This window comes from Coturnix japonica, chromosome 2 (genome assembly GCF_054131305.1).
Source record: "Coturnix japonica strain WE chromosome 2, WE-NBRP24, whole genome shotgun sequence".
Lineage (NCBI taxonomy): Eukaryota > Metazoa > Chordata > Aves > Galliformes > Phasianidae > Coturnix > Coturnix japonica.
Genome location: NC_140664.1, coordinates 55,504,317 through 55,576,405, shown reverse-complemented (window position 1 = coordinate 55,576,405; position 72,089 = coordinate 55,504,317). Strand labels below are relative to the sequence as shown.

At 36.7% G+C, this 72,089-nt stretch overlaps 1 protein-coding gene across 6 annotated transcripts; it reads right to left on the bottom strand.

Annotated features, from left to right (window-relative positions):
• Window positions 1-32,749: 32,749 nt before the first annotated feature.
• On the bottom strand, window positions 32,750-64,307 carry ELP2 (elongator acetyltransferase complex subunit 2). 6 transcript variants are annotated; one of them, XM_015855185.3, is made up of 22 exons: window positions 64,168-64,307; window positions 64,008-64,086; window positions 63,012-63,097; window positions 60,766-60,916; window positions 59,397-59,474; window positions 58,218-58,282; window positions 55,618-55,684; window positions 54,576-54,710; window positions 53,598-53,693; window positions 51,834-51,937; window positions 50,575-50,706; window positions 49,952-50,101; window positions 47,089-47,277; window positions 45,471-45,540; window positions 44,579-44,674; window positions 44,405-44,462; window positions 38,367-38,439; window positions 37,723-37,909; window positions 36,122-36,243; window positions 35,545-35,687; window positions 35,096-35,209; window positions 32,750-34,255 (listed from the first exon to the last, which is right to left on the bottom strand). In XM_015855185.3, exons 1-22 carry the CDS (start codon window positions 64,297-64,299, stop codon window positions 34,099-34,101), a joined length of 2,484 nt encoding a protein of 827 aa, XP_015710671.1. In that variant the 5' UTR covers window positions 64,300-64,307; the 3' UTR covers window positions 32,750-34,098. The 6 variants fall into 6 exon arrangements, 4 of the variants coding, with proteins under 4 accessions (XP_015710671.1, XP_015710673.1, XP_015710672.1 ...); XM_015855187.3 differs by having other exon boundaries at window positions 45,471-45,537; XM_015855186.3 differs by having other exon boundaries at window positions 51,834-51,934.
• Between the last annotated feature and the right edge of the window lie 7,782 nt (window positions 64,308-72,089).

Sequence of the window (72,089 nt, the reverse complement as noted above, 5' to 3'; positions counted from 1 at the left end):
TGGGATAAGTATTGATATTCATGTGAACTACTTCTAAAATCTGTCAGAAATGGATATTTCTGTTGGAAATGTCATTCTTTTTTAGATGAAAAGAGTTATTCTGGAAACAGTGTGTCATATTTGGCTACAAACGCCGATTTTGAAGAGAAATCGATTTCTTTTGGTGATGAAAACCACCTTTATGTCTAGAAAATGCTGTTTGTAGAGATGAAAAACATTATTTTGGTAAGAAAAGCATAATTTTGCAAGGGTAAAGAGTGATACCTAAGAGAGACCTTTTTATTTCTGGTATAAGTATTGATATTCCTGTGAAATTTTTCTAAAATCTGTCAGAAAAGGATATATCTGTTGGAAATGTCCTTATTTTGTAGAGGAGAAAAGGTGTTTCTGTTAGTAATGTCCTCAATTTGTAGAAGAGAAAAGGTATTCTGGAAGCAATGTGTCCTATTTTGCTACAAAGCTTCATTTTGTAGAGAAAATGTCTTCTTCTGGGGATGAAAACCAGTATTTCTGGGAAACAGCGCTATTTTAAAGGGATAAAAAGCATAATTTTGGTGAGAAAACCATGTTTTTGCAAGGATAAAGAATGATTCTTAGGAGAGAACTTTTTATTTCTGGGATAGGTACTGATATTTGTGTGCCATTCTTCTAAAATTTGTCAGAAATCGATATTTCTGTTGGAAATGTCCTTATTTTGAAGAGGGAAAGAGGTATTCCAATAAGAGTGTTTCATATGTTGCTACAGGGGACCATTTGTAGAGAAAACGATTTCCATTGGGAATGAAAACCACTTTTTTGGGTAGAAAATGCTACTTGTAATGATGGCAAGCTTTGTATTGGTAAGAAAATGAATTTTTTGCAAGATTCAAGAGTGATACCTAAGAGAGAACACAATTTTTTCTGGTGTAAGTCTTGATATTAGTGTGAAATACATCGGAAATTTGTCTGAAATGGATAATTCTTATGTTAATGTCATTATTTTGTAGGGGAAGACAGATATTCTGGAATCAGTGAGTCATCATTTGTTACAAAGCATCATTTTAAAGAGAATGTGTCTTCTTTTGGGGATGAAAACCAGTAATTTAGGGAGAAATTGCTATTTGTAGGGATGAAAAGCATTAGTTTGGGAAGAAAACCATAGTTTTGCAAGGATGAAGAGTGATACCTAAGAGTGTACTTTTCATTTCAGGGATAAGTATTGATATTCATGTGACCTACTTCTAAAATCTGTCAGAAATGGATATTTCTGTTGGAAATGTCATTCTTTTTTAGATGAAAAGAGTTATTCTGGAAACAATGTGTCATATTTGGCTACAAACGCTAATTTTGAAGAGAAATCGATTTCTTTTGGTGATTAAAACCACCTTTATGTTTAGAACATGCTGTTTGTAGAGATGAAAAACATTATTTTGGTAAGAAAACCATATTTTTGCAAGGGTAAAGAGTGATACCTAAGAGAGACCTTTTTATTTCTGGTATAAGTATTGATATTCCTGTGAAATTTTTCTAAAATCTGTCAGAAAAGGATATATCTGTTGGAAATGTCCTTATTTTGTAGAGGAGAAAAGGTGTTTCTGTTAGTAATGTCCTCAATTTGTAGAAGAGAAAAGGTATTCTGGAAGCAATGTGTCCTATTTTGCTACAAAGCTTCAATTGTAGAGAAAATGTCTTCTTCTGGGGATGAAAACCAGTATTTCTGGGAAACAGCGCTATTTTAAAGGGATAAAAAGCATAATTTTGGTGAGAAAACCATGTTTTTGCAAGGATAAAGAATGATTCTTAGGAGAGAACTTTTTATTTCTGCGATAGGTACTGATATTTGTGTGCCATTCTTCTAAAATTTGTCAGAAATCGATATTTCTGTTGGAAATGTCCTTATTTTGAAGAGGGAAAGAGGTATTCCAATAAGAGTGTTTCATATGTTGCTACAGGGGACCATTTGTAGAGAAAACGATTTCCATTGGGAATGAAAACCACTTTTTTGGGTAGAAAATGCTACTTGTAATGATGGCAAGCTTTGTATTGGTAAGAAAATGAATTTTTTGCAAGATTCAAGAGTGATACCTAAGAGAGAACACATTTTTTTCTGGTGTAAGTCTTGATATTAGTGTGAAATACATCGGAAATTTGTCTGAAATGGATAATTCTTATGTTAATGTCATTATTTTGTAGGGGAAGAGAGATATTCTGGAATCAGTGAGTCATCATTTGTTACAAAGCATCATTTTAAAGAGAATGTGTCTTCTTTTGGGGATGAAAACCAGTAATTTAGGGAGAAATTGCTATTTGTAGGGATGAAAAGCATTAGTTTGGGAAGAAAACAATAGTTTTGCAAGGATGAAGAGTGATACCTAACAGTGTACTTTTCATTTCTGGGATAAGTATTGATATTCACGTGACCTACTTCTAAAATCTGTCAGAAATGGATATTTCTGTTGGAAATGTCATTCTTTTTTAGATGAAAAGAGGTATTCTGGAAACAGTGTGTCATATTTGGCTACAAATGCTAATTTTGAAGAGAAATCGATTTCTTTTCCTGATGAAAACCACCTTTATGTCTAGAAAATGCTGTTTGTGGAGATGAAAAACATTATTTTGGTAAGAAAAGCATATTTTTGCAAGGGTAAAGAGTGATAGCTAAGAGAGACCTTTTTATTTCTGGTATAAGTATTGATATTCCTGTGAAATTTTTCTAAAATCTGTCAGAAAAGGATATATCTGTTGGAAATGTCCTTATTTTGTAGAGGGGAAAAGGTGTTTCTGTTAGTAATGTCCTCAATTTGTAGAAGAGAAAAGGTATTCTGGAAGCAATGTGTCCTATTTTGCTACAAAGCTTTATTTTGTAGAGAAAATGTCTTCTTCTGGGGATGAAAACCAGTATTTCTGGGAAACAGCGCTATTTCAAAGGGATAAAAAGCATAATTTTGGTGAGAAAACCATGTTTTTGCAAGGATAAAGAATGATTCTTAGGAGAGAACTTTTTATTTCTGGGATAGGTACTGATATTTGTGTGCCATTCTTCTAAAATTTGTCAGAAATCGATATTTCTGTTGGAAATGTCCTTATTTTGAAGAGGGAAAGAGGTATTCCAATAAGAGTGTTTCATATGTTGCTGCAGGGTACCATTTTTAGAGAAAACGATTTCTATTGGGGATGAAAACCACTTGTTTGGGTAGAAAATGCTACTTGTAATGATGGCAAGCTTTGTATTGGTAAGAAAATGAATATTTTGCAAGATTCAAGAGTGATACCTAAGACAGAACACATTTTTTTCTGGTGTAAGTCTTGATATTAGTGTGAAATACATCGGAAATTTGTCTGAAATGGATAATTGTTATGTTAATGTCATTATTTTGTTGGGGAAGAGAGATATTCTGGAATCAGTGAGTCATCATTTGTTACAAAGCATCATTTTAAAGAGAATGTGTCTTCTTTTGGGGATGAAAACCAGTAATTTAGGGAGAAATTGCTATTTGTAGGGATGAAAAGCATTAGTTTGGGAAGAAAACCATAGTTTTGCAAGGATGAAGAGTGATACCTATCAGTGTACTTTTCATTTCTGGGATAAGTATTGATATTCATGTGACCTACTTCTAAAATCTGTCAGAAATGGATATTTCTGTTGGAAATGTCATTCTTTTTTAGAGGAAAAGAGTTATTCTGGAAACAATGTGTCATATTTGGCTACAAACGCTAATTTTGAAGAGAAATCGATTTCTTTTGGTGATGAAAACCACCTTTATGTCTAGAAAATGCTGTTTGTAGAGATGAAAAACATTATTTTGGTAAGAAAAGCATATTTTTGCAAGGGTAAAGAGTGATACCTAAGAGAGACCTTTTTATTTCTGGTATAAGTATTGATATTCCTGTGAAATTTTTCTAAAATCTGTCAGAAAAGGATATATCTGTTGGAAATGTCCTTATTTTGTAGAGGAGAAAAGGTGTTTCTGTTAGTAATGTCCTCAATTGGTAGAAGAGAAAAGGTATTCTGGAAGCAATGTGTCCTATTTTGCTACAAAGCTTTATTTTGTAGAGAAAATGTCTTCTTCTGGGGATGAAAACCAGTATTTCTGGGAAACAGCGCTATTTTAAAGGGATAAAAAGCATAATTTTGGTGAGAAAACCATGTTTTTGCAAGGATAAAGAATGATTCTTAGGAGAGAACTTTTTATTTCTGGGATAGGTACTGATATTTGTGTACCATTCTTCTAAAATTTGTCAGAAATCGATATTTCTGTTGGAAATGGCCTTATTTTGAAGAGGGAAAGAGGTATTCCAATAAGAGTGTTTCATATGTTGCTACAGGGGACCATTTGTAGAGAAAACGATTTCCATTGGGAATGAAAACCACTTTTTTGGGTAGAAAATGCTACTTGTAATGATGACAAGCTTTGTATTGGTAAGAAAATGAATTTTTTGCAAGATTCAAGAGTGATACCTAAGAGAGAACACATTTTTTTCTTGTGTAAGTCTTGATATTAGTGTGAAATACATCGGAAATTTGTCTGAAATGGATAATTCTTATGCTAATGTCATTATTTTGTAGGGGAAGAGAGATATTCTGGAATCAGTGAGTCATCATTTGTTACAAAGCATCATTTTAAAGAGAATGTGTCTTCTTTTGGGGATGAAAACCAGTAATTTAGGGAGAAATTGCTATTTGTAGGGATGAAAAGCATTAGTTTGGGAAGAAAACCATAGTTTTGCAAGGATGAAGAGTGATACCTAAGAGTGTACTTTTCATTTCTGGGATAAGTATTGATATTCATGTGAACTACTTCTAAAATCTGTCAGAAATGGATATTTCTGTTGGAAATGTCATTCTTTTTTAGATGAAAAGAGTTATTCTGGAAACAGTGTGTCATATTTGGCTACAAACGCTAATTTTGAAGAGAAATCGATTTCTTTTGCTAATGAAAACCACGTTTATGTCTAGAAAATGCTGTTTGTAGAGATGAAAAACATTATTTGGGTAAGAAAAGCATAATTTTTGCAAGGGTAAAGAGTGATACCTAAGAGAGACCTTTTTATTTCTGGTATAAGTATTGATATTCCTGTGAAATTTTTCTAAAATCTGTCAGAAAAGGATATATCTGTTGGAAATGTCCTTATTTTGTAGAGGAGAAAAGGTGTTTCTGTTAGTAATGTCCTCAATTTGTAGAAGAGAAAAGGTATTCTGGAAGCAATGTGTCCTATTTTGCTACAAAGCTTCAATTGTAGAGAAAATGTCTTCTTCTGGGGATGAAAACCAGTATTTCTGGGAAACAGCGCTATTTTAAAGGGATAAAAAGCATAATTTTGGTGAGAAAACCATGTTTTTGCAAGGATAAAGAATGATTCTTAGGAGAGAACTTTTTATTTCTGCGATAGGTACTGATATTTGTGTGACATTCTTCTAAAATTTGTCAGAAATCGATATTTCTGTTGGAAATGTCCTTATTTTGAAGAGGGAAAGAGGTATTCCAATAAGAGTGTTTCATATGTTGCTACAGGGGACCATTTGTAGAGAAAACGATTTCCATTGGGAATGAAAACCACTTTTTTGGGTAGAAAATGCTACTTGTAATGATGGCAAGCTTTGTATTGGTAAGAAAATGAATTTTTTGCAAGATTCAAGAGTGATACCTAAGAGAGAACACATTTTTTTCTTGTGTAAGTCTTGATATTAGTGTGAAATACATCGGAAATTTGTCTGAAATGGATAATTCTTATGCTAATGTCATTATTTTGTAGGGGAAGACAGATATTCTGGAATCAGTGAGTCATCATTTGTTACAAAGCATCATTTTAAAGAGAATGTGTCTTCTTTTGGGGATGAAAACCAGTAATTTAGGGAGAAATTGCTATTTGTAGGGATGAAAAGCATTAGTTTGGGAAGAAAACCATAGTTTTGCAAGGATGAAGAGTGATACCTAAGAGTGTACTTTTCATTTCTGGGATAAGTATTGATATTCATGTGACCTACTTCTAAAATCTGTCAGAAATGAATATTTCTGTTGGAAATGTCATTCTTTTTTAGATGAAAAGAGTTATTCTGGAAACAATGTGTCATATTTGGCTACAAACGCTAATTTTGAAGAGAAATCGATTTCTTTTGGTGATGAAAACCACCTTTATGTCTAGAAAATGCTGTTTGTAGAGATGAAAAACATTATTTGGGTAAGAAAAGCATAATTTTGCAAGGGTAAAGAGTGATACCTAAGAGAGACCTTTTTATTTCTGGTATAAGTATTGATATTCCTGTGAAATTTTTCTAAAATCTGTCAGAAAAGGATATATCTGTTGGAAATGTCCTTATTTTGTAGAGGAGAAAAGGTGTTTCTGTTAGTAATGTCCTCAATTTGTAGAAGAGAAAAGGTATTCTGGAAGCAATGTGTCCTATTTTGCTACAAAGCTTCATTTTGTAGAGAAAATGTCTTCTTCTGGGGATGAAAACCAGTATTTCTGGGAGACAACGCTATTTTAAAGGGATAAAAAGCATAATTTTGGTGAGAAAACCATGTTTTTGCAAGGATAAAGAATGATTCTTAGGAGAGAACTTTTTATTTCTGGGATAGGTACTGATATTTGTGTGCCATTCTTCTAAAATTTGTCAGAAATCAATATTTCTGTTGGAAATGTCCTTATTTTGAAGAGGGAAAGAGGTATTCCAATAAGGGTGTTTCATATGTTGCTGCAGGGGACCATTTCTAGAGAAATCGATTTCTATATGGGATGAAAACCACTTTTTTTGGGTAGAAAATTCTACTTGTAATGATGACAAGCTTTGTATTGGTAAGAAAATGAATTTTTTGCAAGATTCAAGAGTGATACCTAAGAGAGAACACATTTTTTTCTGGTGGAAGTCTTGATATTAGTGTGAAATACATCGGAAATTTGTCTGAAATGGATAATTCTTATGTTAATGTCATTATTTTGTAGCGGAAAACAGATATTCCGGAATCAGTGAGTCATCATTTGTTACAAAGCATCATTTTAAAGAGAATGTGTCTTCTTTTGGGGATGAAAACCAGTAATTTAGGGAGAAATTGCTATTTGTAGGGATGAAAAGCATTAGTTTGGGAAGAAAACCATAGTTTTGCAAGGATGAAGAGTGATACCTAAGAGTGTACTTTTCATTTCTGGGATAAGTATTGATATTCATGTGACCTACTTCTAAAATCTGTCAGAAATGGATATTTCTGTTGGAAATGTCATTCTTTTTTAGATGAAAAGAGTTATTCTGGAAACAGTGTGTCATATTTGGCTACAAACGCCGATTCTGAAGAGAAATCGATTTCTTTTGGTGATGAAAACCACCTTTATGTCTAGAAAATGCTGTTTGTAGAGATGAAAAACATTATTTTGGTAAGAAAAGCATAATTTTGCAAGGGTAAAGAGTGATACCTAAGAGAGACCTTTTTATTTCTGGTATAAGTATTGATATTCCTGTGAAATTTTTCTAAAATCTGTCAGAAAAGGATATATCTGTTGGAAATGTCCTTATTTTGTAGAGGAGAAAAGGTGTTTCTGTTAGTAATGTCCTCAATTTGTAGAAGAGAAAAGGTATTCTGGAAGCAATGTGTCCTATTTTGCTACAAAGCTTCATTTTGTAGAGAAAATGTCTTCTTCTGGGGATGAAAACCAGTATTTCTGGGAAACAGCGCTATTTTAAAGGGATAAAAAGCATAATTTTGGTGAGAAAACCATGTTTTTGCAAGGATAAAGAATGATTCTTAGGAGAGAACTTTTTATTTCTGGGATAGGTACTGATATTTGTGTGCCATTCTTCTAAAATTTGTCAGAAATCGATATTTCTGTTGGAAATGTCCTTATTTTGAAGAGGGAAAGAGGTATTCCAATAAGAGTGTTTCATATGTTGCTACAGGGGACCATTTGTAGAGAAAACGATTTCTATTGGGGATGAGAACCACTTGTTTGGGTAGAAAATGCTACTTGTAATGATGGCAAGCTTTGTATTGGTAAGAAAATGAATTTTTTGCAAGATTCAAGAGTGATACCTAAGAGAGAACACAATTTTTTCTGGTGTAAGTCTTGATATTAGTGTGAAATACATCGGAAATTTGTCTGAAATGGATAATTCTTATGTTAATGTCATTATTTTGTAGGGGAAGACAGATATTCTGGAATCAGTGAGTCATCATTTGTTACAAAGCATCATTTTAAAGAGAATGTGTCTTCTTTTGGGGATGAAAACCAGTAATTTAGGGAGAAATTGCTATTTGTAGGGATGAAAAGCATTAGTTTGGGAAGAAAACCATAGTTTTGCAAGGATGAAGAGTGATACCTAAGAGTGTACTTTTCATTTCAGGGATAAGTATTGATATTCATGTGACCTACTTCTAAAATCTGTCAGAAATGGATATTTCTGTTGGAAATGTCATTCTTTTTTAGATGAAAAGAGTTATTCTGGAAACAATGTGTCATATTTGGCTACAAACGCTAATTTTGAAGAGAAATCGATTTCTTTTGCTAATGAAAACCACGTTTATGTCTAGAAAATGCTGTTTGTAGAGATGAAAAACATTATTTGGGTAAGAAAAGCATAATTTTTGCAAGGGTAAAGAGTGATACCTAAGAGAGACCTTTTTATTTCTGGTATAAGTATTGATATTCCTGTGAAATTTTTCTAAAATCTGTCAGAAAAGGATATATCTGTTGGAAATGTCCTTATTTTGTAGAGGAGAAAAGGTGTTTCTGTTAGTAATGTCCTCAATTTGTAGAAGAGAAAAGGTATTCTGGAAGCAATGTGTCCTATTTTGCTACAAAGCTTCAATTGTAGAGAAAATGTCTTCTTCTGGGGATGAAAACCAGTATTTCTGGGAAACAGCGCTATTTTAAAGGGATAAAAAGCATAATTTTGGTGAGAAAACCATGTTTTTGCAAGGATAAAGAATGATTCTTAGGAGAGAACTTTTTATTTCTGCGATAGGTACTGATATTTGTGTGCCATTCTTCTAAAATTTGTCAGAAATCGATATTTCTGTTGGAAATGTCCTTATTTTGAAGAGGGAAAGAGGTATTCCAATAAGAGTGTTTCATATGTTGCTACAGGGGACCATTTGTAGAGAAAACGATTTCCATTGGGAATGAAAACCACTTTTTTGGGTAGAAAATGCTACTTGTAATGATGGCAAGCTTTGTATTGGTAAGAAAATGAATTTTTTGCAAGATTCAAGAGTGATACCTAAGAGAGAACACATTTTTTTCTTGTGTAAGTCTTGATATTAGTGTGAAATACATCGGAAATTTGTCTGAAATGGATAATTCTTATGCTAATGTCATTATTTTGTAGGGGAAGACAGATATTCTGGAATCAGTGAGTCATCATTTGTTACAAAGCATCATTTTAAAGAGAATGTGTCTTCTTTTGGGGATGAAAACCAGTAATTTAGGGAGAAATTGCTATTTGTAGGGATGAAAAGCATTAGTTTGGGAAGAAAACCATAGTTTTGCAAGGATGAAGAGTGATACCTAAGAGTGTACTTTTCATTTCTGGGATAAGTATTGATATTCATGTGACCTACTTCTAAAATCTGTCAGAAATGAATATTTCTGTTGGAAATGTCATTCTTTTTTAGATGAAAAGAGTTATTCTGGAAACAATGTGTCATATTTGGCTACAAACGCTAATTTTGAAGAGAAATCGATTTCTTTTGCTAATGAAAACCACGTTTATGTCTAGAAAATGCTGTTTGTAGAGATGAAAAACATTATTTGGGTAAGAAAAGCATAATTTTGCAAGGGTAAAGAGTGATACCTAAGAGAGACCTTTTTATTTCTGGTATAAGTATTGATATTCCTGTGAAATTTTTCTAAAATCTGTCAGAAAAGGATATATCTGTTGGAAATGTCCTTATTTTGTAGAGGAGAAAAGGTGTTTCTGTTAGTAATGTCCTCAATTTGTAGAAGAGAAAAGGTATTCTGGAAGCAATGTGTCCTATTTTGCTACAAAGCTTCATTTTGTAGAGAAAATGTCTTCTTCTGGGGATGAAAACCAGTATTTCTGGGAGACAACGCTATTTTAAAGGGATAAAAAGCATAATTTTGGTGAGAAAACCATGTTTTTGCAAGGATAAAGAATGATTCTTAGGAGAGAACTTTTTATTTCTGGGATAGGTACTGATATTTGTGTGCCATTCTTCTAAAATTTGTCAGAAATCAATATTTCTGTTGGAAATGTCCTTATTTTGAAGAGGGAAAGAGGTATTCCAATAAGGGTGTTTCATATGTTGCTGCAGGGGACCATTTCTAGAGAAATCGATTTCTATATGGGATGAAAACCACTTTTTTTGGGTAGAAAATTCTACTTGTAATGATGACAAGCTTTGTATTGGTAAGAAAATGAATTTTTTGCAAGATTCAAGAGTGATACCTAAGAGAGAACACATTTTTTTCTGGTGGAAGTCTTGATATTAGTGTGAAATACATCGGAAATTTGCCAGAAATGGATAATTCTTATGTTAATGTCATTATTTTGTAGGGGAAGACAGATATTCTGGAATCAGTGAGTCATCATTTGTTACAAAGCATCATTTTAAAGAGAATGTGTCTTCTTTTGGGGATGAAAACCAGTAATTTAGGGAGAAATTGCTATTTGTAGGGATGAAAAGCATTAGTTTGGGAAGAAAACCATAGTTTTGCAAGGATGAAGAGTGATACCTAAGAGTGTACTTTTCATTTCTGGGATAAGTATTGATATTCATGTGACCTACTTCTAAAATCTGTCAGAAATGGATATTTCTGTTGGAAATGTCATTCTTTTTTAGATGAAAAGAGTTATTCTGGAAACAATGTGTCATAATTGGCTACAAACGCTGATTTTGAAGAGAAATCGATTTCTTTTGGTGATGAAAACCACCTTTATGTCTAGAAAATGCCATTTGTAGAGATGAAAAACATTATTTGGGTAAGAAAAGCATATTTTTGCAAGGGTAAAGAGTGATACCTAAGAGAGACCTTTTTATTTCTGGTATAAGTATTGATATTCCTGTGAAATTTTTCTAAAATCTGTCAGAAAAGGATATATCTGTTGGAAATGTCCTTATTTTGTAGAGGAGAAAAGGTGTTTCTGTTAGTAATGTCCTCAATTTGTAGAAGAGAAAAGGTATTCTGGAAGCAATGTGTCCTATTTTGCTACAAAGCTTCAATTGTAGAGAAAATGTCTTCTTCTGGGGATGAAAACCAGTATTTCTGGGAAACAGCGCTATTTTAAAGGGATAAAAAGCATAATTTTGGTGAGAAAACCATGTTTTTGCAAGGATAAAGAATGATTCTTAGGAGAGAACTTTTTATTTCTGGGATAGGTACTGATATTTGTGTGCCATTCTTCTAAAATTTGTCAGAAATCAATATTTCTGTTGGAAATGTCCTTATTTTGAAGAGGGAAAGAGGTATTCCAATAAGGGTGTTTCATATGTTGCTGCAGGGGACCATTTCTAGAGAAAACGATTTCTATTGGGGATGAAAACCACTTTTTTGGGTAGAAAATGCTACTTGTAATGATGACAAGCTTTGTATTGGTAAGAAAATGAATTTTTTGCAAGATTCAAGAGTGATACCTAAGAGAGAACACATTTTTTTCTTGTGTAAGTCTTGATATTAGTGTGAAATACATCGGAAATTTGTCTGAAATGGATAATTCTTATGCTAATGTCATTATTTTGTAGGGGAAGAGAGATATTCTGGAATCAGTGAGTCATCATTTGTTACAAAGCATCATTTTAAAGAGAATGTGTCTTCTTTTGGGGATGAAAACCAGTAATTTAGGGAGAAATTGCTATTTGTAGGGATGAAAAGCATTAGTTTGGGAAGAAAACCATAGTTTTGCAAGGATGAAGAGTGATACGTAAGAGTGTACTTTTCATTTCTGGGATAAGTATTGATATTCATGTGACCTACTTCTAAAATCTGTCAGAAATGGATATTTCTGTTGGAAATGTCATTCTTTTTTAGATGAAAAGAGTTATTCTGGAAACACTGTGTCATATTTGGCTACAAACGCTGATTTTGAAGAGAAATCGATTTCTTTTGGTGATGAAAACCACCTTTATGTCTAGAAAATGCTGTTTGTAGAGATGAAAAACATTATTTGGGTAAGAAAAGCATATTTTTGCAAGGCTAAAGAGTGATACCTAAGAGAGACCTTTTTATTTCTGGTATAAGTATTGATATTCCTGTGAAATTTTTCTAAAATCTGTCAGAAAAGGATATATCTGTTGGAAATGTCCTTATTTTGTAGAGGAGAAAAGGTGTTTCTGTTAGTAATGTCCTCAATTGGTAGAAGAGAAAAGGTATTCTGGAAGCAATGTGTCCTATTTTGCTACAAAGCTTCATTTTGTAGAGAAAATGTCTTCTTCTGGGGATGAAAACCAGTATTTCTGGGAAACAGCGCTATTTTAAAGGGATAAAAAGCATAATTTTGGTGAGAAAACCATGTTTTTGCAAGGATAAAGAATAATTCTTAAAAGAGAACTTTTTATTTCTGGGATAGGTACTGATATTTGTGTGCCATTCTTCTAAAATTTGTCAGAAATCGATATTTCTGTTGGAAATGTCCTTATTTTGAAGAGGGAAAGAGGTATTCCAATAACAGTGTTTCATATGTTGCTGCAGGGGACCATTTGTAGAGAAAACGATTTCTATTGGGGATGAGAACCACTTTTTTGGGTAGAAAATGCTACTTGTAATGATGGCAAGCTTTGTATTGGTAAGAAAATGAATTTTTTGCAAGATTCAAGAGTGATACCTATGAGAGAACACATTTTTTTCTGGTGTAAGTCTTGATATTAGTGTGAAATACATCGGAAATTTGTCTGAAATGGATAATTCTTATGCTAATGTCATTAGTTTGTAGGGGAAGACAGATATTCTGGAATCAGTGAGTCATCATTTGTTACAAAGCATCATTTTAAAGAGAATGTGTCTTCTTTTGGGGATGAAAACCAGTAATGTAGGGAGAAATTGCTATTTGTAGGGATGAAAAGCATTAGTTTGGGAAGAAAACCATAGTTCTGCAAGGATGAAGAGTGATACGTAAGAGTGTACTTTTCATTTCTGGGATAAGTATTGATATTCATGTGACCTACTTCTAAAATCTGTCAGAAATGGATATTTCTGTTGGAAATGTCATTCTTTTTTAGATGAAAAGAGTTATTCTGGAAACAATGTGTCATATTTGTCTACAAACGCTAATTTTGAAGAGAAATCGATTTCTTTTGGTGATGAAAACCACCTTTATGTTTAGAACATGCTGTTTGTAGAGATGAAAAACATTATTTTGGTAAGAAAACCATATTTTTGCAAGGGTAAAGAGTGATACCTAAGAGAGACCTTTTTATTTCTGGTATAAGTATTGATATTCCTGTGAAATTTTTCTAAAATCTGTCAGAAAAGGTTATATCTGTTGGAAATGTCCTTATTTTGTAGAGGAGTAAAGGTGTTTCTGTAAGTAAAGTCCTCACTTTGTAGAAGAGAAAAGGTATTCTGGAAGCAATGTGTCATATTTTGCTACAAAGCTTCATTTTATAGAGAAAATGTCTTCTTCTGGGGATGAAAACCAGTATTTCTGGGAAACAACGCTATTTTAAAGGGAAAAAAAGCATAATTTTGGTGAGAAAACCATGTTTTTGCAAGGATAAAGAATGATTCTTAGGAGAGAACTTTTTATTTCTGGGATAGGTACTGATATTCGTGTGACATTCTTCTAAAATTTGTCAGAAATCGATATTTCTGTTGGAAATGTCCTTATTTTGAAGAGGGAAAGAGGTATTCCAATAACAGTGTTTCATATGTTGCCACAGGGGACCATTTGTAGAGAAAACGATTTCTATTTGGGATGAAAACCACTTTTTTTGGGTAGAAAATGCTACTTGTAATGATGACAAGCTTTGTCTTGGTAAGAAAATGAATTTTTTGCAAGATTCAAGAGTGATACCTAAGAGAGAACACATTTTTTTCTGGTGTAAGTCTTGATATTAGTGTGAAATACATGGGAAATTTGTCTGAAATGGATAATTCTTATGTTAATGTCATTATTTTGTAGGGGAAGACAGATATTCTGGAATCAGTGAGTCATAATTTGTTACAAAGCATCATTTTAAAGAGAATGTGTCTTCTTTTGGGGATGAAAACCAGTAATGTAGGGAGAAATTGCTATTTGTAGGGATGAAAAGCATTAGTTTGGGAAGAAAACCATAGTTCTGCAAGGATGAAGAGTGATACGTAAGAGTGTACTTTTCATTTCTGGGATAAGTATTGATATTCACGTGACCTACTTCTAAAATCTGTCAGAAATGGATATTTCTGTTGGAAATGTCATTCTTTTTTAGATGAAAAGAGTTTTTCTGGAAACAATGTGTCATATTTGGCTACAAACGCTGATTTTGAAGTGAAATCGATTTCTTTTGGTGATGAAAACCACCTTTATGTTTAGAACATGCTGTTTGTAGAGATGAAAAACATTATTTTGGTAAGAAAACCATATTTTTGCAAGGGTAAAGAGTGATACCTAAGAGAGACCTTTTTATTTCTGGTATAAGTATTGATATTCCTGTGAAATTTTTCTAAAATCTGTCAGAAAAGGATATATCTGTTGGAAATGTCCTTATTTTGTAGAGGAGTAAAGGTGTTTCTGTAAGTAAAGTCCTCACTTTGTAGAAGAGAAAAGGTATTCTGGAAGCAATGTGTCATATTTTGCTACAAAGCTTCATTTTATAGAGAAAATGTCTTCTTCTGGGGATGAAAACCAGTATTTCTGGGAAACAACGCTATTTTAAAGGGAAAAAAGCATAATTTTGGTGAGAAAACCATGTTTTTGCAAGGATAAAGAATGATTCTTAGGAGAGAACTTTTTATTTCTGGGATAGGTACTGATATTTGTGTGACATTCTTCTAAAATTTGTCAGAAATCGATATTTCTGTTGGAAATGTCCTTATTTTGAAGAGGGAAAGAGGTATTCCAATAAGGGTGTTTCATATGTTGCTGCAGGGGACCATTTCTAGAGAAAACGATTTCTATTGGGGATGAGAACCACTTTTTTGGGTAGAAAATGCTACTTGTAATGATGGCAAGCTTTGTATTGGTAAGAAAATGAATTTTTTGCAAGATTCAAGAGTGATACCTATGAGAGAACACATTTTTTTCTGGTGTAAGTCTTGATATTAGTGTGAAATACATGGGAAATTTGTCTGAAATGGATAATTCTTATGCTAATGTCATTAGTTTGTAGGGGAAGACAGATATTCTGGAATCAGTGAGTCATCATTTGTTACAAAGCATCATTTTAAAGAGAATGTGTCTTCTTTTGGGGATGAAAACCAGTAATGTAGGGAGAAATTGCTATTTGTAGGGATGAAAAGCATTAGTTTGGGAAGAAAACCATAGTTCTGCAAGGATGAAGAGTGATACGTAAGAGTGTACTTTTCATTTCTGGGATAAGTATTGATATTCATGTGACCTACTTCTAAAATCTGTCAGAAATGGATATTTCTGTTGGAAATGTCATTCTTTTTTAGATGAAAAGAGTTATTCTGGAAACAATGTGTCATATTTGTCTACAAACGCTAATTTTGAAGAGAAATCGATTTCTTTTGGTGATGAAAACCACCTTTATGTTTAGAACATGCTGTTTGTAGAGATGAAAAACATTATTTTGGTAAGAAAACCATATTTTTGCAAGGGTAAAGAGTGATACATAAGAGAGACCTTTTTATTTCTGGTATAAGTATTGATATTCCTGTGAAATTTTTCTAAAATCTGTCAGAAAAGGATATATCTGTTGGAAATGTCCTTATTCTGTAGAAGAGAAAACGTGTTTCTGTTACTTATGTCCTAAATTTGTAGAAGAGAAAAGGTATTCTGGAAGCAATGTGTCATATTTTTCTACAAAGCTTCATTTTATAGAGAAAATGTCTTCTTCTGGGGATGAAAACCAGTATTTCTGGGAAACAACGCTATTTTAAAGGGAAAAAAGCATAATTTTTGTGAGAAAACCATGGTTTTGCAAGGATAAAGAATGATTCTTAGGAGAGAACTTTTTATTTCTGGGATAGGTACTGATATTTGTGTGACATTCTTCTAAAATTTGTCAGAAATCGATCTTTCTGTTGGAAATGTCCTTATTTTGAAGAGGGAAAGAGGTATTCCAATAACAGTGTTTCATATGTTGCCACAGGGGACCATTTGTAGAGAAAACGATTTCTATTCGGGATGAAAACCACTTTTTTGGGTAGAAAATGCTACTTGTAATGATGACAAGCTTTGTCTTGGTAAGAAAATGAATTTTTTGCAAGATTCAAGAGTGATACCTAAGAGAGAACACATTTTTTTCTGGTGTAAGTCTTGATATTAGTGTGAAATACATGGGAAATTTGTCTGAAATGGATAATTCTTATGTTAATGTCATTATTTTGTAGGGGAAGACAGATATTCTGGAATCAGTGAGTCATAATTTGTTACAAAGCATCACTTTAAAGAGAATGTGTCTTCTTTTGGGGATGAAAACCAGTAATGTAGGGAGACATTGCTATTTGTAGGGATGAAAAGCATTAGTTTGGGAAGAAAACCATAGTTCTGCAAGGATGAAGAGTGATACCTAAGAGTGTACTTTTCATTTCTGGGATAAGTATTGATATTCATGGGACCTACTTCTAAAATCTGTCAGAAATGGATATTTCTGTTGGAAATGTCATTCTTTTTTAGATGAAAAGAGTTATTCTGGAAACAATGTGTCATATTTGGCTACAAACGCTAATTTTGAAGAGAAATCGATTTCTTTTGCTGATGAAAACCACCTTTATGTTTAGAACATGCTGTTTGTAGAGATGAAAAACATTATTTTGGTAAGAAAACCATATTTTTGCAAGGGTAAAGAGTGATACCTAAGAGAGACCTTTTTATTTCTGGTATAAGTATTGATATTCCTGTGAAATTTTTCTAAAATCTGTCAGAAAAGGTTATATCTGTTGGAAATGTCCTTATTTTGTAGAGGAGTAAAGGTGTTTCTGTAAGTAAAGTCCTCAATTTGTAGAAGAGAAAAGGTATTCTGGAAGCAATGTGTCATATTTTGCTACAAAGCTTCATTTTATAGAGAAAATGTCTTCTTCTGGGGATGAAAACCAGTATTTCTGGGAAACAACGCTATTTTAAAGGGAAAAAAAGCATAATTTTGGTGAGAAAACCATGTTTTTGCAAGGATAAAGAATGATTCTTAGGAGAGAACTTTTTATTTCTGGGATAGGTACTGATATTCGTGTGACATTCTTCTAAAATTTGTCAGAAATCGATATTTCTGTTGGAAATGTCCTTATTTTGAAGAGGGAAAGAGGTATTCCAATAACAGTGTTTCATATGTTGCCACAGGGGACCATTTGTAGAGAAAACGATTTCTATTTGGGATGAAAACCACTTTTTTTGGGTAGAAAATGCTACTTGTAATGATGACAAGCTTTGTCTTGGTAAGAAAATGAATTTTTTGCAAGATTCAAGAGTGATACCTAAGAGAGAATACATTTTTTTCTGGTGTAAGTCTTGATATTAGTGTGAAATACATGGGAAATTTGTCTGAAATGGATAATTCTTATGTTAATGTCATTATTTTGTAGGGGAAGACAGATATTCTGGAATCAGTGAGTCATAATTTGTTACAAAGCATCACTTTAAAGAGAATGTGTCTTCTTTTGGGGATGAAAACCAGTAATGTAGGGAGAAATTGCTATTTGTAGGGATGAAAAGCATTAGTTTGGGAAGAAAACCATAGTTCTGCAAGGATGAAGAGTGATACGTAAGAGTATACTTTTCATTTCTGGGATAAGTATTGATATTCACGTGACCTACTTCTAAAATCTGTCAGAAATGGATATTTCTGTTGGAAATGTCATTCTTTTTTAGATGAAAAGAGTTTTTCTGGAAACAATGTGTCATATTTGTCTACAAACGCTGATTTTGAAGTGAAATCGATTTCTTTTGGTGATGAAAACCACCTTTATGTTTAGAACATGCTGTTTGTAGAGATGAAAAACATTATTTTGGTAAGAAAACCATATTTTTGCAAGGGTAAAGAGTGATACCTAAGAGAGACCTTTTTATTTCTGGTATAAGTATTGATATTCCTGTGAAATTTTTCTAAAATCTGTCAGAAAAGGATATATCTGTTGGAAATGTCCTTATTTTGTAGAGGAGTAAAGGTGTTTCTGTAAGTAAAGTCCTCAATTTGTAGAAGAGAAAAGGTATTCTGGAAGCAATGTGTCATATTTTGCTACAAAGCTTCATTTTATAGAGAAAATGTCTTCTTCTGGGGATGAAAACCAGTATTTCTGGGAAACAACGCTATTTTAAAGGGAAAAAAGCATAATTTTGGTGAGAAAACCATGTTTTTGCAAGGATAAAGAATGATTCTTAGGAGAGAACTTTTTATTTCTGGGATAGGTACTGATATTTGTGTGACATTCTTCTAAAATTTGTCAGAAATCGATCTTTCTGTTGGAAATGTCCTTATTTTGAAGAGGGAAAGAGGTATTCCAATAAGGGTGTTTCATATGTTGCTGCAGGGGACCATTTCTAGAGAAAACGATTTCTATTGGGGATGAAAACCACTTTTTTGGGTAGAAAATGCTACTTGTAATGATGACAAGCTTTGTCTTGGTAAGAAAATGAATTTTTTGCAAGATTCAAGAGTGATACCTAAGAGAGAACACATTTTTTTCTGGTGTAAGTCTTGATATTAGTGTGAAATACATGGGAAATTTGTCTGAAATGGATAATTCTTATGTTAATGTCATTATTTTGTAGGGGAAGACAGATATTCTGGAATCAGTGAGTCATAATTTGTTACAAAGCATCACTTTAAAGAGAATGTGTCTTCTTTTGGGGATGAAAACCAGTAATGTAGGGAGACATTGCTATTTGTAGGGATGAAAAGCATTAGTTTGGGAAGAAAACCATAGTTCTGCAAGGATGACAAGTGATACGTAAGAGTGTACTTTTCATTTCTGGGATAAGTATTGATATTCATGTGACCTACTTCTAAAATCTGTCAGAAATGGATATTTCTGTTGGAAATGTCATTCTTTTTTAGATGAAAAGAGTTATTCTGGAAACAATGTGTCATATTTGGCTACAAACGCTAATTTTGAAGAGAAATCGATTTCTTTTGGTGATGAAAACCACCTTTATGTTTAGGACATGCTGTTTGTAGAGATGAAAAACATTATTTGGGTAAGAAAACCATATTTTTGCAAGGGTAAAGAGTGATACCTAAGAGAGACCTTTTTATTTCTGGTATAAGTATTGATATTCCTGTGAAATTTTTCTAAAATCTGTCAGAAAAGGATATATCTGTTGGAAATGTCCTTATTCTGTAGAAGAGAAAAGGTGTTTCTGTTACTAATGTCCTCAATTTGTAGAAGAGAAAAGGTATTCTGGAAGCAATGTGTCATATTTTGCTACAAAGCTTCATTTTATAGAGAAAATGTCTTCTTCTGGGGATGAAAACCAGTATTTCTGGGAAACAACACTATTTTAAAGGGAAAAAATCATAATTTTGGTGAGAAAACCATGTTTTTGCAAGGATAAAGAATGATTCTTAGGAGAGAACTTTTTATTTCTGGGATAGGTACTGATATTTGTGTGACATTCTTCTAAAATTTGTCAGAAATCGATCTTTCTGTTGGAAATGTCCTTATTTTGAAGAGGGAAAGAGGTATTCCAATAACAGTGTTTCATATGTTGCCACAGGGGACCATTTGTAGAGAAAACGATTTCTATTGGGGATGAAAACCACTTTTTTGGGTAGAAAATGCTACTTGTAATGATGACAAGCTTTGTCTTGGTAAGAAAATGAATTTTTTGCAAGATTCAAGAGTGATACCTAAGAGAGAACACATTTTTTTCTTGTGTAAGTCTTGATATTAGTGTGAAATACATGGGAAATTTGTCTGAAATGGATAATCCTTATGTTAATGTCATTATTTTGTAGGGGAAGAGAGATATTCTGGAATCAGTGAGTCATAATTTGTTACAAAGCATCATTTTAAAGAGAATGTGTCTTCTTTTGGGGATGAAAACCAGTAATTTAGGGAGACATTGCTATTTGTAGGGATGAAAAGCATTAGTTTGGGAAGAAAACCATAGTTCTGCAAGGATGAAGAGTGATACCTAAGAGTGTACTTTTCATTTCTGGGATAAGTATTGATATTCATGTGACCTACTTCTAAAATCTGTCAGAAATGGATATTTCTGTTGGAAATGTCATTCTTTTTTAGATGAAAAGAGTTATTCTGGAAACAATGTGTCATATGTGGCTACAAACGCTAATTTTGAAGAGAAATCGATTTCTTTTGGTGATGAAAACCACCTTTATGTTTAGAACATGCTGTTTGTAGAGATGAAAAACATTATTTTGGTAAGAAAACCATATTTTTGCAAGGGTAAAGAGTGATACCTAAGAGAGACCTTTTTATTTCTGGTATAAGTATTGATATTCCTGTGAAATTTTTCTAAAATCTGTCAGAAAAGGTTATATCTGTTGGAAATGTCCTTATTTTGTAGAGGAGTAAAGGTGTTTCTGTAAGTAAAGTCCTCAATTTGTAGAAGAGAAAAGGTATTCTGGAAGCAATGTGTCATATTTTGCTACAAAGCTTCATTTTGTAGAGAAAATGTCTTCTTCTGGGGATGAAAACCAGTATTTCTGGGAAAAAACGCTATTTTAAAGGGATGAAAAGCATAATTTTGGTGAGAAAACCATGTTTTTGCAAGGATAAAGAATGATTCTTAGGAGAGAACTTTTTATTTCTGGGATAGGTACTGATATTTGTGTGACATTCTTCTAAAATTTGTCAGAAATCGATATTTCTGTTGGAAATGTCCTTATTTTGAAGAGGGAAAGAGGTATTCCAATAACAGTGTTTCATATGTTGCTGCAGGGGACCATTTGTAGAGAAAACGATTTCTATTGGGGATGAAAACCAATTTTGGGTAGAAAATGCTACTTGTAATGAAGACAAGCTTTGTCTTGGTAAGAAAATGAATTTTTTGCAAGATTCAAGAGTGATACCTAAGAGAGAACACATTTTTTTCTGGTGTAAGTCTTGATATTAGTGTGAAATACATGGGAAATTTGTCTGAAATGGATAATCCTTATGTTAATGTCATTATTTTGTAGGGGAAGACAGATATTCTGGAATCAGTGAGTCATAATTTGTTACAAAGCATCACTTTAAAGAGAATATGTCTTCTTTTGGGGATGAAAACCAGTAATTTTGGGAGAAATTGCTATTTGTAGGGATGAAAAGCATTAGTTTGGGAAGAAAACCATAGTTCTGCAAGGATGAAGAGTGATACGTAAGAGTGTACTTTTCATTTCTGGGATAAGTATTGATATTCATGTGATCTACTTCTAAAATCTGTCAGAAATGGATATTTCTGTTGGAAATGTCATTCTTTTTTAGATGAAAAGAGTTTTTCTGGAAACAATGTGTCATATTTGGCTACAAACGCTAATTTTGAAGAGAAATCGATTTCTTTTGGTGATTAAAACCACCTTTATGTTTAGAACATGCTGTTTGTAGAGATGAAAAACATTATTTTGGTAAGAAAACCATATTTTTGCAAGGGTAAAGAGTGATACCTAAGAGAGACCTTTTTATTTCTGGTATAAGTATTGATATTCCTGTGAAATTTTTCTAAAATCTGTCAGAAAAGTATATATCTGTTGGAAATGTCCTTATTTTGTAGAGGAGTAAAGGTGTTTCTGTAAGTAAAGTCCTCAATTTGTAGAAGAGAAAAGGTATTCTGGAAGCAATGTGTCATATTTTGCTACAAAGCTTCATTTTGTAGAGAAAATGTCTTCTTCTGGGGATGAAAACCAGTATTTCTGGGAAACAACGCTGTTTTAAAGGTATAAAAAGCATAATTTTGGTGAGAAAACCATGTTTTTACAAGGATAAAGAATGATTCTTAGGAGAGAACTTTTTATTTCTGGGATAGGTACTGATATTTGTGTGACATTCTTCTAAAATTTGTCAGAAATTGATATTTCTGTTGGAAATGTCCTTATTTTGAAGAGGGAAAGAGGTATTCCAATAACAGTGTCTCATATGTTGCCACATGGGACCATTTGTAGAGAAAACGATTTCTATTGGGGATGAAAACCACTTTTTTTGGGTAGAAAATGCTACTTGTAATGATGACAAGCTTTGTCTTGGTAAGAAAATGAATTTTTTGCAAGATTCAAGAGTGATACCTAAGAGAGAACACATTTTTTTCTGGTGTAAGTCTTGATATTAGTGTGAAATACATGGGAAATTTGTCTGAAATGGATAATCCTTATGTTAATGTCATTATTTTGTAGGGGAAGACAGATATTCTGGAATCAGTGAGTCATAATTTGTTACAAAGCATCACTTTAAAGAGAATATGTCTTCTTTTGGGGATGAAAACCAGTAATTTTGGGAGAAATTGCTATTTGTAGGGATGAAAAGCATTAGTTTGGGAAGAAAACCATAGTTCTGCAAGGATGAAGAGTGATACGTAAGAGTGTACTTTTCATTTCTGGGATAAGTATTGATATTCATGTGATCTACTTCTAAAATCTGTCAGAAATGGATATTTCTGTTGGAAATGTCATTCTTTTTTAGATGAAAAGAGTTTTTCTGGAAACAATGTGTCATATTTGGCTACAAACGCTAATTTTGAAGAGAAATCGATTTCTTTTGGTGATTAAAACCACCTTTATGTTTAGAACATGCTGTTTGTAGAGATGAAAAACATTATTTTGGTAAGAAAACCATATTTTTGCAAGGGTAAAGAGTGATACCTAAGAGAGACCTTTTTATTTCTGGTATAAGTATTGATATTCCTGTGAAATTTTTCTAAAATCTGTCAGAAAAGGATATATCTGTTGGAAATGTCCTTATTTTGTAGAGGAGTAAAGGTGTTTCTGTAAGTAAAGTCCTCAATTTGTAGAAGAGAAAAGGTATTCTGGAAGCAATGTGTCCTATTTTGCTACAAAGCTTCATTTTATAGAGAAAATGTCTTCTTCTGGGGATGAAAACCAGTATTTCTGGGAAACAACGCTGTTTTAAAGGTATAAAAAGCATAATTTTGGTGAGAAAACCATGTTTTTACAAGGATAAAGAATGATTCTTAGGAGAGAACTTTTTATTTCTGGGATAGGTACTGATATTTGTGTGACATTCTTCTAAAATTTGTCAGAAATCGATATTTCTGTTGGAAATGTCCTTATTTTGAAGAGGGAAAGAGGTATTCCAATAACAGTGTCTCATATGTTGCCACAGGGGACCATTTGTAGAGAAAACGATTTCTATTGGGGATGAAAACCACTTTTTTTGGGTAGAAAATGCTACTTGTAATGATGACAAGCTTTGTCTTGGTAAGAAAATGAATTTTTTGCAAGATTCAAGAGTGATACCTAAGAGAGAACACATTTTTTTCTGGTGTAAGTCTTGATATTAGTGTGAAATACATGGGAAATTTGTCTGAAATGGATAATTCTTATGTTAATGTCATTATTTTGTAGGGGAAGACAGATATTCTGGAATCAGTGAGTCATAATTTGTTACAAAGCATCACTTTAAAGAGAATATGTCTTCTTTTGGGGATGAAAACCAGTAATTTAGGGAGAAATTGCTATTTGTAGGGATGAAAAGCATTAGTTTGGGAAGAAAACCATAGTTCTGCAAGGATGACGAGTGATACGTAAGAGTGTACTTTTCATTTCTGGGATAAGTATTGATATTCATGTGACCTACTTCTAAAATCTGTCAGAAATGGATATTTCTGTTGGAAATGTCATTCTTTTTTAGATGAAAAGAGTTTTTCTGGAAACAATGTGTCATATTTGGCTACAAACGCTAATTTTGAAGAGAAATCGATTTCTTTTGGTGATGAAAACCACCTTTATGTTTAGAACATGCTGTTTGTAGAGATGAAAAACATTATTTTGGTAAGAAAAGCATATTTTTGCAAGGGTAAAGAGTGATACCTAAGAGAGACCTTTTTATTTCTGGTATAAGTATTGATATTCCTGTGAAATTTTTCTAAAATCTGTCAGAAAAGGATATATCTGTTGGAAATGTCCTTATTCTGTAGAGGAGTAACGGTGTTTCTGTAAGTAAAGTCCTCAATTTGTAGAAGAGAAAAGGTATTCTGGAAGCAATGTGTCATATTTTGCTACAAAGCTTCATTTTGTAGAGAAAATGTCTTCTTCTGGGGATGAAAACCAGTATTTCTGGGAAACAACGCTGTTTTAAAGGTATAAAAAGCATAATTTTGGTGAGAAAACCATGTTTTTGCAAGGATAAAGAATGATTATTAGGAGAGAACTTTTTATTTCTGGGATAGGTACTGATATTTGTGTGCCATTCTTCTAAAATTTGTCAGAAATCGATATTTCTGTTGGAAATGTCCTTATTATGAAGAGGGAAAGAGGTATTCCAATAACAGTGTCTCATATGTTGCCACAGGGGACCATTTGTAGAGAAAACGATTTCTATTGGGGATGAAAACCACTTTTTTTGGGTAGAAAATGCTACTTGTAATGATGACAAGCTTTGTCTTGGTAAGAAAATGAATTTTTTGCAAGATTCAAGAGTGATACCTAAGAGAGAACACATTTTTTTCTGGTGTAAGTCTTGATATTAGTGTGAAATACATGGGAAATTTGTCTGAAATGGATAATTCTTATGTTAATGTCATTATTTTGTAGGGGAAGACAGATATTCTGGAATCAGTGAGTCATAATTTGTTACAAAGCATCACTTTAAAGAGAATATGTCTTCTTTTGGGGATGAAAACCAGTAATTTAGGGAGAAATTGCTATTTGTAGGGATGAAAAGCATTAGTTTGGGAAGAAAACCATAGTTCTGCAAGGATGAAGAGTGATACATAAGAGTGTACTTTTCATTTCTGGGATAAGTATTGATATTCATGTGACCTACTTCTAAAATCTGTCAGAAATGGATATTTCTGTTGGAAATGTCATTCTTTTTTAGATGAAAAGAGTTTTTCTGGAAACAATGTGTCATATTTGGCTACAAACGCTAATTTTGAAGAGAAATCGATTTCTTTTGGTGATTAAAACCACCTTTATGTTTAGAACATGCTGTTTGTAGAGATGAAAAACATTATTTTGGTAAGAAAAGCATATTTTTGCAAGGGTAAAGAGTGATACCTAAGAGAGACCTTTTTATTTCTGGTATAAGTATTGATATTCCTGTGAAATTTTTCTAAAATCTGTCAGAAAAGGATATATCTGTTGGAAATGTCCTTATTCTGTAGAGGAGTAACGGTGTTTCTGTAAGTAAAGTCCTCAATTTGTAGAAGAGAAAAGGTATTCTGGAAGCAATGTGTCATATTTTGCTACAAAGCTTCATTTTGTAGAGAAAATGTCTTCTTCTGGGGATGAAAACCAGTATTTCTGGGAAACAACGCTGTTTTAAAGGTATAAAAAGCATAATTTTGGTGAGAAAACCATGTTTTTGCAAGGATAAAGAATGATTCTTAGGAGAGAACTTTTTATTTCTGGGATAGGTACTGATATTTGTGTGACATTCTTCTAAAATTTGTCAGAAATTGATATTTCTGTTGGAAATGTCCTTATTTTGAAGAGGGAAAGAGGTATTCCAATAACAGTGTCTCATATGTTGCCACAGGGGACCATTTGTAGAGAAAACGATTTCTATTGGGGATGAAAACCACTTTTTTTGGGTAGAAAATGCTACTTGTAATGATGACAAGCTTTGTCTTGGTAAGAAAATGAATTTTTTGCAAGATTCAAGAGTGATACCTAAGAGAGAACACATTTTTTTCTGGTGTAAGTCTTGATATTAGTGTGAAATACATGGGAAATTTGTCTGAAATGGATAATTCTTATGTTAATGTCATTATTTTGTAGGGGAAGACAGATATTCTGGAATCGGTGAGTCATAATTTGTTACAAAGCATCACTTTAAAGAGAATATGTCTTCTTTTGGGGATGAAAACCAGTAATTTAGGGAGAAATTGCTATTTGTAGGGATGAAAAGCATTAGTTTGGGAAGAAAACCATAGTTCTGCAAGGATGAAGAGTGATACGTAAGAGTGTACTTTTCATTTCTGGGATAAGTATTGATATTCATGTGACCTACTTCTAAAATCTGTCAGAAATGGATATTTCTGTTGGAAATGTCATTCTTTTTTAGATGAAAAGAGTTATTCTGGAAACAATGTGTCATATTTGGCTACAAACGCTAATTTTGAAGAGAAATCGATTTCTTTTGGTGATGAAAACCACCTTTATGTTTAGAACATGCTGTTTGTAGAGATGAAAAACATTATTTTGGTAAGAAAACCATATTTTTGCAAGGGTAAAGAGTGATACCTAAGAGAGACCTTTTTATTTCTGGTATAAGTATTGATATTCCTGTGAAATTTTTCTAAAATCTGTCAGAAAAGGATATATCTGTTGGAAATGTCCTTATTTTGTAGAGGAGTAAAGGTGTTTCTGTAAGTAAAGTCCTCAATTTGTAGAAGAGAAAAGGTATTCTGGAAGCAATGTGTCATATTTTGCTACAAAGCTTCATTTTATAGAGAAAATGTCTTCTTCTGGGGATGAAAACCAGTATTTCTGGGAAACAACGCTATTTTAAAGGGAAAAAAGCATAATTTTGGTGAGAAAACCATGTTTTTGCAAGGATAAAGAATGATTCTTAGGAGAGAACTTTTTATTTCTGGGATAGGTACTGATATTTGTGTGACATTCTTCTAAAATTTGTCAGAATTCGATATTTCTGTTGGAAATGTCCTTATTTTGAAGAGGGAAAGAGGTATTCCAATAACAGTGTTTCATATGTTGCCACAGGGGACCATTTGTAGAGAACACGATTTCTATTGGGGATGAAAACCACTTTTTTTGGGTAGAAAATGCTACTTGTAATGATGACAAGCTTTGTCTTGGTAAGAAAATGAATTTTTTGCAAGATTCAAGAGTGATACCTAAGAGAGAACACATTTTTTTCTGGTGTAAGTCTTGATATTAGTGTGAAATACATGGGAAATTTGTCTGAAATGGATAATTCTTATGTTAATGTCATTATTTTGTAGGGGAAGACAGATATTCTGGAATCAGTGAGTCATAATTTGTTACAAAGCATCATTTTAAAGAGAATGTGTCTTCTTTTGGGGATGAAAACCAGTAATGTAGGGAGAAATTGCTATTTGTAGGGATGAAAAGCATTAGTTTGGGAAGAAAACCATAGTTCTGCAAGGATGAAGAGTGATACGTAAGAGTGTACTTTTCATTTCTGGGATAAGTATTGATATTCATGTGACCTACTTCTAAAATCTGTCAGAAATGGATATTTCTGTTGGAAATGTCATTCTTTTTTAGATGAAAAGAGTTATTCTGGAAACAATGTGTCATATTTGGCTACAAACGCTAATTTTGAAGAGAAATCGATTTCTTTTGGTGATGAAAACCACCTTTATGTTTAGAACATGCTGTTTGTAGAGATGAAAAACATTAGTTTGGTAAGAAAACCATATTTTTGCAAGGGTAAAGAGTGATACCTAAGAGAGACCTTTTTATTTCTGGTATAAGTATTGATATTCCTGTGAAATTTTTCTAAAATCTGTCAGAAAAGGATATATCTGTTGGAAATGTCCTTATTTTGTAGAGGAGTAAAGGTGTTTCTGTAAGTAAAGTCCTCAATTTGTAGAAGAGAAAAGGTATTCTGGAAGCAATGTGTCATATTTTGCTACAAAGCTTCATTTTATAGAGAAAATGTCTTCTTCTGGGGATGAAAACCAGTATTTCTGGGAAACAACTCTATTTTAAAGGGAAAAAAGCATAATTTTGGTGAGAAAACCATGTTTTTGCAAGGATAAAGAATGATTCTTAGGAGAAAACTTTTTATTTCTGGGATAGGTACTGATATTTGTGTGCCATTCTTCTAAAATTTGCCAGAAATCGATATTTCTGTTGGAAATGTCCTTATTTTGAAGAGGGAAAGAGGTATTCCAATAACAGTGTTTCATATGTTGCTACAGGGGACCATTTGTAGAGAAAACGGTTTGTATTGGGGATGAAAACCACTTTTTTGGGTAGAAAATGCTACTTGTAATGATGACAAGCTTTGTCTTGGTAAGAAAATGAATTTTTTGCAAGATTCAAGAGTGATACCTAAGAGAGAACACATTTTTTTCTGGTGTAAGTCTTGATATTAGTGTGAAATACATGGGAAATTTGTCGGAAATGGATAATTCTTATGTTAATGTCATCATTTTGTAGGGGAAGACAGATATTCTGGAATCAGTGAGTCATCATTTGTTACAAAGCATCACTTTAAAGAGAATGTGTCTTCTTTTGGGGATGAAAACCAGTAATGTAGGGAGACATTGCTATTTGTAGGGATGAAAAGCATTAGTTTGGGAAGAAAACCATAGTTCTGCAAGGATGAAGAGTGATACCTAAGAGTGTACTTTTCATTTCTGGGATAAGTATTGATATTCATGTGACCTACTTCTATGGTCTTCTAATCTGACACATTGTTTCCAGAATAACTCTTTTCATCTAAAAAAGAATGACATTTCCAACAGAAATATCCATTTCTGACAGATTTTAGAAGTAGGTCACATGAATATCAATTCTTATCCCAGAAATGAAAAGTTCTCTCCTAAGAATCATTCTTTATCCTTGCAAAAACATGGTTTTCTCACCAAAATTATGCTTTTTATCCCTTTAAAATAGCATTGTTTCCCAGAAATACTGGTTTTCATCCCCAGAAGAAGACATTTTCTCTACAAAATGAAGCTTTGTAGCAAAATATGACACATTGCTTCCAGAATACCTTTTCTCTTCTACAAATTGAGGACATTAAATTAATCCTGAATTCTGCAGCCATGGGATGGTGCAAATACATGGAGATATAGCTGAAATGTCCCAGCTCTGCTTCCCAGGTTCATATTCATGGTTGGCAATGAGCAACAGGGAGGCAGCTGAGGTCTCTGGGGTACAGGGCTTATACTGCGATCTCTGAATGGGCTGGAGTTGTAGAATGAATTAAAAGGTAGTAGAAGAACAAGGGAAAACCAGGGGCTGACACAGGAATGAAGATGGCCAAAGAGCAGCACTGGAAGGAAGGCCCCAGAATCTTTGGGCAAAATTGGGAAAGGTTGGAGGCTGAAGGGCTAGGGAAGTTACTGTGTAAACACCCCCCACAGACACTATAAAACTACTATTCCAAGCTGCTGTAAATCCCAATAAACTGGCAAAATAACAGTAGCAGAGCACCGTTAAACTGCCCTCAACTCCCACCTCCAACAGCTTCCCAATGCACTAATGGCAACATCTGATTTTTGTACTATAGGCACAACCAGAACTCCCCATTGGTGGCATGTACAGCAAGCACCAGGCAGGCACTCATCCAGCTCCTCACATCTTCCCATTTTACACAAGCTCAGTTTCTCCAGGTCTTTGTGCAAGCCACAACATCATCCCCACAAAAGTCGACCTCTTTAGCTCGAAACAGACCTGAAGATGCCTACATTTTGGACTGAAAGTTTCAAGAAGGCTTTTTTGTTTATCTCTAATTACGAACAAGACCTAATTTATCTCCAATTACGAACTACAAACTGCTTTCTATTTTGGTCTTTCCTTTGCAAAGAGCCAGTAAAGACTTCAGTACATCATTGCCCTGTGATAAAAACACTTTTTTTTCCCATCCATTTAAGGTGCCAGACTCCAGATTTCCTGCTGCAGAACATGCCACTCTCCTTTCTAATGATGCATTTCCCAGGTGTTCCTGAATGGGATACCTTGGAGAGACTGCTGGCACAGCTGGTGTACATTTCCTTGGGGCTTTGAACCAGGTAGCAGCAGTCTAACTTAGCAACTCAAATGTGACCAAGAATAAGCTCTGTGGCGCATTGCATTTGAAAACAGATACCGCAGATTCAGACTGTGATGATTACAGGTTTTTGAGATGTATTTCTGCCTGGAGTTGATGCAGAAAGATTCAACAACCCATATTTCAAAAGGGATTGGAGGAGAGGGAAAATAAAACCCATAGATTTGGAAACTTTCCCAACAACTGCAATATATAAAGCAGTTTGATTTTTATAATTGAGATTTTGGGCTAAAAGTTGATAATGCTGCTGTGGTTATTACTCAATACCAATCAGATGAACAGTCCAGTAAACTGTTTTGTTTTCTTGATCCAATGCCACTTATCTTCTGATAAAACACCATCACAAAGGAAAAAAAAAAAAAAAAAAAAAAAGACAACACATGAATTACATAAGGGCAAATACGAGGAGGGCGCTTGTATTTTGTCAGAGTTGCACTCACATTTTTGTAAATGAGTTTTTTTACTCTGATCCAATCCATATACAGTCTAATGATAGAAAGAAAAGAACACAAACCCAGCATCTAGACAAGGATCTGCAACTTGGGGTCAGGCTGCATGGGAACACCAACACATATAACCATAAGAAAACATGCAGTTAGCCAAGGGTCAGAATCCGTGGGACACAAGACCTCATCGGCTGTAGCACTTATGGCAACATTTTGTTAACCACACGCTATTACTTAACAGTAAGCTCCAGAAGTGCACACATCAATCAGCTCAAGGTACTTCAGGAAGTAACACTTCACTATATAGTATATATATATATATATATATATATATAGTAGCACTATAGAGAGCCTCAGTTTATAAGGGATGTCACATTAGCTTTGCATCCTGCTGGAGCGCTGGGATTTAAAATAAGCACACTGCCCTTGTCCATTCTGATGAAAGAAATGAAAACAAACTCAGAAGTTCTAATCAGAGTTAGAAAATGCGGAGGATTAGGTTGCTTTAGATGGACGCATTTTGACATGCACCATTTGCCTGTGGCTTTTTATCACTGGAAAAGCATCATTAAGCCTTACCTAAGCACTGGCAGGAAAGAATAATGCAAAGATGGGGAGCAACATGATTCTAGACAGTAATTTTTTACTTCTGACCGCTGTACATGATCACCCCGTTAAGGGAAAACAAATGCAGTAAGAAGCTGCTTTGTGAAAGGCTGGAGCCTCTTAAGACCAGAGCTTGCACAGCTAACTTGACAGTCTTGAGAAGTCATATTGTACCAGAAGAGGTTTAGATTAGACATAAGAAAGAACTTTTTCTCTCAGAAAGTGGTCAGGCACTGGAATGGCTGCCCAGGGAGGTGGTGGAGTTGCCATCCCTGGCAGTGTTCAAGAGGTGTCTGGATGAGGAGCTACGAGATATGGTTTAGTGGTTTGTGGTAGCAATGGTAATGGGAAGACGGTTGGACTAGGTGACCTTGTAGGTCCTTTCCAACCTTGTGACTCTATGATTCTATGAAACTCTAAATTTAACTTGAAATTTTTATTAAATGGCATTGGACAATTTGCAACAGAGACTTAAAACAACTTGCGAAATACAGAGGCTAACTATCTTCTAGATGTACTCAAGGGCAACGAGAGATTTCATTCAAGGAGAGCCGTGAAAAACAATCACACTCCTAGAAAACAAGGTGCGTTGGGATGGAAAGAGGCAATGGCACCTGACAGCAGAGAACAGCATGGAGAGAGCACCAGGGCAGCACAGGAAAAAATGTAGAAATAAGAGATCTTTGTAGGTAAACAAGACCATGGTCGGGTTAGTCAGGTAAACAGGACTGAAGTCATAACTTTTTTTTAATGTGATAAATCATGCATGCATGAGTGGATGCACTATTTCAGTGCATGAAATAGTGTCTGTCAGTGAAGTACACACAAAGGAAAGGCATGGGAAAAACAAAAGTGACAGCCATTCAAGTGGGCAAAAACCGTAGAAAACTCTAATCGAGCTTTTGCAGAAAGAAGGAAATAGAGCAAGAATGCACATTATTCCACCAGGATTTATAACACCAATAACACAAGGATAATGGAATAGAGTGAATATTACCAACATCTGGAAAATGCTTTTCTCCTTTTTTAAAAAATAAATATAAAAAACAAGCAACATAGAAATTCTCTAGGTATTTTTACAGAAATCCTAAAAGGTATTATTTTGCTGTTTAGAGAACCATATTCTTCATTAAGCAGCCAATGTTACTCCCAAAATGACCTCTAAAATTACTTTTTTTCCTCCATATCTCACTTACATAGATCCAAAAAATTCTCTGCTACCAGCTGAGAAAATGAAGTCGACACCCGACTTATTACCCAGCTGCTGATTTGAGAAGACTGTGGTGGATCTACTGAAAAAATAGAGGTACATGTTATATTAATAAATAAATAAATATGTGAACAAACACAGCATTTTACATTATCAGATCTATTGCGCGTCAGCATCTGGATGACCTCTACATGAAAACAAAAAGTGTCTGTTACAAACATTGGAATGGAAGAGATCAACAGACTGATCTGACACACCTCAAGTTGGAACAGTGAGGTACACCCTTCAATAGGGCTGAGTTGCAAAAATCCCTGATGTAATGGAATGGGTTACTCAATCATGTCATAGATGATGCTCGTTTAACAACAATATTGGAGTTGGTAAAGAAAGCTTGTTCAGTGATAGCATAAAATATGAGAGGGACAATTAATAGGTTGTTTTGCTTTTCCCTATATGGCAAGAGGATACAGTCTATGTTCATTTAAGAATTCCTGGGACAGGTGAAATAAATTGCTCCAAAGCTTAAGGCATACAAGTTGAAGGAAGCACTGTGTACCACAAATAAAGTGAATGTAACAAAGCATCTTAATAAAGATTTTATTTTCCTAAGACATTTTAAAGAAGCTTTTTTTCTTTATGCTGGAAAAAAAAAATAAATAAAAAGCTAAAATATAAAAATTTTTAAAACATAAATAATAGTTATTTTGAAAAGAGTTTGCCCTGTTCCCCCAAAAGGAACTGTATCCTTCCTGATGTACTCACCTTTTACTGTTACTCTGTCCTCATTACTATACAATAAGACAATTAAGTTAACTGTTCAACTTCTCACCAACACACTCAAAAGACAGGCAGTCAGTAGAATGCAGTACAAGGATCAGTTCCCACCTTTCAGCTCCAGCCTACTAATATTTGTAAACTTTTCTAGCCTAAACTGCAGAGGACACACACAAGCAAAGAAAGAGATGGCTTTCCTACAGCACTCTGCTCAGGGAAGGCTCTCACTTATACAGAGGAGATGTGGGATTTAATCTGTCTGAGAGTTAGGCTTCAAACTCCCGCTTTATGAGTAAAACAAACAGTTAGTTCAAGGCAAAATACTCCTTCACGAGCCTGGGTGTCCAACCCTTCGGCTTTCCAAATGGTAAACTGCTTGGCCCAACAAGTAAAGAGGAATTGTCTTGAGCTGCATATACCTATGTTGTTCATTAAGTAATGCCCCCTATTTATTTCCATGGACACTACAACCAATACAAAGTGAACAACAGTGTTTCATAAAGCAAATTCTCAGCTACAAAACACTATTTTTTAACACAGTCACCACCATTAGTTATGCATTTTTGCCAGTGACAAACAGGAGCCTCAGTGCTGCCCCTATATTATATCTAACCTAAATTTACACTCAAGTTTGAAACCATTCCTCCTTGTTCTGTCACCCTGCTAAAGAGTCTGACCCCTTCTTTCCTGTAGCTCAAATTTAGATACTGAAATATTTTGATATGGTGAAATTCAGTGACACACTTTTGCTTCATAAGCCCTTCCATGTCAGACACCACTGTGTCAGACTGCACCTCTACTGCCATCCATTACTAAATGTAACAGGAAATAAGTGGGAAAGTTCAACCTCTACTGCCATACCTCCAACATCCGCCTCTGATGCCAAGAGATAACATCATAAAATAGGATAGGATGCACTGTTTTATATATAAGTAACAAAACATTTTAAATATTTTTCTAAAAACAAAAAAAGAGAGGAACATTTCCCAGAAGCGTAGACTTAGAAAAATATTTTCAATTATCAAAGTTGTTTTAATAAGTTATATTTCAGATGTTTCACTTTCCACAGCAGAAAACAGAATTCAAAAACCAAGTAAAATTAAACAATGCTGAAAAGTGTTATGAATTCATTTCTCACAGACAGTCCTGCTGTCTCAGTTAAAGAGCAAATCTGTTGACGTTGAATATTTTAACACAGTGATCAGCTCCACAACTTGCAAGCTGCAACCACTCGCTGTTGTTCTGATCATTATGTCCAGCTCTGCCCTCACGATGTCTCCAACACAAACGTTTCACAGCAAGAGCATGGCTTTGGCTGCAACAAAAAGAAATCCATACGTAACTGCAAAATGTCATGCACAGTTGGGTAGGTGAATGTAAACATCAACATTTATATAATTAGTAGGCTTAACTCTACCAACTGAGGAAAAGCTGACTTGTGACAATCAGCAGGTATGAAGTCCCTAAAATAAGTAGGGCCATTAATGCCAGTGACACTTTATCTTCACAGTCATCAATAATTTAAACGATTATTGATTTAAGTTTTATCATGTTAGGCTGCAGATCTAGCATCTCAGTTACTGAGATAGAACAGATTTCTGGCTTTCAGTGTGTCATTTCCTGTCATTTGGCATCTCTTTCAAATTCACTTCAAGTACACAGGCCAAAGTCACTATCAGCTTTCCTTTCTGATACTATCGATGCCAATACATAGAGAAAGAATCTAAGAAAATGTTCCAAATTAAATATTCAAAGTTTCTCTGTAGAGGTTCTCTTACTGTCACCATAGCAGCACTGCCCATTCAGCTTATAAATCCTTTAGTTTTTGCTATAAGCTGCTCTTTAAAACTTTGTCATCTACTTCAAAATTCTTCTCGAGTGTATACAAACAGCAACTCAGTGATTCTCTCCCCCTACCATTCAGTATTTTCTATTATCTTGTTCTATGGTTAACAATAATAAAGCTTTATTTTTTATTTTCATATTATTTTTAAAAACATCTGCATGCTTCCAGGGTTCAGCCTTTTCCTAAAAGGTTATCAAATTGGTATGAAAATAAAGCAGTTTCATACCATTTTACAATGGAAGAACAAAATTCCAGTACTAACAGTCTTGGTAAGAATACATTGCTCCTAAGATACTTCAGATGATATACCTGTTATCCATCTCAACACACTTGGTCCAGTCAGCTGCTGATGGTTCTTGCCCACTCTGCTTCCATGTGTAAAAGTTAATCTTCCCATTCTCTAAGCCTATTGCAACAACATACCTATAAAGAGAACAACTGCGTTAATTCTAAATTCTACTCCGTAAACTCATTTGGTTGGAATTTGGTTAGAATAAAAAATACAATACTTATAAGCAGCTTATTGCAGCATCAGGCCAGTCAATATCATTGCAAGAACAAATGTGTCTCAGATGCATTAGCCCACTCTGTCATCCTCTCCCCAGCCCCCCCACACCTGAAAACAGGTTAGGATTCAAATAGCCAAATACTTGACTGCTAAACGTTAAGAACTGTTAAACCAGACAAAATTACTAAAGGGAAAAAACATACTAATTTCGAGTTTAACTCAGTATAGCATTATATAAAGTCAGCAATACCTTCCATCAGGAGCGAGCACCCAGCTGATGCTAACGGCAGTAACAGAATCTCCAGCATCCAATACTGTTGAACAAGGTTTGATTGAATCCAACACACTGCCTTCAGTAGTCACAGATAAATCACACTGACCCCAGATGATGACCTGTGAGAAAGAGAATCACCTAGGAACCCCTCTGTTACAATACTCCCAGAGCACAGAACAAAGGCAACGACCCCTAGAAGTTTCTACCTACAAAGATTCAACTGTTTAGAAAGTCTGCTTAACTGCATTCAATATATTAATAATATGGATTATGTTATGAAAAAATCGATAAAGCCTTCAGCAGATACCCATAAGAGTTTGTGACATACGCTTATTTCACTGTGCAAAGTTGAGATGGGAGAAAAACCACAGTCTTGTATGTACATATTTGAACACTTTATCCAGCATATGAAAGCCTCCCTGATTTCTAAGGTAACACGCACTACAGTCTCTTAATCTTTATAGACTATGGGTCCATCAGAATACAGAAGTTGCTAATCTTAAATATACTTAAAATAATTCTGGGCTTTTAAAATTCCTTTTACATTAATTACCTTTTTGTCCCGACTGCCAGTAACAAAATACTTGCTATCCGGCGTCCAATCACAAGACCAAATGATTCGACTGTGAACAGCTGTATTTTTGTCTGTGTATGCACAGCAACTGAAAACTGGTCCTGGAATAAAACAAAGGAAAACGTTTACTTCAACTACTTTGCTTACTAGAAGTAACTAGAATAAGTAAGAATAATATGGACAGCAGGAATAACTGGACGTCATTCCACTCAACTTTAAAGCACTTGGGAGGTACTTAGTAGTAGTATTAAGAGTACTCTGTATGTTTCCCTGACACTTATCAATTGAACATAATTAGTACTGATTCAAGACCACACCAGACCATGTGTACATACATAGACCAGCAATCCACTACAGTTTCGAGTTGTTACCAATAAAGGCCCAAGAGCTCAAATCTCAATGATCCAAACGTAAGGCTTAATCTGCTCCCAACAAGATAAGCTGCAGTTTCACCGCACATAAAATCAGGCAGTAAATCTGATTAGCAGACAGCAAAGCTTTGGGAATGTTTTTCCTAATTAGAAAGAACTGTCATTTGAGAACACAGATGTTGAATAACCGCATTTATTGGGATGCCAGTAGAAGTAGTCTTGTTTTATACCAATAACAACGTTTTGTAGACTGAAAAGTTTGTGATGAATAGATAAAAAGATGGCTTCCTCTACTTTCTGTATGAATTCATACTCTTTAACCCAAAACGTTAACTACTCTGGACAATATGCCAAGCTTTAAAATAGAAGTCTGAGCAGAACGGAATCTCAATCCAGAACACAGACACTGTGTGACAGGTTGAAAATTCACTGCCAAGCCTGTAAGAAAACTCTACAGAGCTCAGTACCCTTGTAAGAGCCCAGTAGTGTTTAAGTGCTACTAAGTCAATGGTGCAATGTAATTGTTTTCAGCATAAGCGCCTGTTCGAGGAATCAATTCATGTTCAATAGCAATCTCCTTATGATTTTGCAAGGCTTAAAATCCTAATGAGAAAGTCAACTGAATCTTTACTATCAGTTCTATTTTACAGACAGAGGCAGCCTTAGCCAAATTAATCAATTGGGAGGGATTATAAGAAAGCCACACCAAAGACAGAAATTAATCCTGCCAAGAACCTCAAAGCATCATGCCCTGCAAAAAGGGACAAAGCAGTACTATGCAGGACACGCCAACGTAATACTGAACCTCTTAGTGTAGCTTGCACAGATCACCAAGACAATGGTTTTGCATGACAGAATACCAGTTTGAAATTCAGACACTACATTCCAGCTTGTATACTAGATGTCAGTAAATCTGTAATGTACAGTCACAAGCAAAAGGCAGCATGACAAACAGCAGACTCCAATAAAACAGTATTTAATGCCTGATCATACCCTTTTCTGCATTTTAACTCCTTTTATAGTTTTTCTATACACTATGAATTGCACTCCCTAAAGCTACAGGATCCCATACCACTATTAATACTCGATAGGTGTAAGGAAAGTATCCATTAAAATATTTTACCTATTACCTTTCAAATACTTTGAAGCCAAAAATACTTAACAAATCTTAAAGTCTTCAAATGCATAAACCCATCCCATGTACCTTACCTGACTCTGATGAGTCTTCTTCCCTCCACAGGGACCAATTTCTGTCTCTAGACACCGCTAACAGAAATTTGTCATTAGGTGAAAATGCCAGCTGAGTAACTGTCAGATTGTGAAATGGCAAACTCTGTATTTTCTTCCAAGAAGAAGTGCTCCACAAAATAATTGCTGCATGTTCTTTTCTGGAAGCCTGTGGAGGAAAAAGAAATAATAATAATATTTAAAAAATCAGTGTGAATTAAATGAGGCAAAGATAAAAATCACACATTTCAACACACCGATATGTTTAGGAGCTGCTTTTTTCATGACTTATAGACAACAGAGTTGCAGTCCAATTCCCTCTGCAAAGTTTCAAGATTCTTTCACTGCGTTCTACCAGCAATGACAATGTGTCGCTTATAAACAGCATTTTCTAACTATGTTTGTTAGAATTCCTCTTACTAACCACTTTAAATGAATCACATAATTATTTCCGAATAACATCTCTGCATTCAATCTCACCTTTGCAAGGCAGCTGCCATTTATAAGAAATCTTTCACATTAACTTAAAGAACAGACACAGTGCAGACTGAGTTTTGACATCTGCTCTGTCAGCCCTAGAAATATGACAGCACTTTTCACTAGATGGTGCTAGAATCTTTTCTTACCTTACAAGCTGAGGCAATTACAGTGTTTGAATTATTGCAAGCAACACAAAAAATTTCATATCCGTGTCCATACCTGAAATAAATTTCATAAACTATTTAGCACAGCACAGACTTTTCTGTAAGATGTATTAAGGTTTTTATATTAACTTAAATCCCTCTGCAAAAATGAAATCTATATACCAGGAACATCTTGCAATGAACAACACTTTCTGTTTTGCATTCCAAATAAATCCTAATAATGCTCTGCATTCAGTTTAAACATCTGCATAAACTCCTCCACGCTTGGAACTGTCTACAGACCAATCTCTCCAGCATATTTCATAGTCCTAAATCATCAGCAATACAAAACCTACTGTAATTATTAACAAAAAGCAGACAGCATTTAATGTACTCTTATTTTTTTGCAAAACAATTTTAATGCTATCAATAAAAATTAGAAGCCACACATTTTGTAGTCACAAAAGAAAAACAAAGACTAACAAACTACAATCAGTCACAGAAGAGATCAAAAGCAGAATAAAATAGGAAACATCTTAAAACAGTAGAAAAATATCAGCTAAATACCAGTTGCTGGAAGGAGGTACTGATTTATAGTACCTAAGCAAGCATTTCATTTTCTGTTCCAAGCAAAGCCATAAGAACCCTCAAATGAAATCTAGCCTATATTACTCACTTTTTTGTTCAAGAATGCAGGAATATTTAAGGAATAATACAGAAATCCCCAAGAACAAAGTTGAATGATCTTTGCATGAGGCCAGCCTTACTTGGAGTCACCTCCCTGTTTTCTAGCTTTCCTATCACCACTCCTGAACAATGACAATATAAGGACACTGTTTTCAATGCCATGAAGTACAGAAGTACCAGGGTTTGTTTATTACTCCTTATGTCCTTATGCTCAGACACTACTTTTACTTGATTACCCCTTGCTCTGTTTGACAGGGGTAACAACACTGAACTGTAGACAACTGACACAGAAAGGGACTAGTCTTTTCTACTACAAGGAAGATTCTTTACACCAAAGTCAATGCATTTTCTGACCTCTGTGAGAAAAGGTATCAAGAGAACTGCTATTTTATATCAGTTCAAACAGAACTCCACGAGTAAATGGGAGAGAAAACCAGTCAGCATTGCTGAAACATGATAAAAAATGCATGTTCAGCTTCAGAAGCTCCTGAGCTGAAAATAGTGAAACTCAGAGAACACTGAAGGGAACAACTCTCCTTGCAGTGTCTTCTTATGTACAGTTTTCTTTATAAGACAGCACAATTGCTCATACCCCAAATCATGTAGTCGAGTCTGCCATGCTGTAGGAAACAGCTAGACTCACCACAGCCAAAGTGCAAGGAGTCAGCCTCAGCCTGGGCAATACATCACACTGTCTTCCCTGCCAGCCACTCCATTTGCAGTTGCCTTTTTCTTGGATGTTGACTGACTAACTGAAGCAAGGATCTCTCATCTTTGGAAACAGACTCACCTACTGCCATTACCCTCACCAGGCATGACACTGGTCTCTAGAGAGGCACTTGGTCTCACCTATATCTGTGTGACTTTGTAAAAGACGCTGGTCTTATTTTCATTCAAGGAGGAAGACCTTAATGCTTCTGTTTAATAAGAGCAAAGTTGCGTACAGAAGATCAAAACGTTGCTCTGCAATATTAAATTACATGAGATAAAACCAAAGCAACTGAAGACTTGTTTCACAAGTTACTGCACAGGCTGTTCCTTCTTTACTGAATTTCACTGGAAGTATACTTTTAATAGAATAATATTTTCAGTTTAAAAAACTTGACTTTCAATGGTTCAACTGAAGGAGCGGGCTGAGGTGGTTGCTGAGCCGCTCTCCATCATATTTGAGAAGTCGTGGCTGTCAGGTGAGGTCCCGGATGATTGGAGGAAGGGTCACGTCACTCCCATTTACAAGAAGGGGAGCAGGGATGACCCGGGTAACTACAGGCCGGTGAGTCTCACCTCTGTGCCTGGGAAGATTATGGAACAGATCCTCCTGGACAACATGCTTGATCGCATAAAGAACAAGCATGTGATCCGAGACAGCCAGCATGGCTTCACCAGGGGAAGGTCATGCTTAACTAATCTTGTGGCCTTCTATGATGGAGTGACGGCGTTGGTGGATGAAGGGAAGGCGACCGATGTCATTTACCTGGACCTGAGCAAGGCCTTTGACATGGTCCCCCATCACATCCTCATCTCCAAATTGGAGGGAGGTGGATTTGATGGGTAGACAACTAGATGGATAAGCAATTGGTTGAAAGGCCGCAGACAGAGGGTGGTGGTCAATGGCTCTATGTCCAGGTGGAGGCCGGTAACGAGCGGCGTCCCTCAAGGGTCTGTCTTGGGACCGGTGCTCTTTAACATCTTTATTAATGACATCGATGAGGGAATGGAGTGCACCCTCAGCAAGTTTGCTGATGACACGAAGCTGAGTGGTGCAGTCGATACGGTGGAGGGAACAGATGCCATTCAGAGGGACCTTGACAGGCTGGAAAGCTGGGCTCGGGTGAACCTAATGAGGTTCAACACGGCAAAGTGCAAGGTTTTGCACTTGGGCCGGAAGAACCCCAGGCACCTGTACAGGCTGGGAGGAGTTGTCCTTGAGAGCAGCTCGGCTGAAAAAGACCTAGGGGTCCTGATAGATGAGAAACTTAACATGAGCCAGCAGTGCGCTCTGGCAGCCCGGAAAGCAAATGGGATCCTGGGCTCCATCAGGAGAGGGGTGGTCAGCAGGGATAGGGAGGTGATCGTCCCTCTCTACTCTGCTCTTGTGAGGCCCCATCTGGAGTACTGTGTCCAGGTGTGGAGCCCTCAGTACAAAAAAGATATGGAGATTTTGGAAAGGGTCCAGAAGAGGGCCACAAAGATGATGAGGGGGCTGGAGCACCTCCCCTATGAGGACAGGCTGAGGGAGTTGGGTTTGTTCAGCCTGGAGAAGAGAAGGTTGCGGGGTGACCTCATTGCAGCCTTTCAGTACCTGAAGGGAACTTACTCCCAGGAGGGGAGCAAACTCTTCGAAAGGGCTGATAATAGCAGGACTAGGGGAAATGGTTTTAAGTTGAAGGAGGGAAGATTTAGGTTGGATGTTAGGGGAAAGTTCTTTACTAGAAGGGTGGTTAGGTCCTGGAACAGGCTGCCCAGGGAGGTTGTGGATGCCCCGTCCTTGGAGGTGATCAAGACCAGGTTGGACGGGGCCCTGGGCAACCTGATCTAGTAAATGTGTATGTTTGGTGGCCCTGCTAGGCAGGGGGGTTGGAACTACATGATCCTTGAGGTCCCTTCCAACCCGGGTAATTCTGTGATTCTGTGATTCTGTGGTTTCCAATAAAAGGCAATTTTCAGAAAGCTGCTTTAAAAGTCATCAATATGACAACAACCCTTCTGGCGGAAGGGTGAGGGGAGGACACAATAGCTTCACCGTTATAAGACACAATCAGATTTGCAAATTAACATTCCAATTAAGCAGCCATCAGTCTCCCTCTTCCCAGAAGGCCTGTACACACTCTTCATTAAGTGCCAGCGCAACCTCAAACTTCAGACATGAGTGTGGGAGTCCGTCTGTAGGATATGCCCAGCAGTTACTCTATTCAACTGATATAGACAGTAATTTGTCACTTAAACAGATGGCTGTTTTGGCTGTAAGTAAAATCTCATGAACATCAGTTCCATATAACAAAGTCTTTGCAATACTGCTGACCAAAGGAGTTATCTGGAGAACTGTCCATCTCTTTAGAGCTAAATTCAAACAGAGTTCTGATCAAGGAGAAGAAGGTGCCTCCATCCGCCACAATGATGGGCCATCATCTGCTACAACTTCACCCCCCAGGAACAATCCCCAAAGCTTAAAGCAATGTCCTGAACAAGCGACAATTAGCATCAATAAGCTTCACACAAATCCTAGAAGGCCCAAGAAGATATAAACTCTCCCACTAGCCCCCAGAAAACAAACTAGACTACAGTATTTCTTCACTAGGAGAGTGGTTAGGCCCTGGAACAGGCTGCCCAGGGAGGTTGTGGATGCCCCGTCCTTGGAGGTGTTCAAGACCAGGTTGGATGGGGCCCTGGGCAACCTGATCTAGTAAAGGTGTATGTTTGGTGGCCCTGCCAGGCAGGGGGGTTGGAACTACATGATCCTTGAGGTCCCTTCCAACCCGGGTCATTCTGTGATTCATTCTGTGATTCTCTGATTCTGTAATATTATCTGTGCAAGCAGGGACTCATTGAGATGAGACTTCATTAAAGAAGACGGCAAGCCCCAGTCACAAGCCCTGCCTCCACCCATACACATTCAATCCCTTCCCTTCGTTACATAACGCAGCACTAAAAAAGGCTTCACAACGGAGAGAGAAGCAACTGTATGAATGAATAATGAAATCACATTCCCAGCCACAAGCAATTTTGCCCTAGCAATGTGTAATTCATAACATTTTTTTTAATGCACAGGTGAGTGGAATGGACATTCAAAGTTTTCAGGCAGATGATTACTGTAATTTTCTACTATCAAAAAGGATGTCTCAAGACTTCCAAGTGTATTACATAAAATGTACATATTGCATATATACATTCTATGGTAATTTTCCAAGAGGATAAGGATTAGCATAGTCTCATAGGATTTATCATATTTTTATCTTAAAGTTATTAGATTATGTAAAAAAAATTCAGCAAGTTCTTCATGCTAAAACCCACTCAACCAAACAGTTATCAAAACTGAACACGAATCCTTCAAAATTTGGTGCTGAACTAGAGCTGGGAATACACAAATGTCAATAACAAAGCGGTTATTTTTGGCAAGTCAGTTCCTCATGCTGTTTTTCTGCTGCCATGGTAACTTGAAATCTGCATTATGCAATTTCATGTTACTTCTTTCAAGATTATCCTGAACAAAAAAAATATATAAAAAAATATCTGAAAGGCAGCTTGCATTTTGTTTCCTTTACACAAAGGAATCTCTATCATTAACAGTTTCTCTAAAAACAGAAAAAAATGCTGGTAAGTCACCTGAGAACCATCATAAAATAAAGGATATTTTACTAAACAAGAGTTGCTAAGCAGTACCCCTATAACAGAATATCAGCAATAAACACTTGGTTAGACACTGAGAAACATCAGAGGCAAATGAAGGAAAATTTTGGCCTTAGCCTCTTTTCACTACTTATGATCACCACCAAACTACTTAAATAAAGCAGATGTATGAGCAGCCGTTGCGTGCATAGAAGCATTAAACACAAGCGTTGGTAATTACAAAACATACAGACACAGTCTAGTTCCTGCCAGCTTCCCTGGTGTAAAAGCATTTAAAAGTATTCAAAGAAGATTAACTGCCCAGCTGAACATAAAGATGAGTTCCCAGCAGAACCTCCTACTCGGTCAAATGAAAGCAATTTGCAAACAGCTTTCCTAAAATGCTGGGATTTTTTCTTTGTTGTTGTTTTAAATATTTCCTCTTCCCTTTTCCCTCCCCAAACAAAGCCATAAAACTGGTAAATGTAGTCATCAAAGACTCAACATTCTTGCTTCTGCCTGAGACTACTGTTTCAGGAGATTCACTTCAAATGAGTCATTCCTTTGTATACTCAAGATCAGAAATGAGAATGCTGCCCAACATATTTAGATATTCAGTTTCCTACTCACAGCTCTGCTTCCAGAGCAGCACTGATACCTAAACTCACTTCAAACAGCTGTGCAAAAGCTACAGTTAAGATTTTTTTTTCCATTATAACCTCCACTTCCTATCAGCTCCCTGGCACTACCATTTGCAACAGCCCCGAGAGGTTCAAATAGCTGAACTAATTGACATCCGCAGCAGAAAGACAGATGTGATCTGCAAAGTCTGCCAAAAAGCAAAAGAAAGCAAAAAATTCCTGCCCTTTTCTTCGGACTCCTACCTTTGTGATACGCACATTTATATTACAATATATATGCTGCACAGGGTCAAATCAGGTAGCGAGTCAGGTAGAATAATAAGACCAGACTACATTAATGTTGCGATAGCTTTCCAGAAAAGAAAGAAAAAGAAAAGGAAAACTTACAACTTCTGAATTTCAGGCCACAATGTATTCTGCAGCAAGTGATCCTCTTGAGGAGGTTCTAAAAGAAATTTGTGCGACATATTTAAATTTGGCAGCAGATAATCTAAAATCAGCTAAATTTAATACCCAATAAACCTCATTTTCTACTTCATACAGTAGAAAATAATCTCATACCTGTTAGGATCAGGGGTTGAAAATATATCTCAGGATACTGATTAGAAATCGTATTAAATGTTTCTTCATCCTCAGCTTCTCGAGCAGATATATCTCCTATTTAAAATAAGGACTTTATTAGCTGCAGAGAACATACTTGACATAAGAAAAAATAAGCATATATACAAGGGAAACCCCTCCATTACTTATCAAGTCCAAGCAACATTAATATAAACATTAGTGATTCTGGTGCACATGACACTGAGAAGTCTTATGAAAGAGCAGAAAGACAAGATTTTTGCCAAAATAAATTACTATTATTATTATTATTATTCCTCTCAAATAGGTTTTAGGACAATTTAGCTATATTAACATTAAAGATCCTGGAGACAAATCTCATTCAAATACTTCCTTTATCAGAAGGTATGAATTAATAAAAGTGTAGGCAGAAAAGAGTAAAAAAGATCCCACCTAATTTGTAGATTCCAGTTAAAGTACATTTTTACCACATGCTTTATCAAACACTAGACTTCCCAGTTCCAAACCCAGTCTCAAGACATGACTCAGTTATAGTTATCACTCCAAACAACTACCCTTCCTGGTATCCCCACCGCCTCTCCAAGAATAAGATCTGGTGTCTCTCTAGCCTTTACTGAATGAACATTTCTTCATGTTAGATTAACAATTCTTCTTTCCCAAGGATTCTCAGTTGCTCTCACTATTTTTGTTAGGTGCCATATTTAAGTGCTGCCAGACAAAATAAATACATTGCACAATTTATTTCTAGCTTATAAACTTGCAGTCAAGCTCACTATGAGAGACCAAACAAACAAACGCTGAAGAAATTATTTAAAATAAAAACTTTACACGTGAAGCATCATCATTTCTCCTTATTATTTCTTATTAGCCATACCTTCAAAAACAGCTTTATTGGATAAACCCAATGCTGGCACAGTTGCACCTTCTGGAAGGTCGGAAGACTGCTGAATTTAAAAAGAGAGAGAAAGGTTTCACAAATTGTCATGTAGGACCAGGTTTTAAAGGGCATGGGTTAATGAATCCCTTGACAACAGGGACTTTTCTAGAGAGAAGTGAATGGGAGGCTTTAGAAAACTCCCAACTCACACCACAGCACACCTGAGACAATATGAGGAACAAAGGGATTAAAAAAAGCTTTCTCTTAAGGCCTCAGCACAGAAGTTTTGTTGTAAAGCACGTATTTTCATTCCTACATTCAGGTATTCAACTGCTGATTTTATTTAGGACACACGATAAGGCTCAGCTGAGAGCACCACAGTCAGCAATGCAATAGGACTGGGAAGTAGTCTGTTCTGAGGTGAATTAAGGGAGTGTCTCTGCCCATGACTTCCAACTTCTGTATCATTACAGGTTGTGAGGCCTTCCTCTTCAGACAAAGTCTGTGTGAAACATTTTAGGATATCCTGGATCAAAACACAGCACTCAGTGGAAGACCTGATAAGGAAAGTCTACATAAAAGTAAAACAATGACATCTGCCAGCGTTATAAAAGCACAGTGTCATTTGGATAACGTCATTGATAGAAATACTTACAACAACTTCACACAATTAAAGCAACAGACAGCTACTTATGTAACTTCCTGCTACCAAAAATTAATAGATTTATTTCCTACATATTTTAAATGTTAAATGGAATGGAAGGCCTAATCTGACTTTGAGAAAACTCTGCTTTCAAGCTAGGAACACAAAGAGGTAACTATTCTGAAAGAGGTCTGCTCTACAAAATGCAAAGAAAATCAGAATTAGTTCCTAAAGTGAATGAGTAGCAAACAAAGGGTGGCAATACTGCAAGTCTTATCTTTCCACCAAGTAGGAACGCTCACTTGTATACAACAGCTATAGGCCTAAAAGAACTGAAATCTACTAGCCTCACAAGAAAACTACTATTGCCAAGAGGAAATATAGCACGAGCAAATGCATATCTATAAATATTTATACAGAACTACCAACAGCAGTGCTGAAAGCTTGGTATTATTTCCAAACATATGATTAAAAAGAAACAAATAAAACCAAGAAAACACAAAACAATGCAAAACCACACAATAATAATTACATATAGAGAAGATCACTACACCCCCAAATTAAGAAGAAGCACATTGTCAGCCACTATTGTTTGTTTTCAAACCATCAAATATATACACTGAAACAAATATACTTGGGCTGATTTTTATATTTTCAATTTGTCCATATTCTTTGCAAATCTTCAGACAACATGCCCTGTTTTATTTCAGGTATTTAGTGGGCATGGTGGTAGATAGGTGCACAGTTGGACTAGATGATCTTACTGTTCTCTTCCAACCTTAGTGGTTCTATAACACCATCATGAAACGTATTTGAAAAAGCACACAGAGAAACCATCAGAAGAGGAAGGAGATGTACAGTTAAGCTTCAGAATCATTACATTTTTTTAGTGGAAGTTAATGCACTCAATGTTTTCTGAAGTATTGATATTATTTACGTGGAAATAATTTATTGCTGCTTTAGAATACTTACATGGGAACGCAGCTTCTCCATTGGAATACCAGTGATGTTACTGAAATTTTCTATAAAATTCCTGGGAGCACAAAAAACTCGAAGCACTTTTTCATCTGCCCCTGACACAAACTGAAACCGGCCAATCATTGCCAGGCAACGCATGTCATACCCATGTACTTGAGGCCGTGCAATTTCATGCCACGTTACCTACACAAACAGAAATGCAGTTAAAATACGGTTCTTAATCAGAGAAGCAGCAAGATTCTGAGATGTAAAAAGCAATAATACATTATTTGCTGACTTTATTAACATGAAGGAAAGCTAACAGCGTTCTACTGATGTTCATAAAACTGATGTATGCTCACATATATCAGCTAACTCCCATCCTGCCACCAAATGACTTTCGTAATTAGTGAATGGTGTCACTGCCCAGGTCTCCTAGAGCATTTGCTTATCTCTGTGGCAAACTAGTCACTGAAAGCTCTTCATGCTATACCTTCAAGCAAAAGGGCACAAGTTGTTAAGAAAAAGGAGGACTGCACAGTATTTGATTGCTTTTAGAACCATAGCTCTGAAAGACCTAGCACAGTAGCAAGAAGTACCTGCTTCCATCATCTGCCTTTCATGATACATAATAGAATCACTGTCAATACAGTATAAGCTCCGACTTCCTGTTTTTTCTCCATAACCAGCATTAGCAAAATTACTTTGTAGAAGCTGTGCAAAAACTGACAAGACCAAAATGGCTCCTTATTGCAAAAACAATTGGAAAACCCTGATGATTTTAGAAACATTTTCACTGGAAACAGGTTTTTAGTTTCCTCATACGCCAAGAATTAATCCAAAGAAGAGAATTAACAGCTAACAAAAAAATTAAATGGGTAAGATATATATTTTTAATCATCACACAATGGAAAGAATATTAGCAAGAGTATATTAGATTGTTCTGCATGACAAATTGAAGTTATGTATTATTATGTATTATTGGAAGGTTTGGGTTAGATACAGGAGGTTTAGGTTAGATATGAGGAGGAAGTTTTTCCACACAGAGGGTGGTGACACACTGGAACAGGCTGCCCAAGGAGGCTGTGGATGCCCCATCCCTGGAGGCATTCAAGGCCAGGCTGGATGTGTCTCTGGGCAGCCTGATCTGTTGGTTGGTGACCCTGCACACAGCAGGGGCTTGAAACTAGATGATCATTGTAGTCCTTTTCAACCCATTCTATGTTTCTTCCTTATTTCTGCCATTAAAATGCAGCACTATATCAAAATTGGAATTTTACAGGATAATAAATTGTTTAGCATTATGTTCTCTTTTGATAAATATTGAGCTTTATTACTAACTCTTAACAGATATCTCAATCATCCAGAAAACATCAGACATTACCTACTGTAATCCTTCATATGGTAAACTGAGTATAGTAAGGAAAGGCTGACATTTTAAAAGCTTGCATTGCTTAGCATTCCATTCCCCTCCATATGACCCATATCTACAACCCCACACCTCACCCCCACCTACAGGATACTATAGCTTTCTCCTACAGCAAAAAGCATTGGTGTCACCTGACTTTACACACAGTCTATCCAGCCAGATGGCTGCTGTTTGTCAGATCAGGAAAAGTACAATAATTCAGTTCACTTAGATATGAATGCTGCCATCATTCTGCTAAATCAGTTCATTAATTCTAAAAATTCAGAGATAGCAGGAACAGCTGCATAGGTAAAACTCAGTTCTTCCAGACAAATATTTAGCAAACAGTACACATAATGAAAAACGGTGCTTCAGTAGGTCACAGAGAATATGCTATTGACAACTCTTTTGAATGCTGTCAGCTTACATAACATGCTAGGCCTGGACTTCATTTCCATATGTCAAATCCAGCATGCTATCTTTCCCACAGAGCTCTTGCACCTGCCAGCCTGGAGATGAGGGGAAAGAGGCAGGGAAACAAATTGGAGGCGCCCTTCTTAAAATACCATGCAAAGCTTACAAAATGATCTGGGATTGCTACCACTTCTGCATAGTCTGGAAAGGAAATCAAGGAACTGTTTATGCTAGTGAGACCTAGCTAAGCTTCTGTGGTAACAGCTACCCATTACCTCCCCCATCTAGTTGCATAGCTAGCACAGGGCCTTACATGACTTCACTGCTCTAGTTTCTAGAAGTTTCCTGAATGGAACATTCTGTCAAGAAAAAAACAACAACCACCTTGTGTTTGTAGACTAGCAAAACAAATGATCAATAAGAAACTCCTAACATCAAAATTTAGATGTCTTTTGGAAGATAATTATTCAGGAGTAGCTGCTCCTGATAAGCAGCATGAATAAATGCCAAATGCAGTTCAGTCGTGGGTAATCATTCTGGTAAAAGTTGCATTCATAAACAACATAATATAAAAATAGATAAATAAATGAAATAGAAACACAGTGAAAAGTTCGCTTAGATTAAGCACGTGGGAAAAGAGCAAAGCTGAGGACCTTTATGGTCATCCTGCCCAGTGCTTAGCTAAGCATTAAACAAGAGCAATAGATGATTACTAGAGTCAGGCATGTATTCTTGCATGACTTCTCTCAAAGCTTGTTTTTTTGTTGGGTTTTGGTTTTCTTTCTAAGAGCCCAGGAGAACATTAACTGAAGGTAACCCAGAGGTGAACTCAGGAATTAAACAGCAGTCATTCATGTGATTACTAAAACTTGCAACTAGTATTTTTAAAGTGAAAACAACACATATTGAATAACTAAGCCAAACATTTACACAAGCAGTTTTGAATATATTATGACTTGAGGATATTTAAGGTAAAAACTATACTCAGATAACTTATTCCAAACTCAGGGAAGGCAAGCCTTTACCAACAGGGCAAATTCTTTTTGAAGATCATACCTCTGTCTCGTGTTTCCTTTTCCATGGAGCAAACAGTCTAGTAGTTTGATCAGAACCAACACTGATGATAAATTCTCCTTCTGGATCCCACTGTACATCCTCAACACTGTTAAAATGTCCTGATATCACAACTTCTGGAGTCCATTCTTTCTATTAAAAACATTTTAAAAGAACACCAAAGAAGCAATGTTTTCAAGTGACCAATTAGCATACTGTAACCAAAGTAAGTGATTAGGAAAAAATAAAAAGGACATTTGAAAATAGCAAATTATCAGATCTCTAAGTAGCTATAGGGACACCAATACTGATTTATTGTCCCAGTCTAGAAGAAAATAGTGCAAGCGGGCCAGGTACCATTTCTGAAGAAAGAACAACTACAGATATGCTCAGGTTGCTCCAATGACTGTGGAGCCCACAAGGAGGCACGAGCTTTACGTTCTGGTTAATTCCATCCTCCTTTCCATGCAGGAGTGAGGTTTCTGCAGAATACTATACTCAGAGAAGCACCAATTCTATCATTAATTTTAAGCTGTACTGTTACACCTGATATTTTCTGTTAACCATACAACTAAATGACAAGAGCTATGTTCTTAAGAACTAGTAATAATAAACAAATAACATACCTTATTAACTGAAGCCTGTTTCCAAAGGTGGAATGCTCCATGAAAAGCATGAGCAATGATCACTGAGCCATCTGGACTAAACTGGCAGTCAAAAAATCCAAGGGTATTGCCACCCACTTCACCTACTCGCACCTGAATTCATGACCAGAAATGAAATATCCATGAAAACAGCCTTCGGTCAGTATGAGGTCATCCTAATCTCACAAGCTGCAAATTAGTCATAGGCAGGAATCTGTATTGTACAGTATTCTTTAAATATTTTGGGTAACTGCAAAATTAAGTATTAATGGATCACAGCTATTAAAAGTATTTTAATACAGTCTCGCAAGAACCTCAGAAGAAAGATCCTGCAATCTAAGGTTCAACCAATGCAAATGGCAAGTAAAAAACAAAAGTAATAACTTACTACAAGTTTTATGACACAAATACTTTCTTGAAGTTTGTAAATCTAGGCATAACTACGACAACAATCAGCATCTCTATATGATTATCCTGTTGTGGACTACTTTGTACTTCAAGTAGAAAGGCTTTTCAATGGAACAGAGGAAAAATTATAATCAATACTGTATTCCTCTTCCCCAGGAGAGCATTAAAACTCCCTTTGTGACAGGAAAAGTCAAAAACAATGGTTGGCATAATGCAACACAAACAAATTCAGCGGAACTACTACAATATGTTTCTAGTTGATCTGCTTTTCCAGAGACATCTACAAAAGCATTAGATAAATCTGGGTTTTATTACTTGTTTATTTAAGATGACCCACATTAGAAAAGCATTCAACATAATACACTGAAACACGAGCATTCAGTTCAAATGGAGGAAAAACCTAATGTCAACGCCCATGAAAAAGTTACTGTGATTAAAACAAGGCTTGTGAATCATGTGTTAGCTGCTCCGCAGCAACTGCTTGGGTGTATCTTCCCACAAGGATTAACCGCAAATATTTCTGGCTGGTTTCTTCCTTCCTCTACATACCGCCAGTGTGTGTTACTATACAGCACCTGACCTGCTCTTCTATGAATAACAGTTAAGCAGAAACTATTCTCACAAACTTCCTAATATCATAATAGGCAAGTAATAAAAGCTATGCTGCATCACATCATTTTTGACAAGTATGTTTTATTTGCAGCACAACATTAGAATGAGAATTTTGCAAGAAAAAGATGCTGTCTTTCATTTTATAGTTGCCTCCTCTACACATGCAAAGCTGGAGAGGCACTTTTAATACACTTTGTATTATGGAAAAGACTGACACTTGCCTGTTCTAGCCAAACTCCAGATTCCTTATCAGGTTCCCAGATGATCACAGTTTTGTCCATTGATGCAGACAATACCCTCATTGGTTGTTGCATGCTGCCACCTGCTGTACAAGGAAATAGATTACTCCACAACCTATGAGCGCTTTACTAAAAGAATTTACTCATACTGAAACCCAAACACACTCAAATTTGTTCAGCAGAAGAGATGTGCAATTAAGCACTTATCTGCCATGATTAATAGGTATTATGCTTTTACTAAGTGTTCATTAGTGTGCACTGTGTTTTTCATCCATAAACTCCAAAAGGAAAGGTAAAACAAGAGAACAACTATATTCTACTGTTTATTCGCTCCAAATTGACACTGTAAAAAATGTTATTTGGAGGAAGAGCTAGAGCTTCAAGAGAGACCACATAGAAGTTCACAGTTCTGTTCCTCAAGTTCTTATCAAATTTTCAGCTCTATGCCTGTGGTTTGTTTTTTGTTTGTTTGTTTGTTTTTCCTTCAAATTCAGCATTAGATTCATGGATTTACGTAGACACTGGCACCCTGTGATAAATATAGCAGCATGAATAGCTCCCCAAAACACAAAGAACCTCCCAAGGCCCAGCGCAGTCAGAGGAGGAAAGAGGGAGCCTGCTATGTAAGTGCTTAGGAGAACTGTTTGAGAAGCCTTTCTTGAGAATATAAACACTAGTGGGTATCTTCTGAGGCAGCGTCTTATGTCAGCACAGGATCTACATTGAGAAGTGATAAACAGTGCCTGAAATATGTCTCTTCCATCAATCTGCCTCTAGCAAAAATGAATATCTATTGCAGGGAATCCATGACTGGGAAGGGCCACATAACACAAGCATCTGCATGTACGCAGTAGCATGATACAAGAAAAGCATCTAACAATAAAACCATTTTCTGATTGCAAGGCAAGATTTACGAGCCTACATTTTGCATAAATCTTGATTTAAGAGGCAAATCCTTGTACTGCTGTCCAAAAGAAAAAAACAAAACAAAACAAGGTAGGGATATAACAAACTAAAGAAAAGGTAGATCTGTGAACAACAAACCCACAAGGGCCTTTTGATAGTGCAAACACATCAAACTGAGAACCTCCTTCCCTTACACACCAGGCAGATATGCACCAACAAATCAATACTGCAAACAAGGCTGTCAGAATTTAAGGATTAAAAAACAATACAAAAAAAGAGGACTAGATCAATGTGTAAAATTAAGGAATGATCTTCTTCAATGAGAGTCCACCTAATGCCTTAAAGCCACCTACTAGCTAAAGGAACCTGATACTCAAGAATTCATGGCATGTTAAGTTAAAGTATGGAAGACTGAAGATTCGTCTTCCAAATGTTGTTACTTGTTCCTTTCCAATTTAAGAAGAAAGGACTGCTCAGATTAATACTGATCGCCCAAAGAACATACATTTCAAATGTATGTAACAAAAGAAACCATTAAAGCTATTAATACATGATAAATTATTTTTTATTGCGTAACTAGAAAATCAATCACAATAAAGTAAGTCCAGCTCTGTCATTTCATTCATAAAAGAAAACATAAGTAAAATCCAGCATTAAGCAACAGAGAGAGCCTGTGCCATAAGACTCAGCCAAAACACACATTTACTTGTAAAACATCAGCTGCAAAATTTAAACATTTTTGTAGTCCCCGGTGAACATGCAAACACAATAAACAGATGTGACTGTACTTCATATATACAGTGCTTAGCATAACTGCTAGGGTGCTTGGTGTCAGCTTACCTTTAGAAAAGGAAGGTTGCCAGTGGACTGCATACACCCAGTTTTCATGGCCAGCCAACACAGACTCCAAAGTAATTGCGTATGTTGTGTCAGTATCTACCACAAATCAGAGAAAAGCACATTTTTTTCTAAAAGCCAAGAAAAAAAACAACAGACCATTTCTGATATCTTCAATGATAAAACAACTGCTTTCAACATTTATCACTATCTAAGTAGCCTATTGACATTGAACAGATCCTTGAAAACGTACTTGGCCGCAAGCCCTGCATATCATGTTGACAGTAACAGGACATCTACTGCCTTGCAGTGGCATCACAGAACTCCTGGAGAGCTCTCAAGGAATTCTGAAATAGATTGTCCAGTATCAACTGTGTCCAGAGACATATTTACATCTCCAAATGCAAAAATGAATTAGGATTTGTAGCAAGTGTCACGAGCAATTACTACATACATCATCACACAAGCCACGTTATACTTCCTACCGTCAAAATTGCGAGCTTGTGACTTTAAAGTGCTCAAACTATATGTCAAATAAAAACAAAGTAAGCCAAAGTTAACTGTTCTCTCCAATCCCTTCCTAAGGTTTAAGTATTCAATGCTCTTAAAGCACTGAATTTAAAGAAAATTAGAAATATGTTATTAAGTTGAAGGAGAGCTGCACAACAGCCTATCTCCCACAAATACATATCTCGTACTATGTACTGCATTTAGCATACATGCAACAATACAGGTTGATATTAAGTTTTCCCTCCGCTTCATCGTTTTGTAACACATCGTTAACTTTTTACATATCTGCTGCTTTAAAACAGCAACTCAACTTTTTCTAATAGCTGAACAAAATAATGCAGTTAAACTGATCTCTGATCATTTTAAATACAAGAAACAAAAGAAATGAGAGTCATCATCTTGACAGCCCTCCCCAAACCACTAACAGATACACAATCAACTGTAAAAACAAATTTTACAGCTTTCACCTACCTTTAACGGTAAAAATGTTCTCTTTCAGCTTGATAGAATCATCTTCAATTTCTGAAAACTGCTTTGATTTTGTGCACACTTTGTAAATTCTTATCAAAGAATCCTGAGCACAGCTTGCTAGGAATAAATCATCACCTATTTGGTTAAAAAAATAAATAATCTAATTAAAATGGTCAAATTTTCACTGCAATAAATACCACAAGTAACTTACCATCTCTCCAAAATTCATTACAATATTACCCTCATTCTCCCCATTGTACACACGTCATAAACACTGCTGGTTAATTTCAACATCAACTCATTTTAACATTTCAAGCTCTCCTCTAGTTTAGATCATACTGACAATGGACATTTCCCTGCCTGTTAGAAGTGTTGTGCTAAATACCACAGATATGCTTCCCTCTTACTTTTGGCCTTTGTTATCCAAATTTCAGATAATGAGCAACCTAATACATTCAAGGACTTCCTCCCTTTCTTTCTTCAGGATTATAGATTCCTCTAATGCTTTCTATTTTATTTTGTCAACTACGTTAAATATTTGATAGCACCTACGTAGGTTCTCCTCAATTTCCTATTCTTACAGGGGAAAAAAAAGCCACCACTACACACTAGAAGGAAGAAGAAAAACACTATTTCTCTGTTCCTAAACAAGAGGCAGACTATTTCTCACTCAGACACAGATATTGGCATACTGAGGGCAAATCCCTAAAGCTCCCATTTGTTTGCATTAGGCAGCAATTAGGTAAACAAACTTGAAGTAATCACAATAAAATGAGAGATGTAAACACAAGTATGTTCTCTATCTATCTTACTGTAGTGGCAATACTGATAACTTGATAAATAATTGCGGTATCAGGTCAACAATTCTTATGTTTTTAATAAGACACATAATTCTACCTTGATTTTTAACACCTGTATCACTGCCTCAGGAAAAAAAAAAAAATGCACAACCACACAAGCTTAGAAGCCATGGTGTGCCAAAAAACATCAGCTGGAGAGGTAAAACAGCAGCAGTGAAACCGAAACAGTCTTTCATACTGACCAGAGATCGCCCATTCCACACCTCTTATCCAATCTTCATGGCCAGGGAGTATTAATGTTTTCTGAAACTGAATGAAAATGCATGTGACATCACAAGAAATCTACTCAACTACTATGTACATGAGGTCAGTTTGCTTTCAAGTTTACTTGTATTTACAGTTTCTATTATTTGAAACTGAAAGAAAAATAAACTGCTACTAAATACTGTTATTTACTGACATAAATGGATAGAGATTCACAGCAACAATAACATAATCCAGATTACCATTTGGCAAATTCCAGTATATTTTCACTCATAACAGGTGGAATGTTCCCATTTTAGTGACCAGAGGAAAAGGGCTGAGAAGTACCTCCAGAATGTGAAAAAGGAGAAGTACAAAGTCCTGCATCTGGAGAGGAATAACCCCAGGCTCTAGAATGAGCTCAGCCACAAAAGACTTGGGGGTCCTGGTGGACACTAAATGAACATGAATTACCAGCATGTCCTTACCTCTAAGAAAGCTAATGGTATTCTGGGCTGCATTAGGCAAAGTGTGGTGAGCAGGTTCATGGAGGTGATCCCTTCACTCTACTCAGTGCCAGTGAGGCTACACCTAGTGAACTATGTCCAGTTCTGGGCTACTAAGTACAAGATACATGGAATTCTTAAGAGAGAGGCTGGATGACAAAGATGATTAAGGAACTGGTGCACCTCTTCATTGAGGAAAGGCTGAGAGAGCTGGGACAGAACAGGAGGCTCAAGGAAACCTCAGTGTATACAAGCACCTTAAGGGATAATACAAAGAAGATGAGGGTAGCCTCTTTTCAGTGGTGCCCAGTGATAGTATAAGAGGTTGGAGAGGTGCAAGTCTTTGTCTGCCAGACAGTAGATGTGATTTACCTCCTCTATCCAGCTGACAATCTTCTTAGAATTAGAAAGAATCCAAATTATCTTTGGTTTATCTAATTCACTTTTTAAACAAAGCACATTATTAAAGGGAAAACACTAAATTTACACAACAAAATTTTCTCAACAGCCAAGCTCAACATACAGGCGTCATTTTAAAACTCTATTTTGACAGTATGGTTTGATTTGCTTCCCCCTCTACAGGACTGTAATATCCCAAGCAGAAAGACATAAAATGATTTCTGAAAGACTTTTCCCTGAGTATTTTTATAAATCAATAGCCTCTTTCAGGAACTCAGAAAAGCAAAGAGATTGTTTTCTTTCTACTAAACACTCTAAGGGATCTCCAAATAGAGGATCTTAAAGACTTTGCAGTTTGTCCACCCCATTTCAAAAATCAAGCAGTTTTGACAAATAATGATATTTCAGCTGGGATTCATGGGATTACCCAAAAAGCAGCCTGACTCAGCTAAGAGAAGGTAATAATAACCTGAAGATGTCTCATCCTTCCTCTGACTACAACAGTGCCATCAGAGTTTCATTAGTATGCCCCGTTGTCAACTCCCATTCTACCTCTGCACTCATAGTCTTACCCAGATTTCTAAGGACTTACAGAGCTGAGCTATGGGACCTTAACAGCAAAGGAAGAGCGCAGAAGTTTAGTTTCTAACTTCTCTCCAACATCAAGTTCGGGTGATTCCTTCAAATAACTCTTAAAAAAAAGAGCTACAGAGACCGTAAATGATGTCAGCAGATCTGAGAGAATCTGACTGAAGAGGAGAACCTCCCTTTAGCAGCCAGGAAGGAGTTTATGGCAGGAAACTCTAAGGATGTTTTCATTTTCTTAATAGCTGTAGTGTACCATACAGGCATTTTTAATCTAAATGGAATCAAATAACAGTCACTTAACAGTCACCAAACAGAAGTCTCACCCCACTAAGTGAGAGGGTGAAAGACTGACCCTAAATTCCATCTCTGCCAAGGTAGCTGATAGGTGAAAATATTTCATATAATTGAAGGTGTGACGGGAAAAAGAAAAAGAAGTCAATATAAAATTCCACACCTTTTTTAAGAACAATGTTTCCTACACCCAAAAATTACAGCAGTTTGGATTTGCTTATATGAAGCTGAAAATTTAACTTATTTCAATTACCTTCCTTGATCCATCCACAGATTGCAGTTAAGAATGCTGTTACCCTCAAAAGGCAAACAGCAACTGGCAAATAAGTTACATATCTATTAAATATTTTGGACAGCCAAGTTGCATATTGTTTGCTAATCTGAGCCATACAAGAAAACAAGATGCAGATTGTAAATACAAAAAATTAGCTGCACAACACCTGATGTACATGTCTTTCTTTAGCACTACTACACACTGAGTATTACGAGCTTTGTTGCAGATTTACTGTAACAATTCATAGACAGAAAAAAAACCCTCATCGTTTTCATATGAAACTCTCAGTGCGTGGATACCGAGTAATCAAGGACAGTCATAGCTATTCCATGTCAGTGGGAACAAAAACTACAGGTTCTGCACATAGAGAAAAATGTGGAGGAATAACACTTTTTGTCTGGGTTGAACATTATGTACAAGCATTTCATACCTAGAAAATGGATGAATTATTTGAACAGAGGTGGCTGTGTGTGATTGTTATCACAATATGAGAAGAAGCACTGTGTAATGTTCTAAGCAAGAGACAAAAAGCTGTAATTACCTGACCATTCTGCTGTATAAACAAATTTATTTTGCAGTCATCACCACCACAAGCCAGTATTGGTACTGAAAATGAGGAAAAAAAAGTCTTTGTTACTGAACTTACAAAATTTAGTGTTCTAGAATATGAGAAGTAATATAAGAAAAAGCAATAAAATAATATAGATGTATAGTGGGCCAATATACCATTTTTTTAATGTGTTCTAAATCAGATAACTAATATTGTAGGAAAACCCACTAGTATTTCATAAACAGAAAGCTCAGAAGTTCTTTTGGCACATAAGTAATATCTACAGGTGTTTAATTTGAGTAGTTTTCTTCATGCTAACGTATCTCCAGGAATCTCGAGCATCAGAGATTTGTGTTGATAGCAATAAAATTAATACAAATAAACTGCATATGCTCTAAATATAAAAGGAGCAAGTAGCAAAACAAAATGACTCACAACTAAAACAGTTTGAGTTCTTGATCAACTGAAATGAGTATATGGATGGACACAGTTATTATACAGCAAATAAGAAGGAAGACAGACTTACTACATGCAAAAATATGAAAGCAGTTAACACTGTTATGTGTCTACTCAAGTTCTGAGCAGTAGATAGATTGTAGAAGCTATCTAGAAAGGGAGCAGAAAACACAGATCTGTTGACTTAAGCAAACCAAAGTTAAGACTGAGGGAAAAAACACAAGAAGGTAGGTAGAAGATGCTGGAGAAAAGCAGTTAACACTTGCTCCAGTCCTTTCGGATCTTAAAGATGAAGTAGTATTACAAGGGACTGAAATAGTAAAAGAAAAGGAATAAACTAAAGAAATATGAAGAAATAAGTAACCAGAGCTAGACAATTGTATTTCTCAAGTAAGGGTAGATAACAAAACGCTGAGTTTCACTAAATTCAGCTACTTCATTTAAAAGAAAAAAGTCATTAACAATACTTTAACAAATGAACTGTGAGCATCACTTTGAAAATGCCCCAGTCAGACAATATCATTCTAATTGCCAAGAAAAATTCAGGTGAAATCTTTGATTATGGGCAGAAGTTCAGGCTAATTCCCTAGGAAGTAAAATATATGGCACAGGAGGCTGGAGTTGGTTAAATGAAAGCCCATTATAGAGGTGGGAAATTTTAGATATTATTTTTTCCTGCATTGATATTCAAGATATGGTGCTGTACTTACTTACCATTGCTGCCAGGCAAGAAGGATAAGGAAACAGCCATAACAAATCCATTTCCAAATTGCAGAACTTCAATGCACTTAACTGAAAAATGAGAACAGACACTGTTGAACTCATTCATCATAGCACAGTTACACTGCCATCTCTTTTTATATGATGTAGTTAAAATTTCTCATTGAATTTTATTTTAAGGAGCTGCAAGACTTATATTTTTTTTCAGAAGCTACTGATTTTCAGAGGGAAAATTGCCCTCAATTTCATCTTTTGTGGGCTCGTGGCAATCCATCCAGAGTTAGCCAAATTACAACATAAATCACTATTCTCCATCAAGTATTAAAGCTGTACAGCTCCCTCTGGTAACACATCAGAAGAAATAAATATTTCAAATTACATCCAGTGGCAAAAGCATTCACTACACAGAAAGCTAAAACTGAATTCTTTGCTATAAAAGCAGATAGAGATAGGAGCAAATTCAGCCTTCCTCTCATCTCCTTCGAGACCCTAGAAGTGGTTAAACTGGTGCGCCACCAAGATCAGAGTAACAAACAGAATGGCAGAACAACTTTCCTACAGCAGTAGAATTAAAAAGAAATTGTTGTTTTCTGCCTCTGAAATCCACAACAGCAAGACCAAAAGGAAAGGACAGGACATCAGGGTGTCCCCTGGGAGCATAAGAAATGCCTTCTAGAACATGAGGCTGAAGACCGACAACTCCCAACTATTTATCTCACTCAATAAGCCAGTGAGAAGTCCTAAGTACACCAGATAGCAAAGAAAGCAGGGGGAGAGAGATGTAGTCAACACAACTTGACCAGCAAGTAACACTTTAAATCTAGATTATCTATCCTAATTGTTCTCTTTGACCATACAATAGGCCTAGTTCGAAAGAAGACCTATTATCCTATATTTCATTGGACTCAGATCAGTAATAACAAGTGAGTAGTTTAACTTCACTTTTCTCATGCCAGCTTCATTTTACAAAGTCATTTTGTTTCACATAAGCACACACAGAGCCAGCTCGCCCCCATGTTACAAGGAAAAATGATTATCAGATTCTGAATACAAATCATAAAGAGGCTGTTAAGTTCAGCCAACACATTGGCTGATAAAAAACAGAGATAAGTCATTCTGAGGAACAAATTTGACCCAAAGCTGTTAAGCTTCTGTAGCCACCAGCTTTCACAAAAGTAATGTAGTTTAGATCAAAGCTTGAATGGAAATCGGTGTGGTTGCATTAGAAGATATTATTTAGCCAAATACTTCAATGGATGAGTACTCATTTTTATTAAGCCGGCATGTTGTCCCTCAATTAAAAACCACAATGAAACACTGCCCCTAAATTTAAAAGAAAAAAACAAACAACAAAACCCCCTACCTTCTGAATCACGCCGAGACCAAATTCTCACAGTAGAGTCAGATGCAGCAGAAGCTATTAACAGATTTAAATCAGGTTTGTCTGACTGGTAGACAGCATCCACAGCACAAACAGCTTCGGTATGGCCTTCGAGAGGAACGCTTTTCACAAGCTGAACACATAAAAAAGTTTTACAGAGTCAAACCAACAAGCACAATTAAACTCCAGTAATTTATCCATGAGAATTTTTAAAACCCTCGGTACTGAAAGCAAATTGTATGTTTATGATGGTGGAGCTTCTGCCAAGCTATGTTTAAGCTACAACACATTCCACAAGAAACAGAGAAGGGATACAGCAGTAATGAGCACGAACTTGACAACTCTTGTGTGCAGTAGAAAAAATTCACCTTTCACAGAACCACAGAATCACAGAATTATCAAGGTTGGAAAAGACCTAGAAGATCATCTTCTAGTCCAACCATTACCAATATTTCCCGGCTAAATCAAATTCCTCAACACAACATCCAAGCGTTTCTTGAACACTCCCGTGGTCGGTGACTCCACCACCTCCCTGGGCAGTGCATTCCAATGCCTGACTACCCTTTCTGAGAAGTAATACTTCCTAATGTCCAGCCTGAATCTCCCCTGGTGAGATTTGATCTTTCCTTGAAGCTGCCTCAAAATATGACAGAGTGATTTTTCTTCCTTTTTCTCATTCTCTTGCCCCTAAACCTACAGGACATCTCCCAAAAGTCCAGAGAACCTTAGTGAATTAGGCAAAGCAGAGAACACAGTGGAATAAGTAACAGATACAGCAGCTCTGTTTCACGGGTTCTCACAAATAAAAGACTCCCTTAAAATAGTGACAAATCTCTGAATTTAGACATAAGTTTCTTAGGGAAATATTTTGTAATCCATTCCTCATAAATACAAATAGCAAAATGAGAAACTTCTAATTCTCAGACAAAAAGAAGTCTAGCATTTATCCACATTGTCATCACGTCCCAAAAGATAGCTTAGTAAGCCCTAGGAACATTTTTAATCGGCTCAACACAGAACTTTGCTTGTTTAATACACACTACTATAGAACTGCCATTTAAATGTGCAAATTTAGTCGCATTCTTTTTCAAAGGTTTAAATGAGGCCGTGCACCACATTAATGGAAAAAGTTACTAAATAAATCTGTAAATTGTTCTACGTCAGTATGTAAAGTTACAACAAATGAGAAACAGAAATTACTCGTTTCCAAGAACATTCCTCCAACAAACATAACTGATAATGGTTACCATATGGGCGCTTCCCCCCAGTGCATTACTATGTTCATGCACTTTAAAACACAGCCTAAAGTTTTTGAGATAGCCTCTGACAAATTGGTTACCTACACAGCCATTCACAAGCCAGTGCTTCATGAGCAAGCTCTTAAAAATAAGCTAAACACATCTGTTTTCTAAATTTCAGTTTGTTCTGAAGTCTCTTACGCCACGCTTCATCTTCTCCCTTACCTTTATACAGTATGAGTAATAAATGAGTAAGCCATTTTGCTTGTATAGATATTTTTGACTAAAACCAAGTATTTTTTTTTTAAATATCACAGTCTCACAGTCTGGTGCGGGTTGGAAGGGACCTTAGAGATCATCGAGTCCAACCCCCGGGATTCGAGCCTCATGTGTAGCAGAGCGGCACTTCTACCACTTGCGCCACAGGGGGGATTCGAACCTGGGCCTCCGGTGTTGCAACTCGGCATTCCTACCACTGCGCCACTGGATATCTATCCTACCTCGTGTATCATCCTCGTCAGACTGCCTATATATAAACACTGTCATGCAGATAGACCAGAAATCACTAAAACGAATATAAAGAAATTAGAAAGAAAGGCACAGAAAACACATACTAAAAATGAACTTCAGTGTGCCAAGATTTCAAGGCATTTTAAAGAAAAGCATTAGAGGAGTTGAGAAAGTTGAAGACTCAGAATCAGACAAATAGGATATTTTAGACAAATCCACATGATGACTGGTTAGCTTGGTTCCAAAAGATAAAGTACAGAAGAGAAGAACAACATTTAGATTAAATCATAGCATGACACAGTATCAGCAGCCTGGAAGAGATGCACATGGAGCTTCAACAGTCACAGTACAACAAAGAGGAACAAAAACTACAGGCAAAACAAATACTTTCACATTACAGATGATTTGAGGTGCACAAAAACAACAAGGAAGAAAGGGAAAGAAAAAAAAACGCTTTAAAGGGAGGATATTTCTGCTTACCTGATCGTTCCAAACTCCTGTCCCACTCCACTGCCACAGAATGAGCTTTTTATCAGATGCACCAGAAACTAACTCTGTTTCAGTTGCTAAAAAACACATTCCACAATATTTGTGAGCTCTTACTTCATAACAGCAGTCAGCAACACAAAGCAGTTTAATTGGTTATATAAGTAACTACTTATCACAGTTATCAATTATATACAAAGTTCCTATTCAATTAAAGTACGAGCCATGAAAGTTGTACAGTACATGAGAGATCAACAGCAAAGAAATTACCCAAAATAACAGGTTGAGAAGAATTAGATAAATACTCAACATTTCATACAAATATGATGGATAACTTTCTAAAAAGATTCTCAAATGCAACAGAGTAGTTTAATACTCATTTGAGGGGATAGGAAAAAAACAAACAACTAAATAAATAGAACAAGAAATGTATGAGCTTTAACTGCCAAGTCCTGCACTTTGCTTGCAACAATTCCATGCAATACTACAGGCTTATGGCAGGTGGATAGAAAGCTGCATAGAGGAAAAGGATCTGGGAATACTGATCTACACACACCTGAACATGAGCCAGCAGCGTGCTCAGGTGGCCAAGAAGGCCAATGGCATCCTGGCTTGCATCAGAAACAGTGCAGCCATCAGGCGCATTGGGGTGATCATCCCACTTGTATTCAGCTCTGATGAGGCCACACCTCAAGTACTGTGCTTAGTCTTGGGTACCTCACTACAAGAAAGACACCAAGGCCCTGGAGTGTGCTCAGAGAAAGGCAACAAAGCTGGTGTGGAGTCCAGAGCATACGTCTTATAGGGAGCAGCTGAGGGAACTGGGGTTGTTCAGGCTGGAGAAAAGGAGGCTCAGGACCTTATCACCCTGCTGCCCAGGGAGGTTGTGGATGCCCCGTCCTTGGAGGTGTTCAAGACCAGGTTGGACGGGGCCCTGGGCAACCTGCTCTAGTAAATGTGTATGTTTGATCCCCCACCCCACCTACTCACCGCTGTCCCGCCTCCGTGCCCAGCGCACACAGCTCACCCTGCCGCCATGGCCGCGGAGCGCCGCCACCATCCGCCTGGCCTGAGGGATGAAGAGAAACACCCCGCGTTAGGCCGCGCCGCCGCCACGCCGGCCCCACCGCTCCTCCCTGGCCCCGCTTACCGCAGGCTGGTAGAGCATGACGTCCCGGCAGCTACCGAAGGCGAGGAGCCCCTCACGGCCCCAGGATACAACCCCGCCGCCCACCCGGTTGGCACAGCAGGCGACATGGCAGACGGAGACGGGCGCCGCCATCTTTCCTCGCAGGCCACGTGCGCGGCGTGACGCAGTTCCCATAGCAACGAACCGTCGCCATCTTGCGGTGGGATGCCCGAGCCGAGCCGAGCCGAGCCGAGCCGAGCCGAGCCGAGCCGAGCCGAGCCGAGCCGAGCCGAGCCGAGCCGAGCCGAGCCGAGCCGAGCCGAGCCGAGCCGAGCCGAGCCGAGCCTTGTTTTCTGTGCCTATCTTCCAACACTCGCTGGTTATTTTGGCACTGTGAGAGTTTAAATCTTTTCTAAGTTTGTTTTCAACTGTGTGCATCCAGGTGTTTTTCTCAACCTGAACCTCCACTGCCACAACTTGAGGCCATTCCCTCTTGTCTTATTGCTGTTACCTGGGAAAAGAGGCCAACCCCCAGCTCGCTACAACCTCCTTTCAGGCAGTTATAGAGAGCTATAGAGAGATATATAACTCTCTATAGAGAGTTATAGAGAGATATAGGTCTCTCCTGAGCTTCTCTCCTCCAGACTGAACAATCCCAGCTCCCTCAGCTGCTCCTCATAAGACATTGAGCTCCAGGCACTTCAGCAGCTTTCTTGCTCATCTCTGAACACACCCCAGTCTAAGACTTACAAAACTTAACTGCATACAGACTGTGTTTAATATTCCAGATTATTATGATGTTCTGGATAACTGCCATAGAAATCAAAGGAACCTGCAACTAAGCAACGGCGGAGGTACAATGGGGTGATCTGAATGTGTCTGAGTATACCTATTTTGTCAAGACAGAAGACAGATCATAGCAGATTAGAGAGCTCCATCCATTCCTTTTGTGATTTATCCACGTATTTATTGCTCTTTCTGCCCAGGAGATTGAAAACAAATCGAGACAGATCAAAAGACAAACGATCAAACCAACAAACAAAAAACCTGATCTAATATTCTGGTGTTATTTGCATGCTATCTGTCCTAAATAAATGGAAAGATTAGCCCGTGATATAAGTGTATTACTTTGAAAATCAAAATGAGAAAACAGTGATTGGACGGGGGGGGGAGGGGGGAGGGAAGTGGCTTTAAACTAAAAGAGGGGAAATTTAGGGTAGGTCCTTTTTTAGAGAGCGGTGAGGTGCTGGCACAGCTGCCCAGAGAAGCTGTGGTGCCCCATCCCTGTAGACACTCCAGGCCAGGTTGGATGGGGCCCTGGGCAGCTGAGCTGGTGGGGGGCAGCCCTGCTCATGGCATGGGGTGGGGGCGGGTGGGCTTTGAGATCCCTTCCAACACAAACTGTTCTGTAATTCTGTGACTTCCTACAGATGTCCTGTGCCTCCTGTCCCCAAGGAGCACCTACAATATCCTGGAATAATTAAAGCTGCTCTGAACAGGCAAAGCTGGGAAGCCTGTGGTGGAGGGAGCAGGCATCTCTCCTGGCTGTGCAGAGGGAAGTCGAGTGGGAAGAGAAACAGCAGAAGGCAAAGAAGCAGGTGTGCAGGGGAAGCAGCTTCTGCATTGCACACTGAATCCTCTGGACTTGCCACTCCTGCATGGCATTTCTCTCCCAGTATACCTGCATGTTCACGTATACTGGCTGGCAGCAGCACAGTAACCTGACACAAAAATGTTGCAGCTGGGCACAACTTTTTTCCAGTGGATGCAATAGGAAGGAAGCTGTGCCTGATCAGAAACAAGATACAACAAGAAATGTTGGCTGCTAAGAGAAGAAATGTCTCTTTGTACAAAATAGATGGATCCAGTCATCAAAGCATGCCTTAATGGACAAGTGCCATCCAGAGGATGGTTACACAGCAGCCAAGTTGCACAAGTTGCACAGCAGTCCCCTTCTCAGTGTGCCCTGTCAAAGCTGGAGTCGGGGCTCTGGCAGGAGGTCAGGCTTTGCCAAAAAGCTGGAGTTATGTTTGATGTTGTGGGAATGAAGCTGGGTCTGACTGCAGATATGGACATAAGTGTGTTTCCTAAGAATGTGTAATGTTTTCCAATGTTTTCTCCCCTATGAGGAGAGATTTAGGGAACTGGGTCTGTTTAGCCTTGAGAAAAGAAGGCTGAGAGGGGACTTGATCCAGGTTTATAAATACCTGAGGTGTGGGAGCCATAGTGGTGAGGCTGGTCTCTTTTCAGTAGTGCGTGGGGATAGGACTAGGGGTAATGGGATGAAAGTACAGCATAGGAAGTTCCGCACAAATGTGCGGAAGAACTTCTTTACAGTGAGGGTGACGGAGCACTGGAACAGGCTGCCCAGGGAGGTGGTGGAGTCTCCTCCTCTGGATATATTCAAGACCCTCCTGGACGCCTACCTGTGTGACGTGGTGTAGGGAGCCTGCTTTGGCAGGGGGGTTGGACTCGATGATCTCTAGAGGTCCCTTCCAACCCCTACAGTTCTGTGATTCTGTGACACCTTTGGGTTGGGGATTTCTCTGTTACATGATGTTACAAGACTGCAGAGATATGGCTAACAAGTAGTGCAAGCTGAGGCCATATCAGGGCAGATCAGCCTAAACATATCCATTTTCTTCCATACTTCCAATAATTCACTAGTTGTTGAGCCTTTCGTCTAAGCTGAAACATCTATAAGACAGCATATGACAAATTTAGTAACATGTAACTATAGCAGAGCCAGTATGCATTAGGAACATATACTTTGTAAAGAAGTAGTTAGCCACGTCTAATCATGGACAGGTAATTCTGTAAGATATTGTGTAAAGCAGCAATCATGTTACGTTTAAAGTTTATATTATATGCAGTCTAATTCTACAGATTTAAGCATTACTAAACTAGCAAAGCCAAGTACTTTTCAGTTAGCAGCCTACTTGTTCTTGCAGTTATTGAACTTAACCTGTCTTTATTTGTCTTCATTGTATACATGCCTTACGAAGTAATCATTAACAAAGTTACCTCATACTCAAATTACTGCCTGCTATTTTTACCCTAGAGTTTGCTTCCCTCCAATAGCAACCTGGGTGAGTAGTACTTGGTGAATGAAGCAATTCTTCACCAAGCTCTTCACTCTTCACATTTCATTTTCTCCTTGTTAGTTACAGTGTGGCAATAGGCCTCATTTTGATATTGATAAGTGTAATTCCTGATGTTACTGAATGGATCCATTACAATTCAGTGTTCAGATTTCATCTTCCCAAGATTCATATTTAACTGCTGTTGACTGAATCTGGAATTCATCATCATAGTCTCGTGCTGGTCCTACATTCAATAAATTAATGTTTACCACTGTATCTTGCGCATAATGTAAGACTGTGGCATCCTTTTCAAGTTCAAGTCTCAAGATAAAAAAGTAGATGTTATCAGTTGAATGGAGTTCATATTAAATGATTGGAATAAGGCTTTTTAATTTCTCCTTTAATTCATCTTGTTGAAGACTGAAAGTTGAACGATGCTGGTGAAAGATACTGAACTGAACAGATGTTAATGACAGCTATTTCCTGTTTTCTTAAAGAATGTATTTCAGATATTCTATAAATGCCTTGCATTCCCACTGCTTAAATATATTTCTGAATTTCTGATGAAAAAGGAAGCTAATTATTTAAAAATGCCACCAAAATTAGCTCTTCAAACAATGAGTGTAATTGCTTGCTGAAAGAAAGAAATTCTACTGAAAATATCTCCGATTTTTTTATTTTTTAAAGGAAGATGTAATGCAAACATGACCTAGAAAATCGTCTGGCAATAAATAAATAAGGAGAGAGCAGGAAAAAAAAAGAAAAGAAAAAAAAGAAAAAAAAGGGCCAAAACAGCAAAAAGAGAGAGAGAGAAAGAGAGAGAGAGAAAGAGAGAGAGAGAGAGAAAGAGAGGAAGGAAGGAAGGAAGGAAGGAAGGAAGGAAGGAAGGAAGGAAGGAAGGAAGGAAGGAAGGAAGGAAGGAAGGAAGGAAGGAAGGAAGGAAGGAAGGAAGGAAGGAAGGAAGGAAGGAAGGAAGGAAGGAAGGAAGGAAGGAAGGAAGGAAGGAAGGAAGGAAGGAAGGAAGGAAGGAAGGAAGGAAGGAAGGAAGGAAGGAAGGAAGGAAGGAAGGAAGGAAGGAAGGAAGGAAGGAAGGAAGGAAGGAAGGAAGGAAGGAAGGAAGGAAGGAAGGAGGGAGGGAGGGAGGGAGGAAAAGAAGGTGAAGAGGAAAGGAGAGAGGAGAGGAGAGGAGAGGAGAGGAGAGGAGAGGAGAGGAGAGGAGAGGAGAGGAGAGGAGAGGAGAGGAGAGGAGAGGAGAGGAGAGGAGAGGAGAGGAGAGGAGAGGAGAGGAGAGGAGAGGAGAGGAGAGGAGAGGAGAGGAGAGGAGAGGAGAGGAGAGGAGAGGAGAGGAGAGGAGAGGAGAGGAGAGGAGAGGAGAGGAGAGGAGAGGAACTTTTGGTACATGTTCAGATTTAAGGTGGTAAGTTCTGCTTTGTACTCAAAGCTGGAATTCGGCCTCACTCTTGTGCTTGAAAGTTCTGAAAAACATGCTCTTTGAACACTGATCAAATGTTTTAATATAAGGTGTCAATCAATACAATTCACATCGATATTCTTTATGCAAAATTATGAGACTGCAAAGATATTTTTCACAGCTAAAAGAACATTAAACAGCTGCATAATAGACCTCAAATATCAGAAATAATTATTAAACAGGTACATTGATGCCTTATTATTATTCTTGTTTTCTACCTTTTAAATGTGGAAAGCTACAAACAATGCATTTCAGTCTGTTACCATCACTTGAGAGGAAATCTGGCTGATTTGTCTAAGCAGCTGCTGAGGAGGTGAAGAAAAATGTTAAGACCAAGGTCTAAATCACCAGAATGGCTTAGGAACCTAATTTCTATTCATTTGCCTAAGTACTTCTGAGGATTCATGCCTGCCTTGTTCAGCTTAATCTGCAAGTGACATAGTTAATTTGAATCACTGGATGAAAGAGAGAAGAAAAAAATGAAAGAGAGTTTGCATCAGGAAAACACCATGAAATGGGGAAAGTGTGAAGGAATGTATTGTAAAAACCGTGAAAGAAGTATCTGATTAATCATTTGGACAATTGCATGCAAAATAAATCAAGCTGGCATTTCCAGACACGGGAGTTTAAACACTCATAAGCTAATATGTTTTGATGCAAGTTATTTTGTTTCATTTTTCTTTACATTTCCAGGGAAGAGTATATAGAAATAGGATACTGAAGTAGGAGTGTATAGAATATGATGGCAAAAGCAATGTTTGTGCCAGTAAGCTTTACGGGACATTCTGCATGCAGCTTCTCATTGCAGAATCAAGCAAAAGTGCATGCCAACAAAAGCCTGCAGTGCACACTGAAATTCACTCATGAGAAGCAACATGAGATAAACTTTTGTCCAGGTAACGGTAACAGTAAGTAAGGAGCCTTTTGTGCTGCATTAACTGTCAACATAACCAAAATTAGGCAACCCTACAGTGAATCTTTACCTTATTTTAAGTACACAAAATGATGTCATTTCACAGAGGAATACTGGTAAATTAGATTGTAATATTCTTTGTAGTTCTTGCCCCAGTTCTCATGTTTCTTCCATCATCTTGTAAAGTGCAACAGCAAAACTTTTGTTTTGCTTCAGACCGTCTTCTGCAGATGAGGAAACCTGCATCCACATCCTCCGTTCCTGTTCCTATTTTCCTAAATGGTGTAAATAAATTGTGTTTACATGGTGGGGGAGAAAAGAGTTGACAGACATGAGCCAAAGAATTACATATATACCTCATACAGAAATCAGCTATGCTGAGCTGGGGAGCTGTGCATTATCCCCAGCCATCCCTTTATAAATTCCTTTGAGTGACCCCAAAATATATACAAATCAAGAAACAAAGATGAGCTGCTAATATAACTTTTACCCATCCCCTTTTCTGCTTCTTGTTTTCTGCTTCTTTGTGAGAATGGCTTTACATTATTCTGTTCCCAAAGGCTTTTTGCCTAGTGTTTTGCCTGTCATTACTCATTACCTGACTTGTACTGGAAGCATTCAGAACCCTGGGAAGCCAAGACATTTTAGTTCAGCTGTTGCCACAAGATGTACGACAGACGGTGCAACTTTATTCTTAATGAGGATTTTCTTTCTTATCTTTTTTTTTAAACCACCACTCTCCAGCAGAGGAATGCTCTGTAAGACTGAAAGGAACCCAAGGTCACCAAGGTACGGCAATGTGCAGGCAAGAAGGAAAAGCGCAGACCCCAAGATAGCCTGTAATAGTCTGCACACATTGCAGGCTTAATAGACTGTGTTGTCACCTGTAGCACAGTTCTGCCTTCTGAACACCAGGGCATAATAAAAAGAAGAGCAAGAAAGGATAAAATTTTAGCCTCAAGGAAAAGTGAAATAGAAACTGGCACATTCATTCTGGAGCTAATACCATTTTGTGCTGTTTAGTTGGACTTTTATCACAGCCTGCATCCAGCTGCATCACAGATTACTCATCTTTATAGAATTTTTAGTAAAAAGAATGAGTAATTAAACAAAAAATAACAAACCCACCTAACATGTTTACTTTATCATTTGGTATAAAAACAACTAGAATACTGGTTGGTAAATTATGAAACCACAGAGACAGATTCTCCCTGTGTCTGAATGACAGAGAATGGACTGCCCAGGGAGTTGGTGGAGTCACCGATCCTGGGTGTGTTCAAGGAAAGACTGGACGTTGTGTTGAGGGACATGGTTTAGTGGGAGCTATTGGTAATAGGTGAATGGTTGGACTGGATGATCTTTTAGGTCTTTTCCAACCTTGGTGATTCTATGATTCTATGACAGTCATTGAGAATTCTCACACGCTTAGGTATATTAGTGCAGACTTACTACAACAAAATGGCTATCACAACCTGCCCCAAATTTTCCTGATAAAAGGGCTCAGTGTGAAAATTTAAGGCATGAGGTGGGGATTGGCACCAGCATAGCAAGAGTCATTGCAATTTCTCCTCCATCTTTTTGTCAGTTCCTGTACCAAACTTCACACCTTAACAGGGTTTGTTGATCCCTTTTTAAATATGTAACTTCAGATAGGAAGTAAACAGAACTTTTTGTTTGATACAAAAGATGTTCATGTTCTGGAAATCAGAACAGTGACTAAGGAAATGTTCTAAAATTCATGCTAAGTTTTTCTTTTCTGCTGTCTGTGGAGATAATACATTTTTCTTGCTGTTTCCATCACATATGGGAAAACTTTATTTTCTCTTATTCAATCAATTAATGACTCGGGGAATTCCTACAGTAAACCTCACCTTTCTCTAGACATGCAAAGATTTGTAAAAGCTGGTATCAATTGTATAAATTGGTATAAATCGGTATGCTGCCATTGGAGAAAATCTTTGATCATCTACATCTTCTAAAGGCTTGTTTTTAGGCTGTGAGAAAGAAAATGGCATTTTATTCCTATCTTTAACAAGTGTTCAATATTCCTGGTAAATCATTCAGTGTCATCATTCAGTTTTGATATTTTCCTGTAGCCAGATTATATTATAAAAATACCCAATGAATTTTAGAAGTATGATCTGCCTTTTCCAATGTGCAGATTTAAAAACAAGTGGCGTAATGGCACATATTTTAGGTGGGTGTTCACAAACTATGAAGAATGGATAGGATGCCTCATGAGCGGAGCTTTTTCTTTCTGCTTGTTGTTTTTCTGGGGGGGCTTCTTCCTGCCTCCCTTCCTCCCTTCTTTTCCTTCCTTCCTTTCCTTCCTTTCCTTCCTGCCCTTCCTTTCCTTCCTTTCCTTCTTTTGTAAAAAATAATTGCATCCAGATCTTTCCAACATCACTGCCTTCTTCTAATTGAAAACATTATTGAAGTTATTTGCATGAACAGCCTATTTGTTTGTTTGAATACA

What these genes read in the sequence shown, in the direction of transcription:
- ELP2 (XM_015855185.3), bottom strand. Translation starts at nt 64,299, where the DNA reads ATGGCGGCGCCCGTCTCCGTCTGCCATGTCGCCTGCTGTGCCAACCGG. An exon ending in GGCACGGAGGCGGGACAGCG is followed by an intron (nt 63,098 to 64,007) that starts GTGAGTAGGTGG and finishes TGTGTTTTTTAG; the next exon opens with CAACTGAAACAGAGTTAGTT. An exon ending in CAATAAAGCTGTTTTTGAAG is followed by an intron (nt 44,675 to 45,470) that starts GTATGGCTAATA and finishes TATTTTAAATAG; the next exon opens with GAGATATATCTGCTCGAGAA.